At 37.9% G+C, this 60,948-nt stretch overlaps 1 protein-coding gene across 2 annotated transcripts; it reads left to right on the top strand.

Moving 5' to 3' along the window:
• The first annotated feature begins 18,838 nt into the window (after nucleotides 1–18,838).
• Nucleotides 18,839–47,555, top strand: LOC114652582 (C-type lectin domain family 6 member A-like). 2 transcript variants are annotated; one of them, XM_028802957.2, is made up of 9 exons: nucleotides 18,839–19,018; nucleotides 26,697–26,776; nucleotides 30,697–30,771; nucleotides 32,003–32,068; nucleotides 39,029–39,127; nucleotides 42,647–42,823; nucleotides 44,102–44,253; nucleotides 45,452–45,570; nucleotides 46,991–47,555. In XM_028802957.2, exons 2-9 carry the CDS (start codon nucleotides 26,698–26,700, stop codon nucleotides 47,151–47,153), a joined length of 930 nt encoding a protein of 309 aa, XP_028658790.2. In that variant the 5' UTR covers nucleotides 18,839–19,018; nucleotide 26,697; the 3' UTR covers nucleotides 47,154–47,555. The 2 variants fall into 2 exon arrangements, with proteins under 2 accessions (XP_028658790.2, XP_028658789.2); XM_028802956.2 differs by having other exon boundaries at nucleotides 32,000–32,068.
• The last annotated feature ends 13,393 nt before the right edge of the window (nucleotides 47,556–60,948 follow it).

Raw genomic sequence — 60,948 nt, 5'->3', positions numbered from 1 at the left:
ACCATCGAAGCCAACTCACCACCAGGTGGTGATCAGTTGACAGCTCCGCCCCTCTCTTCACCTGAGTGTCCAAGACATGTGGCCGCAGGTCCGACGACACGACCACAAAGTCGGTCATCGAACTGAGGCCTAGGGTGTCCTGGTGCCAAGTACACATATTAACACCGCTATGCTTGAACATGGTGTTCTTTATGGACAATCCATGACGAGCACAGAAGTCCAATAACAAAACGCCGATTGGGTTCAGATCGGGTGGGCCATTCCTCCCAATCATGCCCTTCCAGGTCTCACTGTCATTGCCCACGTGAGCACTGAAGTCTCCCAGCAGAACGAGGGAGTCCCCAGAAGGTATGCCCTCTAGCACCCCCTCCAGGGACTCCAAAAAGGGTGGGTACTCCGTACTGCTGTTCGGCGCATACACACAAACATCAGTTAGGACCTGTCCCCCCACTGGTAAACCCCAATGAACAGGCTCCAAGTCAGGGGGCAATAAGTATGCCCACACCCACTCGGCGCCTCTCACCGGGGGCAACTCCAGAGTGGTAGATAGTCCAGCCCCTCTCAAGGAGATTGGTTCCAGAGTCCAAGCTGTGCGTTGAGGTGAGTCCGACTATATCTAGCCGGAACCTCTCGACCTCACGCACTAGCTCAGGCTCCTTCCCCTTCAGAGAGGTGATATTCCACATCCCAAGAGCCAGCTTCTGTAGCCGAGGATCAGCCCTTAAGGTCCCTTGCTCTCAGCCACCACCCAACTCACACTGCACCCGACCTCTTTGGCCCCTCCCATAGCTGGTGAGCCCATGGGAAGACAGATTTATGCATCTGGATTTTATTGTGCATACAAACATTTCCGCTTTTGTCCATACGCCATGTTATAGTGTGAATTCTACGCACGGCATTATACATGAGGCCCCAGGAAACTGACACAAATTGATGAAAATAATCAGGCCTGGTCTGCAATAAAATCTTGCTGTACTTTTTAATATGTCCTGTTTTGTGCCGCAACCACTTCAAGGCAGACAAGCTTTTATCTGTTGTGCCTCTTCATGATAATCACCTTCTTTAACACTCTCAAACCTACACAGTTTTTACTCTTTGAAAAATGCCCTGGAGTAAAACACTTAGAGAACTGTATGTAGATAATGTTTTCACATTATCCAGGGCAAGATCCAACCTGCAAATTTTGCAGTCTAGCTCCAGCCTCACTGGGCTACATGTTTTGGAAGTGTATCAAATTAACATCATTTTGGACAAAAATCTCTGAATGCCTGTCAGACAGCCTTGGTGTCACAATCATTCCTAACCCATTAACATCTGTGTTTGGTGGACTCCCAAATGGGCTTAAAGTAGAGGAGGACAACATGATTGTAATTGCTGACACAACACTACTAGCATGTAGACTTATCTTACTCAACTGGAAGAATCCCAATCCACCTTTTATAAGTCAGTGGGCAACTGATGTTCTATACTATTTGAACTTGGAAAAAAAACAAATTCTTAGAGGATCTGTTCAAAACTTTTTTTAAATAGTTTGAAGATCTAATTAATACAATTTTAGATTAAGCATTTAAATTAGGGAAAAGTTTTTAATTTTTGCCCATGCTGTTGGCTTTTCTTTATTTATTTTGGGTGTGGATTGAGTTCAGTTTTGTTAAGACTGACTTGATTGTATGGAATGTTATTTTCCTCCAATAAAACTAAAAGCAAAAAAAAGAAATCAAGTTTACTGGCTACTGTCCTGGTGGGAACTTTAGTCTGAATTTCTGGAAGGTAAACACATTTTCTTGAAAGTAGAAGAGGTCATATATCATAGAAATGACAACCTGATCTCTTCTCTTGCAGATGGTGGGCTACTGGGCAGCCAAACACAGGGTTTAAAGACCCTGAAAACTGTGTGCAGCTACATGTACGCCCTGGGGTCACAGGCTGGCATGACTATCCCTGTAAAAGTGAAGCTAGACGAGTTTGTGAAACAACTACCCTGAAATTACAACAAAAAACTGTGACTGGAAGCAGCAAATGAATGCAGCAGGCACCATCGTAGCTCATTGATGAACTTACTAACTTTAGTAACCATTATTGTCTCTCTGTCCCTAGGTGTCTTATGCTGCTGCCCAAAAGCCATATTTCTCTAGAGGGTTGTCTTCAAAGTGGGGTAGCTTCCACCATATATTTTATATCATTAATGTATTTTCAATTATGTATTGTGCTTGAACAGAAAGTGCTTTGCTGTGTTATGCTTAATTTAGGATGAAAATCAAGTGTTTCAAGATTCTATCGATGTTGGTTATGTTTGTGAAATCTTGTTCTTTCACATTAATCAATTCATTATGGGACTATTGATGAAAGGTGCATGCTTGTTATTTAAAGAAACAGTATTAATACACGACGGTCAAAAAAGTTAACAAAAAACAATTTGCAGGGGATTTTTTTTATCGAGTGCAGAAAAAATTAATACTTTTATATTCTCCTTGATACTAAATTATTCCACTCATTGACTTTAGTGTTGTGCATTACATTCATTTAGGTTAGAGGACAGGCATTTATGATTCTGTTGTGGCACAGTCTGCACAATATTCTAGAGACTTGGGTTCAAATCCAGATCACTGTATGTCTGGAGTTTAATCCATCCCCTTGGGTTTTTGTCTCAGTACTTGAGTTTCCTCCCACATCTTAAAGATGTGAGGCTGGGCTAACTGACCCTTGAATAGGTATTGTGGGTCTTTAGTGCACCCAGTGAGGCACTGTCATCCCATCCAGGACTTGTTCCTCTTTTGTGCCTAATGGATCAGCTTCATAATGATACTATGAGTGGATTAAGAAAATAAATCGATAAATAAGAAAATGGTTTGATGAGTACATGTTTCATTGTGAAAAAGTGTTTACAAAAGGTCCCTTAACCTATAAGGTTCTTTATATATTGGTGAACACATCAATACTGGAAATGCCCAAATGGTTGGTTTTGATTTGCACGCACGTCTTGCAATACTTGCCTATTTCACATTTAGTCAGCACTGACAACCTTTAAATGCAAAGCAAAAATACTTCAACAGATGTGATACTTTAGCAAGATGAATGAAGAAGCAGGGCAAAGCCAAATGCTTTGGGTGTCAAACGGGCATAAACCCATTTAAGTGGAACAAAAGAGTAAGAAAATCAATGGAAAATATGTGCCTTAATGTGGTGGTTGAAAGGTATAGTCTCTCTCTGACATGATTTAAATCTGAACAGTAGCAAGGTCAGCACCGAAATGACATGCCCCCTTCTGGGAGCTCTCCACATTTATTCCAAGCAGACTGGAAGAGGCGGGGCTTTGTTTGCTTCAGTGCCCTCAAGAGTTGGTTTCTTGAAGCTCTTGTCCCAGGGTGGTGCTACTTAATTCAGATGAATTTAGAAGGTGACTCTCTGGCACGCATGTTTGACAATACCTTACCAGGGCTAGAAATAGCTTGCTCATGAGGCATCCCTACTGGGATTTCCAGAAGTGTTGTTCGTCTTTGAATTGCTTTCCCAGAAAGAGCTGCACTCCAGAATACCCTTACAAAAGCCAAGAGCCGCTGCAAGTGATACTCCTGCTGAGTTTTTCTCACTCAGATAGCAACCTTTGAAAGGGGCTTGGATTGTATTGGTTGAAAGCCTTCTCCTGTTGGGCTATGGAGGGCCACAGTTGACTGACTTACCTCTGAAAGAACTCAACGTGATCAAACACAGCTTTAACATCAATACCCATTTGTCATTGTTAAGTGACAGTAAACAACAAAACACCTTCAGTGAGGTAATACCACAACTTTTAATCTAATCATTGCTGAGAATTTATTTTCAGAAAAAACAGGTACAAGCTGAATGATTCAAATTAGGGTCACATAGCAAGCTTAGTATCATATGGAAGATTTAGCTTTTATAGTCTTTGGCTTCTTCAGCTCTGATGCTTATAAGCGTTGGGACAGTAGATGGCAAAAACAATTGTCTTCTCTCTTTCTGGCAGTTATGATGTCTCTCTAGTAATGCCTTTAAAATCCTTTGAATTTATACTGTTTTGCTAACTGTCTTATTTAAGATATTGCGTAGAATAAGATAATGGGACAACCGATAAGCTTCAAATGGTCTGGCTAATTGTTAGTTAAGTAACTTTTGAAACATGTTCATCTTAAAGTCCCAAGCCTTCATTTCACATATTCTTACAAGCATACACACATTGGTCACTTTATCTAACCATACACATATACATTTCTAATACACAATGACACTCTTTTAACAATTTTATGCTTATCTTCCCAGAGTTCCTGTCTATGTCTGTTCTGCAAACACCTCAGAATTTAATCTACTCCCAAATTTGGCACTCTTGGAAAACTACATTATAAATCGTAGCTCCCCACATGAGATTGGAGCCCACAAGTTAACAGCTATTATGTAAATAATTCTATAATAAAAACTCCCAAATTAAATATTACAAGTCATATTTGGCATACTGTAAAATCACAATTTTTTAACAGCATTACATTTTTATTATTAGTATTGTTCTTATTTTCATTTGTTTTTATTCATTTTAACAAAATATTACCAAAGACCTAGAGGTTCCTCTACATGAGAGTTGTGAAACGTACTCGGAGATGATGCTTCCATAAAAGTAGAAGTATTTTGTCAAATTTTCACTTTCACTGAAGTAAGAAGCATTTCAGATAAAAATACTCGAGTAAAAGGAAAATGGTATTTGCCATCAAAAGTACTCAATGTTCCAAAAGTAAAAGTACATTTCATAATGACAAGAAGGTGCAAGATTTGTCTAGAGAACGCCATACATTTATTTTATTAAACAACACTCACACAATCTTTTTGCTATAGAAATGCACTAGAAAACAAGGAATAATGAAAATCAATACAGACTGGGTTTATTATACTTCATTGAAGTAAAGATGGATTTTAGAAGAGCAATGTTTAAATTAAATAGTAATATAACAATTTCAGAATTATTTATTTAAGCAAGAATTAACCACAATTAAACTCAAGACATATTAACTCTCAGTTATTACCAGATGTATACCAGTTGGTTGTCTCATAATATATATTCATATTTTTATGCATTCCTATAGGCAACTAGGATAACATTTTTCCACACATATAAATGTTAATACAACTTGTGTTATTATTACACTACAATAATTTAACTTTAAAATAACATAATAAAATGGTAATTACAAATCTGTGTGTCATTATTCTACTGAAGAATGCTCTGGTCCTGGGTCAATTCTGTTAAATTTAAATGGTTTCTTCTGAAACATAAGGTCTAATAAAAAGGACATCTCACATAAAATAAGTCCATCCATCCATCCATCCATCCATCCATTTTCCAACCCGCTGAATCCGAATAAGTCACACCTTGCAAATTCAGTGGAAGACAGAATAACAGATATACAGTAATTATCCAATAATTCACCAACACAAAATATATCACTAGTCAAAGTTCAACCCTTGCACACAAAACTAGAATATTCACTTAATAGGCCACCTATATTTGGCTTAGTCATTGTGGCTCTAGTAGATTCTTGTCTACTACAGTGAGAAAGTGTCTACTACAGTGAGCTAACAGTGTTCTGTTAGCTTTCCCCGAGCTCAAAGTCCATAAGTTAGTAACAAAAATACTTATCTCTGCTTGAAGGAAAGCTGGCACCACTTTTATTATCTCTCACATAACAAGGTACAGCAAGACATTCACTCCTCACAGGCCACGAGATCTCACTTGAACCCCAAGTCTGTCTTCACCAACGACTTTTATGGCCAGGCTCATTATAGCGTTTCAGTAATTGGGCTTGTAATAATCCACTGCTATATCTTGTGGATACAACATACAGATATTTTTCGCACAATATATAACTTGTGGTCTCAAGATATTACTTGTACCCATAAAATTTTGTTAACACAAGATTTAAAAGACACTGATTTTTGGGACTTCAGGAGCTCCAAATAAGTTCTAAAAGTGGAAAAAAACACTTAGTTTACTTGAGGTTTTTGCAAATTTATTAAAAATAAAAAAACTGAGAAATCCCATGTACATAAGTATTCACAGCCTTTGCTCAATACTTTGTCGATGTACCTTTGGCAGCAATTAAAGCCTCAAGTCTTGTTGAATATGATGCCACAAGCTTGGCACACCTATCCTTGACCAGTTTCGCCCGTTCCTCTTTGCAGCACCTCTCAAGCTCCATCAGGTTGGATGGGAAGCGTCGGTGCACAGCCATTTTAAGATCTCTCCAGAGATGTTCAATCGGATTCAAGTCTGAGCTCTAGCTGGGCCACTCAAGGACATTCACAGAGTTGTCCTTAAGCCACTCCTTTGATATCTTGGCTGTGTGCTTAGGGTCGTTGTCCTGCTGAAAGATGAACCGTCGCCCCAGTCTGAGGTCAAGAGCGCTCTGGAGCAGGTTTTCATCCAGGATGTCTCTGTACATTGCTGTGGTCATCTTTCCCTTTATCCTGATTAGTCTCCCAGTCCCTGCCACTGAAAAACATCCCCACAGCACCATGCTTCACTGTAGGGATGGTGCCAGGTTTCCTCCAAACATGATGCCTGGCATTCACACCAAAGAGTTCAATCTTTGTCTCATCAGACCAGAGAATTTTCTTTCTCGTGGTCTGAGAGTCCTTCAGGTGCCTTTTGGCAAACTCCATGTGGGCTGCCATGTGCCTTTTGCTAAGGAGTGGCTTCCGTCTGGCCACTCTACCATACAGGCGTGATTGGTGGATTGCTGCAGAGATGGTTGTCCTTCTGGAAGGTTCTCCTCTCTCCACAGAGGACCTCTGGAGCTCTGACAGAGTGACCATCGGGTTCTTGGTCACCTCCTTGACTAAGTCCCTTCTCCCCCGATCGCTCAGTTTAGATGGCCGGCCAGCTCTAGGAAGAGTCCTGGTGGTTTCGAACTTCTTCCACTTACGGATGATGGAGGCCACTGTGCTCATTGGAACCTTCAAAGCAGCAGAAATTTTTCTGTAACCTTCCCCAGATTTGTGCCTCGAGACAATCCTGTCTCGGAGGTCTACAGAAAATTCCTTTGACTTCATGCTTGGTTTGTGCTCTGACATGAACTGTCAACTGTGGGACCTTATATAGACAGGTGTGTGCCTTTCCAAATCATGTCCAGTCAACTGAATTTACCACAGGTGGACTCCAATTAAGCTGCAGAAACATCTCAAGGATGATCAGGGGAAACAGGATGCACCTGAGCTCAGTTTTGAGCTTCATGGCAAAGGCTGTGAATACTTATGTACATGTGCTTTCTCAATTTTTTTATTTTTAATAAATTTGCAAAAACCTCAAGTAAACTTTTTTCACGTTGTCATTATGGGGTGTTGTGTGTAGAATTCTGAGGAAAAAAATGAATTTAATCCATTTTGGAATAAGGCTGTAACATAACAAAATGTGGAAAAAGAGATGTGCTGTGAATAATTTCCGGATGCACTGTAACTGAGGGCAAAGTACCTGAAAGCAGCTCTTGTTTTCTCAGGCAGTACGTCTGAACCAGGGGACTGTGCCCCACTATGTAAACTTTTAGGAGGGCCACAAGATAACTGAAAATAACTATAAATAGCAGGAAAAAACTTAAATCACAAGCTATCCAGATGCAGCAGGGGTGTCAATCTTATCTTTTTAAAGCTAATTGCTTTATCAATATTTAAAACATGTTACATATGTCTCACAATGAGTGTCACTTTTCTCAAAAACTCCCTTTAAAGAGCTACTGTGTGAACCACATACAGAGTTGCCACAGCACAGTGCTGAGACAAGTTTTGCTTATGGCTTTCCAGTTGTGCAAATTAAGAATGGCAGCAGGCAAATACAAGATTGGCATTAACCGATTATGTGGACAGACTAGTGACGGGACAAAAGAAAGGGGATTGGGCTGATGAGTGGAAGGAGAAAAGGATGGAGATGCAGAAGAAAGACGGTGGTGAACAAGAGTGCCATACAGAAGTCAAGTACAGGTGCCAGGTACAGGGGCTATGAGCACAGGAGGTGAAAGACGAAGAGAGAAGTAGAAGAGTAAGTGGCATGTCTGAGTCTAAGAAAAGCTGGGAATGGTAGAGTTAACTAAAATGCCAGCACCAATCAGTTAGGATGCCGTCTAAAGTTAAAACAGTTTCCTGTGCTATTGAACCTCACACCCTAGTAAACTGTTTTTTTTTTGGTCCACCAGATTTGCTGAATTAACTACCATTTACAGAGAAAGGTCACTGCATATATACCTTGTATCTGTATATCATTTGGCTGGATTGCATTTACACCTTGTTATAAAACACATCTCCAGTCTAGGTAGAGATTGGATGGACTTCTCATATACTCACAGCAATTCTGGATCACTTGCGTTTGTCTGCAGAACTAGGTGCAATAAAGCTACTAAGTTAGAAAGGACTGCTTGAAATGAGCCAACAAGAAAAAGTGAAAAGAAGGTAACATTCCTTGCTGCCATGAGGAAATTTAGTGAGAAATTTAGAAAGATATTAAATACCCTTTTCAAATTACTCAAAATTGTGTATAGGTCACTTATTTTTGAGCATGTGTAATGTTTAATTAGAGATTTAATATAATCCTGGAGAAAATGTTACTTTTATCAACCAAGTAATTGATTTAAATGTTGATAATAAAAGTGGGTGACATACAGTACAAAAAAGATCTTGGGGAGTCAGACCTTCTTCCAGCATAAATGTAGAAAACCTCCCTGGACAGAGGAGTGTGCAGTGAAATTCAATCAGTATAAAATAATGTCACTGTGTTTTGTGTAGTTAATAAGTTTTGCCTTTGTATATGTAACCTGCTTGAGCAAGGCCCTTAACTTGCAATTGCTCCTTCTTCGGTATGACATTAATCTGCATCCAACCCTGAAAGCAGGTCCTCCAACTTGCAGAGAAAACAGGGGAGTTGATGGCAGGATTGGCACTCCTGCCACTGTTAAAAAAATCTTACACTGTGCCATTCCATTCAAATTACTGTGGTTCTGAGGTGTCAGCTGTTGCACGGCTGCAATTGGGTCTTAATTTGGGATGCTGACGTGGTTCATTGTGTGGTGGGTGCGGCGAATATTCTTCCATATAGAATGTATATTTTCTTTTTTTTTTAGTTATTATGTTACATTCCTTCCATTTATTGTATATATTAGATATCATTCTTTCTTGTTTTGATTATTATGCTGTGTCACTGTGAGAGAAATATTTCTTAGGCTCTGCCAGGGAAAACGGCAAATAATGTCTTTGTTTGTAAAGATTTCTAGCAAAAGGGAAAGATCTTCTCTTTAAAAACGGATTGGATTATTGAACCAAAACATCATTATTTTGAAATTATAAGCAGCATTAACACACCGTGGCATTTGAAAACCCCAAGGCTGCTGGACCCATGACACTGTGGAGCACCATGACTGCACATCCTCTCAACCCTGGAACTTCTGAATTGTAGTCCTCTGTAACCTTCCAGCCTCAAAACCTCTGCAAATTCCAAAAGAACCCGAATGAAATAATATCTGGAGAACTGATAACAATTCAGCCAGCAAAGAAGAAGCGAGAGAGAACAGAATAAATCTGCGTTCAAAAATAGGGATTTCCAGCAGAACCCTGATGTGGATTGTACTAATCGGTGTTAGTACAACTCCCATTGTTACTGAGGTAACAATACCCTTGACACTCAAAAAGAAACCCAAACAGGACTGGGGTTGAGTCTGATTCTGAGAACTGTTGAAGTATGAACATGAATATCAGGGGCTGCAAGAATATTATCTGGAAATTCTTAGATTTGGTCCTGATGGGTTTGATGACAATTTGTGCAGGTTTTTTTTTTCTCATTAAATTAAATGAAACTATCCACACTTACGTAGGGTGATGTGTCCTCAGATATTCCACATTTATAGACTATATGATAGTAGACTATGATTGCCTGACATTTTGTTCTGGGCCTACAGTACTCTAACGACTGATAAACAAATCCACTCCACTGCTATTGAGGACCTTTTAGATTTTTTTTTTTGTTGGAGCTCAATGAGGTTAAATGACTTGAGAAATGGAGACGGGGACTGAAGAAGTGATCCAGTGGGTTAGAGCTGAATGAATCTGCCACAAGGCCACACTACAGTGGCTCACCAGATACATAATAGCTTGTACTGGCATTCACTGTGATGCCTGGGAAAGTAGAAAGTGCTAGTCCAGTGGAAATGCAATTCTTGTCTAGTCTACGCAAATCTGATCAGAAGTAGAAGTGGTAAAACTCAGTGCTTCAGTTCTTTATTGTTAATTCTTTACTGCATTGAGGAAACTCAGGCCCCTTCTTCAGGCAAGATGTACTGTATTGAGGAAAAAACTAAACTTTGGCAAAACCTTGTCAGATTGTAGGGCTTTTTCTGTAACTTACCAAGCAAACACACTTTATAGTGATTGCCAAGGAGCTTGTCCTTCTTCTTGACTGGCCATTTCCCTAAAAATAAATATACTGTCATGGATGTCGAATCTTTCTTGAGTTGTGGCTCACCATGGTCAAGTAGAAGTTCGGGCAAGGACTTCTGAATATAGTCCAGGACTAGTTATATGGCACTCCATTATGAATTAGTTTCTAACTGTTCATACATATGAAAATACAACAGTCACAAAAGAGGTAAATATATATTTTCTAAGAACTACAAATATTTCAGATATTCTCTGGTTTGATCTAGTGATCAAAAGACACACTTAATGGTTATGATAAAACATTTTTAGTAGCAATAATAACAATAATGATATTAATGATACATTTTATTTACAGTATATAGTACCTTTTCCATGTTGGATTAAATAGGCATGAGAATCTTGTTTGATGTTAATACTTGTTAACTGCATATCCTGTATAGGTACTTGCTGTAATAAGCATAAGTTTAATATGTCACTGTTCAATGTGAAAATATATCTTATAAATTGGCTTTTTTCTATTCACATGCACAGCTGACACAGTGCCAGATTAAGCACAGGGGTTCACCATATAGAACTGCTAGGTAAGCAGTATTACCTAAGACAGATTGGAACAAATGGAAAATGTGCAGTCAAACTGAGAGCTGCTGTGTACTATTTATGTCTGTCAAAGTCAGCATGAAATTGTATCCTTGTTGCCTTGTTTGGAATTGCATGTTCACCTAAGTGGGGGCCTGCATGTGAAGAAAACAGTATAAAGCCTTGGAAAATGGCCAAGCACACCTTTGAAGCTGACAGACAGATGAGAGATATCGTCATCTGATCCTGAAAATCCTTCTACTGCACCGACGATATTGACGGACTCTACACCTTGGCCCTCCACTCCCAGACTGGGTTATGTCATTGGCTTCCTTCGTCTGTTATGCAGCATAAGCCGAAATTAAGCAAAGCTAAGTTATTTCTCTTGTGTGATTTCTTACCGGTGTATCACTAAGGAGGGGATTCACCTTTTATTTTATATCTATATAGATTCGGATTATGTAACACGTCACAATCACAAAAGAACTCATTCCCAGGCAGCTAGCACTCTCTGCTGGGCACACTTGTAAGTTTAAAAGTGACTATCAGACTTTGCCTTTAAAAGTACTAATATAATGTACATAATACAAAATTACTAAGTAACTGAAATGTAATAAAAAAATATCAGGGTATATTGATTAAAATATCTGGAACAAACTACAGAGCCATGTAGTTGAAGCAAATACCCTGACAATCTTTAAAAAGTGTCTGGATGAGATATGAGGGCAGCTTAGCTATTAGCTAAACAAACAGGCTGAATGGACAGGATGGTCTCCTCTTGTCTGTCAAATTTCTGATGTTTCTTATGTTTCTTACCTAGCCATCCATTCATTTTCCAAACTCGCTTATCTTGAGCAGCATCATGAAGGAGATAGAAGCCAACTATAGTAAGCACTGGTCACATGACAGGAATAGTCCCTGGCCAGGGTGCTAGTCCATCACAGGTTCAATTAAAACTTCATGTATAAATTAGAAAATGAAGGGCTAATATGCTATGCTTCTTTGAATTATGGAAAGAACTTATAGACGATGAAAGCAGCACAGTGGTGCAACGGTTAAAAATGCCAAAAAACAGAGATTAGGAAACTGAAAGATTAAGAAAAGGTAAAGTTCAAGCCTTTTGAATTAAGAGATGTCATTATTACCTTACTATTCAAAGAATTACCACCCACTAAAACTTTTTGTTTCTAAATTTCAGACAAATGATTGTCAGGTATGCACTTTTACACCTCAATAAACAAGTTAATCAATAACGTTGCTTCAGAGGTCCATCTTAGTATAAATGATTAAAATGGCTAGGTGTCACCAGTATTTTTCTAAATTACATAATGACAACATAAAACTGAACTCTGGTGGACACTGTGCCTGACAAAGGAATGACAAAGTTCTGTCTTCAAACTTGTGTACATGCTGAAAACAATTAGATACATAAGAAATATTCCAATTAGATTCTCAAGTCAACCGTGAAGTATTATGTGATGTATAACAAAAGCAACATTTAAGTCTAAAAACAGTGGCAAGATAAATAAACTAAGCAAGCATTAGTAACAGTTTATAAATATTGTATTACTTATATTTTATGCTAATGACTAACAACAGAGATGCAGTATGCACAGCGAATCAGCAGCTCTAGTCAGGGTGTGCTAAACTGAAGTAGTGAGTCTTCAGCCAGGATATGAAAGCTGATACTGAAGGGGCATCTCTTATAGTAGCTGGCAGACCACTCCACAGTTTAGGGGCCCTGTAACTAAAAGCTTGACCACCCACTGTTATTTTATTAATCCTAGGCACCATAAGCAGGCTGGCATCTTGAGATCCTAATGTGCACCCTGGCTTGTAAGTAATGATAATTTCAGATAAGTAAGTAGGGCATTGGCCATTTGACTTTATAATACATTTTGGAACTCATGCTGAAAGATTTACTGAAAAACTCAGTCTTTGGGTGCAGTCACAGGCAAAAAGTGCAGAGAGGAGCTTTTCAAAGCTCAAATTCATAAAGACTTATTTGAGATCTTACATGGGTCAGGAGATGTTGAGTGGTCTGGCAATAATTAGCATTAACAATGTTTGGAGAGAGAGAGAGAGATCTCTTATGATGATGTTATTACTGATTTTACCTCTAGAAAAGCCAGAACACACATGGAAGAGTTGGTTAAACGTTACCTACAACAATTTGGAAGGCAAATATTGAATTCTAGGATGTGTCTGAGTAGTCATTGCAGCTAGAGATGGCACGATTTATTTAGTTTAAGTGCATGAAACAGTGACATTTGGTATAGGATAACTTTTTCATAGGTAAATAATATAACTTGAAAAACAAATTTTTTCTTCCTTCAGATGCCCTGTATTTAATGTTAGATGTTGGTTGAACAACCGATAACATTCTGCACCACAAATCTGCAGTCAAGGAAATTATCAACCGGGGAACGAATGCTTTCACATGGTACTTTATTTCTGCTACCAAAGGCAGGCAGTAAAGCCCTTAATATTTTTGTGACTATTGTTTTTTAAATGTGACATAGCATGCATCATATGGAGCTTCACAAAGGAAATTACATTACATGTAAAAAACAGTATTGCTTGTACTTTCTCTAAGAGAAATTCTGTACTCTCAGTAATATTAACAGAACTGCTTATCAGCGGTGGAGTTCTCTGCCACCCATATCTATCAATATACAGCTATCTTTTTATCTATTATGTACAATCCTTGATGTCTATCTGTATCTGTCTGTTCATATGCCTCTGTAAAATGATAGCTATTTAAACGTATATCTAAGTGTGCATACTTGTGTGTAATTATTTCTGTGTAACTGTATTTTCTATTAAAAAATCACATATCTTAGACCCAGTGAAAATAAACAGCTGAAGAAAAATAAGTTAAGAACAAACAACTCCTCCAGTCTCAGTCACAGATTTCAGGCCTTCTCTTTTCCAGCCCTGTCTGCCAATAGTTTCATTGTAGAGTGTGTGGAAACCCATGCTGTGGGATTTTGCACCATGATGCACTTTGGGCTCTTGTACTTCATGGACCAAACATATTGATAGTTAGAGCAGACAGAAGAAGTGAAGAAAAATAAGTGTTCTTTATTTACAGGTTCTTCAGACAAAAAGGTGCAAAAATGGAATTCCCAAACCAAAGTAATGCGGTGTCATTAAATAAAACACAGGCACAGCAAAAATAACAAACAACAAATATTTACAAAAATACAGTCTTTTTCTTACTTCCCGTGTCAACCAAAAAGCAGGAAAGGAAAATAAAAATAAAAATAATAATAAATTTATTAAAAGACACTATTTGCACAAAAAGAAAATTATCTTCTTCCTTCTTATTAAAAGCAATAATAAAAGAGAAAAAAAAAACTAGATACAAAAACAAATGTCCTTCCTTCTTCTCCCACACCACCTTCACTGTTAATATTAGTCTGAAGGTTAGTCAGACACCCAACCTGGTCAAAAAAGAACCTCTAGTGTCCATTCCCCAGTTCTATATGTCAAAGGGATTGTGGCGCCCAATCCCCACTGATGCACTCTCGTTCCATCCATTCAGGGAGCATACAGCAATGCTGCACACGCTGCACTCTTCCCTCCTCCCAGAATGCTCCCATTTACCAAGGCATCAGCCAGCCCATGATCCCAAAGGAGCTGCCTCTTTCTCTCACATTCAGTTGCACTCTCTCCTGTAAGTACTCTTTGCTTTTTCAAGCTCTTTGCTTGTGACTATACTAAACTCATAAACTCCTTTTAAGCAGGTAATGCACCTCTCATTTTCTCTCATTTCCCTTTTTCAGCAGCAGCTGGACACAACATCGTCTGTCTAGATGTTCGTCCGATTCACCAAGCGCTGCATGAGTTAGGAACGTGTGAAGTCTGAACAGCCATGAAGTCACATTTCCTCCAGAGATTCACAGCAGCTCTTTTTCACACATGGTGAGTCTACCCATTTCCTTTATAGCTATTTAATATCAAAGGTAAAGCTATAGATAGTTATACTGTGACAAATGACTAATACTTTCCATGGTCCACTGCACTATATAGTGTAACAGTGAAATCTGAAAGATGTGCACATAACAATAAATAATAATAATAATAATAATAATAATAATAATAATAATAATAATAATAATAAAGTTACCAGGCAGCTGTGAGTCACTCACACTTACATGGTAATAAAATGAACAGGTCAGTTGTGCAGACGTTAGTGTTGCTTCATCACAATGTCAGCAGGCTTGATGTAATTCCCTTTCTTAGTCACTGGTTATGTGGAGTTTGTATCTCCTCACTCTAGTAAATGTGCTAAGGTTAAGTGTCCTCTGAAATGGACTGAAAACCTCTCCTAGGCTCATTCCTAGTCCTTAGTTCCCTGTGTTCCTATTAAAAAAAAAAAAAAGCAGATCATGCAGTCTACCAGATATAAATAGGAGATATTAAGATTTGTGCTTTCATTTTCTTCTTTCTATTTTACTGCATGGCATCTCACAACACAAGCCACCAAAAATTTGTATTAGCGTGACACTGTTTATCTTTCCTGAAGGTAGTGAAGAAGCTAAACATCTACGCTGGATGGAGCTGAAGCACTTAGTAGAGCTAACCACTATGTCACTTGCCATACTCAGATGACAAAGTAGGTTTATGAAAATGTGAAAAAATATTATATTATAAAATTCCATATAACATGTATCAACTGCTTAAAAGGAGGTAAGTAATTTTATGTGGAAATTAGACATTAAGCCCGTTACAATAACGGGCACTAGAACAGTAGTGCAGAAACATTAGTAGGAACAGTCTACAGTATATTAAATGGCAAGGGACCTTGACCTCATTCTGTTTCTTGTCTTAAATTTTTTTTGTCAAAAATATTTTTGCAAGAAGCCTAAAGTAAAATAATAATAAAAATAAAATAGAAACGTATATGACAGTACAGTAAGTATAATTAATATTGCCTTAGTGTAAAACTTTGTAACAATCTGTAATACACAATATCTGAAGAAGATATTTAGGAAAAATTTTCTATTTTTTTACCTCCTGAAATTTTTCTGTAAAATTTCATTATAGACAACCCATCCATCCATCCATTTTCCAACCCGCTGAATCCGAACACAGGGTCACGGGGGTCTGCTGGAGCCAATCCCAGCCAACACAGGGCACAAGGCAGGGAACCAATCCTGGGCAGGGTGCCAACCCACCGCAGGACACACACAAACACACCCACACACCAAGCACACACTAGGGCCAATTCAGAATCACCAATCCACCTAACCTGCATGTCTTTGGACATTATAGACAACATTTCTTGTAAATATTCTGTCTGAGTTTGGCAACAGTTTGCCTTGTTCAGGACCATCTACAACCTTGACAACAACATCTGGAAAACTTCTAACTCTTGATAATGCAACATATAACTGACCATGGCTGAATAGTGGTTCTGGCAAGTAAATGGCAACTTTTCCTAAGGTTTGCTCTTCTGAGTCTTTCTCTTTTAGCGTTTTTCTGACGCTCATTTTCTTTTTCTTCAATCGATCTATTTGCTCATATTTTTCATTGTCTTTCAGCCTTTCTTTTGTTGATGTTTACTTGCTGAGCTGACCGTTCTTCCAGGAGATGTTGCTTATATAGGATTTGATTGTCTGTGTCTTTTGTTCTACTTGACGTGTCCTTTTTTCGGGTGGCATGTTGTTAGTAGATAGTCACAGTAATACAGGCTTGTACATCCGTAATATTTTCTCTTACAGTAATACTGGCTTGTATGTGGCTGTAATATGCGTCACTGTATTGTGTGCCTTTAATTTTCTCTCGCAGTAATACTGGTTTGTATTTCCATAAAATGCCTGTAATTTTCTCTGACAGTAATACTGGCTTTGATGTCCGTAATATGCCTTTAATTTTCTGTCACAACACTGGGCAATCAGCAGAGTCTCCCCAGCAACTGATGTAATGTGTGGTGTGCAGCTGATAATCGTGCCTGTAGCGTCTCCCCAGCAAGTACTGTGCAGCTCCCCAGCAAGTATTTTAATCTGTGCTGGCGTGCAGCTGATTATTCTATGTGTGGCGTCTCCCCAGCAACGGATTTTATGTGCATGGCCACGACTACCCAATCAGCACTCTCCCCAGCAATGATGTCCTTTATTTGCTTATCATGCGTGGCCGCTAGGCCATTCACTGTGTGCCCAGCTTCCAGTGTGTGTGTGCGTCCACGGTGCGATGCGCATCCGCGGGGCAGGGTGCGATGCGTAGCGTGGCCCCGTGCATGCGCACTTCACCAGAAGACACACACACACACGGACACCCATGGACATACACAGGGGTTTTATTAAAGAGGATAATGAGCATAGGCAATTCTAAAATGATCAGAATAGTTGAGGAACATACCATTTTGCAGAACTGCATTTATTGTGGACAAAACTGGCTGTTGTTACAACATGCCATGTGTCACAGCCACCATGTTATGTAACAGCTGACATTAAAGTTGGAACACAGGACCAACTGATTGTTGCCAACTTTTACATGGACAGGGTGGAACTGTTTATTCAGACTAGATTGTTCTTGACAAATCCAACTTCATGCATCCAAGGCATGTCAACAGGTTTCCCCTTCTAAAGGAGCATATACATCACTTTTTTTATGTTCTTTTTCTGTCCTTCATTTTACTAATGAGTTTCAGGGAGTGTTTGCCATGTAGATTTAAAATTACCTAATATCCCCACTGATAGTTGCCTCTCATAAATAGTGTTCAAAGTTTTAAACATTTCCTTCTATAAAACTGAGGTTGATTAGTTTTATTTGTAAAAACCAACTGCCATTCTTTTTGTCAGAATATATGAAAAAAAGTTCATTCAAGGATGGCTCACAGTGTGTTAATCTGCCTGGTTTCTGAGTCTGTTCTCACCACTGGGAGAACTATTTCATGGCTAGAAGTTTCCATATTCACAAGAATGTACACATAGTTTGATTATTTTTGAGTGTACGCGTATGTGTGATATATACCTGCAGAACATCAGCACCATATGTCACAGCAGGTCTATGACAGCAGTTTCAGAGCAAAAGCAACATCACTGCATGTCTAGAGCAGCAGTTTTGTAATAGCTGTTTATAGGTCGTCAAAAATCAAATTGATTTGATATTCTAGCCACTCCAAACCCTAACCTCAACAAAACTAACCCCTAACCTTAACCATTCCTGCTGGACTAGAACTGCTAGCGTAGACCTGCGGTGACGTATGGTGCTCTGGCTCTGCAGTTGGATATTATTGGGCACATGGGTAGTCACCAAATATTATTTGACAAGATATGTGATGGCAGTGATGGACTCTCCTTTACTTTTGCTTTGATATTGCCATTTATTTACTAGCATTTATCTTGTACCTGCTTTATTGTTGAAATCCTGCTGGATTTTACTTTGTCTCAAAAATTTGCTTTTGCCTCAACTGCACAAATGTCTGTACAAGGTACTTGTACACATCATAGGTAAAATTTTCAGACAGCACTGGTCTTTTATTCTTCAGGAAGACTTCTGTGCAATGACAGGGCAGTGATCCATCAAAAAGGAGCTGACAGTTCACACAGATGCAATGTTTGTCCACAGTTGTGAGTAAGGAAACAATAAATTAACTTAAGTTAAACAATATCTATTTGAACATAGTGGTTTAATCAAATGAATATCGCAAGGCTATTATACATTCTTTACATACTGTACTTGTGCAATTTAATCCTGTCAGTTTGGTTTCAAATTAAGTTGACTAACTGTTTTGCTTGATTTGATGTTCTAAGGATGCCCTGCATATAATAATATCTAACAGTTTATGAAGTTGAACTCACACAGTACACAGTTTACTACAGCATTAGGAAGTTGAGCATCTGAAAACTGCTGAGACACAGCTATTTGCTAACCTCTTAAATTCCTGTGTGTGTGGCTTCATTGCAAAGGGAAGTGCAGCTTGAAATGATCAGTCTTATCTCAGGATATTTTCATGTGAAAGAATTTTAGAAGCTATAAAGACACAACAACACACAGGACAACAACATATCAGGTATGACACTTCTTTTCTGTCATTTCAGATTTGCTAGCATGTAGCTTTCTTATCCAATTAGTTTTAGTCTTTGTTGTTCTGACTAAATGTTTTGTGTGTCTTTCAGCAGCAATATCTTAAAAAGTTGGGTAGTAACGAAGAGGTGGTTGGAATAAGCACTTCAAAAATTCAGGCTGTATATAGTCAAGATTTTACCACAGAGAAGTACAAGAGGAGAGTTACAACTGAGTACAGGTTGATTGCCCCCCATAGTAATTGAGTAACAGTAAATGAACATCAACTTTCAATGACAATGTCTAAAATTCCATCCATCCATCCATTATCCAACCCGCTGAATCCGAACACAGGGTCACGGGGGTCTGCTGGAGCCAATCCCAGCCAACACAGGGCACAAGGCAGGAACCAATCCTGGGCAGGGTGCCAACCCACCGCAGGACACACACAAACACACCCACACACCAATCATACACTAGGGCCAATTTAGAATCGCCAATCCACCTAACCTGTGGGAGGAAACCGGAGCGCCCGGAGGAAACCCACGCAGACACGGGGAGAACATGCAAACTCCACGCAGGGTGGACCCGGGAAGTGAACCCAGGTCCCCAGATCTCACAACTGCGAGGCAGCAGCGCTACCCACTGCGCCACCGTGCCGCCCATGTCTAAAATTTCAGGTGCTAAATAGCTGACATTGGAAAGAGGATCCATCAAGACCTCTTGTAATGTGACAGCTTCAGGGTGTTATCATGTAGCTATTGTCGTTTTTAAGCAAAGAAACAAAAAAGTCAATTAGATTGATTGATAGGAATACTTATAGTTATTAAAGCCCTAATTTGTTGAATGTAAAAGGAACCTGAGAATCATGTTAGGTCTCAGAATGTTTAATCACATTCAAGTTGTTTTGAGTTTCTTAGAGTTTAATGATTTTTTTATGAGTACATGTTTCTAAAGTAATTTTGTACTTTACATGATATTTGGGGCTTTGGTTTCCTCCCACAGTCCAAAGACATGCAGGTTAGGTGGATTGGTGATTCTAAATTGGCCCTAGTGTGTGTTTGTGTGTGTCCTGCGGTGGGTTGGCACCCTGCCCGGGATTGGTTCCTGCCTTGTGCGCTGTGTTGGCTGGGATTGGCTCCAGCAGACCCCCGTGACCCTGTGTTCGGATTCAGCAGGTTGGATAATGGATGGATGGATGATATTTGGGATATAGTGGGTTGGACAATGACTGACTGACTGACTGACTGACTGACTGACATGATATTTGTATTATATAGAAGGTGGAATGAATTTCTCCACTTCAGAATAATAAAGTTGTCATATTTTATGTTATGTTAATTTCTGGTTAGCAAAAGGTTAGCATATTACTATAAATGGCATGGCCGCTGTGCTGACAGAGTGTCAATAGTAACCACTTCTCATTTACTGTATACGTCTTCTATCTGAGCATCTGTTGTTTCACCATTATATCCTCTGCTCTGACATGCATAAAAAACAGATTTTTGGCAAACTCTGAGTGAGAAATGAACTGTTCCATGACCTGCTCTGAAAAAAAGAGGTCAGTTTTTGCTTTAATTCTACAATTGAGTCATACCTATCTGTGCCCTCATTACTTCCATAATTGCCTTAAGTAATGAGACTGGAAAATCTTATCCTTCCAAAAGTCCATTCTGGGTTAGCACTGCTAAACTCAATTTTGTTTTGTTTGACAGTTTTTGAGTCAGCAAGTGGTCTATCGCAGGGGTTCCCAAACTTTTCAGCTCACGACCCCCAAAATAACCGTGCCAGTGACTCGTGACCCCCACTATCCTCGGAAGTGGTTAAAATATACAAATGTTGCGCGCAACGGTGCACATGCGCCAATAGGCCTATCCAAACATGAGCATGACAACACGAAAGAACACAATGGTCTAACAACCATATAATTTTTTTTAATAGTAATTTACTCATTTGTTTAATTTCAACAAAATATCCTATCCAAACAAGAGCATGACAACAAAAAAGAACATAACGCTCTAACAACCATATAACTTTTTAAAAAGTTGTTATTTACTCATTCATTTAATTTCAACAAAACACCTCACCTAATGAGATGGGTGGATTAATTAATTTCTAAAAAGTTTAAAAAAAGTATTTGATTTCTTGGAAATCATCTCGCGACCCCCCCCCCCCCCCCCCAATGTCTCACGACCCCCCAGAGGGTTGCGACCCCTACTTTGGGAACCACTGGTCTATCGGCATTCTGTCCTATGCCCTGTCCTACGCTCTTTAGGGCATTGTCATGTTTGGAGATACATTTCAGGTTTCAGTTTGAAGCTCAGAATGTTCCACTTGCTGCAGTCAAGGTTCTCTGTTCCTCCTATTTTTTTTTCTATATCCAGCTGCGGTCGGCCTTTAAGACATGTGGAGTAAAAAAAATTCCCTTATTCTCTTCCACTTTAACTTACCCCCATTTAAAGCTTATCTTTAATCTACATGTGAAAATTGCAAAGTCATCTTCACGCCTTTCCACCACTATACTCCTTCCTCTTCATGCTGCAATATTATTTCTAAAATATCTCACTAAATCCTACTCACCAATGTACTTAATTTAAGTTCATATCCTGTCTGTATCTTAGACCCTGAAAACATTTCACTATGGGTCTGGCCACTCACTTTTCTAAACATTGCTTGTTCTTTTTTCCACTTTTTTTGTTTCCCATCTGCTCTTTTTGTTCTTCCATTTTCTGAGTCTTTGTATTCAATCCTCTTTTTTGACATTCCATTTTATCTCATGTATTTCTTCTCCCTCTCTCCTCCTTTGGTCACTTGTTTCTGTATTTCTTTCTCAATCTTCTGTATTGATTTCTTTCTCACCCCATATTTATCTCCTCCTGCACCTCTCTGCTTGCCTCTTATCTCTCTTTCCTCTCTATCATTATCTCAGACAAAATGGCTTGGGCATATTACTAAAATCTTACTTCTAACTACTGGTAGTTCACATTGTATAACCTGGTCTCTTTTTATATATATATATTTATTGGCTGCTACTGCTAAGCTGTTTAGGAGCTAGGTGGCTGGCGCTCCATGAAATGCAGATCTTTTAACATTCTTTTAGCCTTTATACTTAAATCTTGTATGTTTTGACCTATTGGGAAGTTGCTTATTTTTTATTGCTTTGGTTTTTTCCTGTCCTCATAGATCTTCAGTGTGAGTTGTCCTTTATCTTTATATTTTTAAAATCAGTTATATTCATTTCAATTTATATTTATTGTTCTAAAATAAAAATGATTATAGAAGTGCTGCGCTCCTCCACATTTCCAATTTTTTACAGCTAAGCCCTCGGTAGTAAGTTATACAGTCCATGGATTCTAGATAGCTGTGACAGATTCTATATGGACAGACAGGCCAATTTAAGGCAATTTTCAAACAAGTGGGAGATCCCACCACGGCCATCACTACTGCCTCAATTCAGTACTTGCTGATATTTTCTCCACTCTCTGAGCTAAGCAGTGTTAAGGCTAACTTTAGGGAACTGCATCTGTATATTGAGTGGGGTGCAGTGACCTGGACATTGCAGATTCAATCCTTCTCTTTACACTCTCTTTGTAACACTGACTAATTACTTTGCTATGTATGTGAAAAGTTGTAATGAATCCTGATTTATATATGTGAAAGGTTGTAATGAATCCTGATTTAATATGTCAGATTCAATAGAGATGTATGATACCCTATCTGTCAATTCTCCATATCTACCTGCTTTAGGTAGCTAGGGGCAGACACTTCTGCTAAATTAGAGCAATGGCTTCCTCTAATTGTTGTTGCATATTTAATAAAGTCAGTGCTTCTATCCGTTCCTGGACCAACATAGCCTTATCCTTTCAATCTCACCTGACTGTGATTAAAGCGAATGTAGTCTACTGCTTGAGTTTTGTGAGCACTATACGGTGCCCTCCAGTATTATTGGCACCCCTCGTAAAAATTAAAAAGAAGGGTTAGAAAAAAAATCACTGTTTGCTGAAGAACCTTAATCCCTGGCGTACGCAAGTTCTCCGCTCGGTTTTGCAAACTGGTGGCACCCAGTGACAAAGCAATGCTTTTGTTCCAGTGTGGTTTCCCTTTCATTTTTAGATCCACACCACTGACGCGGCTATATCAAATGCACTGAAATTAACCACATATCATTTATTATTTTAAGGCATCAGTTTGTAATTAACCTGTAACAATATAATGGTCCATGGAATGGCCAAACTATTCCAAATACCATAGTTGCTTTAGCATTGTTACTCTTACTGAACCACTTGCAGTATTTATCCCACTGTATCTGAGTGTCGGAATCACAGCTCTACAGACGCTGATTGGAAAGAGAATTATTGGTATACAGCATCAAGCACACACTGCCTCAGCCATGCACACAGTCTGTTTGAAATTTCTTCCATACAGCAAACACTTCAGAGCCTTTCCTGTAGGGACCTCGCGGTTCAGAAACAGTTTCATCCCGAGAACTATAAACACACTCAATCAGTCCATCAAGTGCTCCTGGTAGAACTGCTTTTACTTATAAGTACAATTACCTCACTGTAAACTTGCGATACAGTTATAATATTGCACAACCTGTGCCACTTTATAAAGTGTGTATTTATATATGATGATGACTGGCTTCTAAGTCGATTTAGATTTCTAAGTGCTATCTTCTTGGAGCTCTTGATATAATTTTTAAGATGAAAAGCAGCAAAGAATGTTTATTACATTATACAGATAAAATTTTAACATCATTTAAATAGTCTATATTGTTAATAATGAAACATGTGAGGACACGGTGGACAGCGGTAGCAACAAGCTGGCGGCCAGTTCAGGGATTGTTCCTGCCTTGCACTGTATGCTTGCTGGGGGTGGTGCAACACTGGATGGATAGATGGATAGTATAATTAAACATGTATTATGAAGGTATTTCAATGGTCCTTAAACGTATTGAGGAATCGGCGTTCTCTACTTACAGATGGCTTTACATCTGTTACATAGCTGACTGTGTGGCAACTAGTTACTTGGAGAAAGAAAAGTAAGGACAGAAATTGGGGGTTAGTATGTTAGAAAGAGACAGTACTGCTGCAATAAATTATTTCATCGAAGATCGTGCTTAGCGCAGCAAGCATCATGCGGAATGCAGGAACAATCTATGGAAGGGGCGCCAGTTCGTCACTATCACTACGCCACCGTGTTCCCATTTTTAATACATGCTTTAATTCCTATCATCATGAAAATTATATCAAGTGTACATCTTAGTATTTAAATTGTTCAGAGAGCTGTAATATCACTAATGTAATGGATTCTGTGTTCCGTCGGAGGAAAAGAAAGCCCGTTTAAGAAGCATGTAGTGATTCACAAACGTAGAGCACATAGAAGAACACATACAAAACAAAGCATTTCATGTGCTACTTTAGTTACGATGGGATTTGAGAAACTAGTAAATTAAATGATTTTAAGATGAAGTTTATGACGTTCTACTTTAATGACAAAATAAGCTACGTGATTAAAGTGGAAATTTCGAGATTAAAGTTGACATTACAAGCTTTTTCCCCACTGTGTCCCTATTTTTCTCTGTACCCTAACAAGCTTCCATATGACACTCAGACGGTGGGCTACGACTCGCCTTTTCACGGCACCTTTGATATCTGACAACTTTTTTATTTCGGGCACTGTGTGACTTTGTGAACTTGAGCTTTCGAGTTTCTCCGACACTCTGTCACAATATCAACTTCCTTTTGTTGTTTATACCACTGTTTAAACCAACAAATAGTACGTTTTTCCTTTGGCTCCACTTGGTATTTACTGAAATTCTTTTCCCCCGTGCTTTTACCATTGTCTTTTCACAGAACACTGAACTTAAGGGCTATTTATATTGATTTGCATATTCAAAGAGGCGTAATTGTGGGTGGAGATGGGGTGGGATAACAGGAATACCTCATTCAAATTTTGTATCTTTCTCTAGGCCTTTTTTCTGCCTACAGTTAGGATGAAAGAAAATTGGTAAGGGAGATTTTTCCATAAATGTACGCTTGAACAATGCAGATTGTGTAATGGTAGGTCATATTACATATTAAAATGCCTACTATACCTCCTCAGAGCTTCTGTATCATCATTTGCTAGTGAACCTTTGCTTTAATTAATTGTTTTGAAAAAAAAGTCAGAAAACAAAGAAATTCACTTGAAAGATCTCCTCAAATTTAAAAGTTAAATGTTCATAATTATTAAAATATTTCATGTAAAATCCAAACTAGCATGTCTGGATCTGCAAACATCTCTAAAAATAACATATCTGAGATTTTATTTATCTATAATAATAATAATAATAATGCATTTTATTTATAGGGCACTTTACATTTGTAGTAAATCTCAAAGTGTTACATAAAAAGTTTAAACAAAGGCAAAACAAGTTAAAAGCAGAGATAAAACAACAATAATTAGTAGCATTCTTGTTATTTTGCTTTCCTAAATAGAAAAGTCTTTAGCTATTTTTTAAAACAGCCCCCAATCTGCTGTGTTCTCAGGGTCTCTGGTAGGGCATTCCAGAGCCGTGGAGCAACCACTGCAAAGGCTCAGTCACCCATTGTATGAAGTTTGGTCATAGGGGGGTGAAAAGCGGTAGGTATTTGCAAATTGGAGGTTTCTTGTAGTGTAGTGTACTATAAGGAGTTCCTTAAGATAAAGTGGAGCATTTCCATGGATACACTGGTGAGTAAGCAGACAAAGTATGTATTCAATATGGAGGTGAATAGGGAGCCAATGAAGTGACCGAAGGATTGGTGAAATGTGGTCATATTTCCGCACACTCATCATAATCTTTGCAGCACTATTTTGAATTTGTTGGAGCTTTTGAAGGCTCTTGTTAGGTATCCCGATGAGGAGTGCATTACAATAGTCCAGCCTGGATGAGACAAAGGCATGAACGAGCTTTTCAGCATCACAGAGGGAGAGGCAGGGACGGAGTTTGGCTATATTTCGGAGATGAAGGAATGCAATTTTACAAAGGTAACGGATATGTGCATCAAATGACAGATGGGAGTCTAACTTGACACTGAAATTTGTAACTGAAGGGGAGAGGGCAATGGTACAGTCAGAAAAGGAAATACAATTTATGGAGGAATGAAGTTGATGGGGGGTCCCAATTAAAAGCGCCTCAGTTTTGGTGCTGTTCAGTTTGAGGAAGTTCTTGGACATTCCAAGCCTCAATCTCATCCAAGCAAGAGGAAAGAGTCGATGGACGTGTAAGGGAGGTTGAATCCAATCTCACATATTGAAATTCCATGCCTGCCGATGATGTGACACAGGGGTAGCATATAGACGTTGAAAAGGGTCGACCCAAGGACTGATCCTTGTGGGACCCCACAGGTGACAGTGTGGGTATGAGATTTAGTGTCCCCCAGGGCCACATATCTAAACTAAACTTTTTTATCTAAAAAAGAAAAGTTTTTATTTAATAATCATCCACAGCAAATGCAGCTAATAAAAGGCTTGTTCACGAGCTAATAAACTGAATCATCATGATAGAGCAGGAAAATATATACAAGGAGGAGGAAGAAATGAAGCAGAATGGGAGCTTAGTCCAGAAATACCATGTTTTTCTTCTTTGTTTATGAGACATTGATTCTGGGTTGTAAAAGGAACCTATTCATTATTACTCTTCTGATATTTCATTTTCCCAGGATGGCAGATGAGGTCCAGTATGCGTCACTGAATTTCTTAAAGAAAAACCAACAGGCAAGACCTTGCAAGGATGCAGCAGGTCAGATGCTAACAGTTTTAAAACTTAAATTATGGTTTAACTTCATTTTGTATGTTGTGTGTTTTGCCATTGAAATTAGGAAGGTTGCATTGATAGATAGATAGATAGATAGATAGATAGATAGATAGATAGATAGATAGATAGATAGATAGATAGATAGATAGATAGATAGATAGATAGATAGATAGATAGATAGATAGATACTTTATTTATCCCAAGGGGAAATTCACATACTCCAGCAGCAGCATACTGATAAAAAACAATATTAAATTAAAGAGTAATAACAATGCAGGTATACAGACAAACAATAACTTTGAATGATGTTAACGTTTATCTCCCCGGGTGGAACTGAAGAGTCACATAGTGTGGGGGAGGAACGATCTCTTCAGTTGGTGAGTGGAGCAGGAAAGTGACAGCAGTCTGCCGCTGAAGCTGCTCCTCTGTCTGGAGATGATCCTGTTCAGTGGATGCAGTGGCGTCCTTCTTCTTTATGCTGCCTCCCCAGCACACCACCGCTTTGAACAGGGCACTCGCCACAACCGTCTGATAGAACATCTGCAGCATCTTATTGCAGATGTTGAAGGACGCCAGCCTTCTAAGAAAGTATAGTCGGCTCTGTCCTTTCTTACACAGAGCATCAGTATTGGCAGTCCAGTCTAATTTATCATCCAGCTGCACTCCCAGGTATTTATAGGTCTGCACCATCTGCACACAGTCACCTCTGATGATCACGGGGTCCATGAGGGGTCTGGGCCTCCTAAAATCCACCACCAGCTCTTTGGCTTTGCTGGTGTTCAGGTGTAGGTGGTTTGAGTCGCACCATTTAACAAAGTCCTTGATTAGGTCCCTATACTCCTCCTTCTGCCCACTCCTGATGCAGCCCACGATAGCAGTGTCGTCAGCGAACTTTTGCACGTGGCAGGACTCTGAGTTGTATTGGAAGTCCAATGTATATAGGCTGAACAGGACTGGAGAAAGTACAGTCCCATGTGGCGCTCCTGTGTTGCTGACCACAATGTCAGACCTGCAATTCCCGAGACGCACATACTGAGGTCTGTCTTTAAGATAGTCCACGATCCATGCCACCAGGTATGAATCTACTCCCATCTCTGTCAGCTTGTCCCTAAGGAGCAGAGGTTGGATGGTGTTGAAGGCACTAGAGAAGTGAAATCATTCAAACTTGAAGATGAATCATTTCATTATGTGTATCTATCCATCAAAACTATTGTCATCATTATTAATCATTTTCAACCTGCTTATCCTAATGAAGGTCACTAAATATTAAAGTATTATTTAATTATTGGGAGATATATTTTAAATGTCACCAGTAAATTTCTTTTACTTCATGAAAGATGCAAATAATTCTTCAGGAAACCCGCCTGACTTACCTAACCTTCCTTCAGTATCTGCTGGGGATGCAATGTTAGCAATGAGGAGGTCACTGAGCTACTCTTACCAGGTCATCCTACACTCAGGAACTTCTTTCAACATTTCCTTGGGAATTCCAAAATGCTCCCAGGCCAGCCAAGAAATCTAAATCCTCCTCCATGTCCTGGATCTACTTTGGTTTTTTACTCATTGCCTAGAAGATGTGCCAAGGGGGGCATTGGGGGGTGTGGGGGTGGGTGGACAGGGGTCTGGGTGGGTTGGGGTGTGGTATTTTAACTATGTGTCTTTCCTCATCAAATGGTTCCTATTATCCCAAACAATCAATGACTCTCCTCTGACTTCATCCTGCATTGCTATGTTCATGATGCAGTCCACATAGGCAACCATGAACCAAACTATGTAGTTTTGAAAATGGATTGATGGATCTTGCATTTTACAATCATTGTCTACACAGTGGGGTTGCTGCACAGACCCAAAAATGTGTCTTCCAATCCTAATTCAGTTAAATTTGTACATACATTTCAAGTCTACGAGATGTTCTCTCAGTGCCTCTTGTTTCCTCTCACATCTGAAATATCTGCAAGATAGGTTAACCTATAACTGTAAATTCAGCTGGGATGTGAAAGTATGGATGTGAAAGTGAAAAGATCCTGTGATGAACTGCCATCAAGTCCAGTATTAGTTTGGTCTTGATTCCCTGTAACCCTGTAATTGATAAAGCAGCTTCATGAAATGGATGGATGTTCTTTGAAATCATATTAAATTAAATGTAAAGAAGTGTACACAAGTGTCACAAATATGTTTGGGAAGTCTTATATACTTCTTCTTCTTTCGGCGACTCCTGTTAGGAGTCGCCACAGCGGATCATCTTTTTCCATATCTTCCTGTCCTCGTCATCTTGCTCTGTTACACCCATTACCGCCATGCCTTCACCACATCCATAACCCTTCTCTTAGGCCTTCCTCTTTTCCTCTTCTAAAATAACATCAGGTAAATTTTTGAATGTTCTTAAAATTCTAATGTCTACCACACTACTTGGCAACTTATTCCATGTTTCTATGGTACTCTATGTAAAGAAAAATGTACTGATGTTTGTGCAACGTTTACCCATAACAAATTACTAACTGTGTCTTTGTGTTCTTTCTGACCTCGTTTTAAAGTAATAGTCTTGATCCACCAGATTAATTCCCTTCATAATTTTAAAGACTTCAATCATGTCTCCTCTTAATCTTCTTTTGTTTAAACTGTAAAGGTTCAGCTCTTTTAATCTTTTCTCATAACTCATCCCCTGCAGTCCTGGAATCAGCCTAGTTGCTCTTCTCTGGACCTTTTCTAGCACTGCTGTATACGTTTTGCAGCATGGAGACCAAAACTGCACACAGTACTGCAGATGAGGCCTCACCATTGTTTTATAAAGCTTGAGCAGAACCTCCTTATAAATATGACATTATCATGTAAACATTATATAAGATAGCAGTGGATGTTACTCAATGTCCAAGTTTTGGATTCATAAAAACAAACATTTTCTGCACTTGTAAACATATAGCTCCATGACATTATTCAAAACATATTATATTGTTTTCAACCATTTTAAATGAAATATATATATATATATATATCTGCGGTGGGCTGGCACCCTGCCCGGGGTTTGTTTCCTGCCTTGTGCCCTGTGTTGGCTGGGATTGGCTCCAGCAGACCCCCGTGACCCTTTAGTTAGGATATAGTGGGTTGGATAATGGATGGATGGATATATATATATATATATATATATATATATATATATATATATATATATATATAATATTGATATTTTTTAGGCTGTAAAAGAGTGCTGGTATTACACTGATTCTGAACACCACAATACATATATTCAATGTATACCATGAGATTAGATAAAAGAAAAAACATTTATTTGATTCTAAGAGTTATAAGCAGAGGAAAATGTATTAGTGTATATTCAGATATTCTTCAAAACACTTCATGCTCTTGTGCCAGGCAGAATAAGATGACATAATCAAAGAAATAAAAGAGAATATATTTATAGCAAAGGCAGATAGGATTATACATCAAAATGTGACAATACTACAACTACCATGACGGAACTTTCTTAAGCTGCTGCAAAAGGCCTGAGCCCAGCTTGTGGTAGGGATGCGAGAGGCCCTGCCAGATCTTTTCTCGTCAGACTTTGAGAGGTTTTGACAGATGGAGGAAGTTTCTAGAGGTATGGGAGGTGCTGGACCTTACTGATTCGTGAACAGTCCCACAGACAGGGGAGGCTCCAGAGTTACAGATTTAGTTAGGGGTTCCCAGAAATGTCAGAAAACCTTCCAGATGGTGTTATTCTACAGGTGCAAGAGCACCAAGGTGACACAGAGTATCCAGTGTAATGAATGTGCTTTCTAATAAAGAGGCCTGATTGTGCATTCACTGTGCACAATTTAGATGCTTTCCACTTAAAGTAGAGATAAATTTAGATGCAATGTGCAGCTTCAAAGGTCTTCATTTTATTTTTATCTATACTTCATAAACAGAAACAGAAGATGTCACATACACCAAAATAAAAAAAGCAAAGCTTCTGGAATCCACACAGAAAGTAGAACACACAGGTAAGGCTGCTGCTTTCTGCCCTTTTAATAACGTTGCAATAAAATGTTACCATTGTTTCTTAAAAAGAAATATAAAATTATCAACATTTAAAGTGGTTTATGATTTTGTTTATCTTGAGAAAATATTTCTTACCACTGATGTCTTGAGGGGCCTGGAACACTGGGGTGAATCCCAGTCCCTTCACTATCTCTATGGAGACACAGACTACTAAGAGGATGAGTGAAATCTTCAACAGACTACCATCCTGCTCTAGATTTTATTTCTGATATGATGTTTTCAATTCTTACTTAATGTATATTTTGTCTGACAAAAGAATGTTAATCTTCCTACTTTACTACTGAGGATTCCAAAATCCTCCATAAAGCATATAAACATGAAGCAATCATGTGGGCATAAAGTATGTCCAATGCGAAAACTAAAGTGATCAAGAGTCTTGGGGATTAATCCAGTATACCAAATACCAAAAAAAAAAAAACAAACTCTTACTTTGGACAATTAAAATGCTGTTTTGTATTTACTGGTCTGGAAGTGAAAATCAATAAAACATGGCTTTATTTACAACACAGCAGAGATAATCAAAAGCTTTATTTGAGGATTTTTTCAATAGAATGATCAGAAAGAAGAAAAGTGTTGTAAAATTGTTCACCAAAACCAGAGATCAAAAACCAAGAAGAAACCTGAATTTCTTTTTGTTGCATGAATGCCAAATCTTTTGTGACTCATTATTATAAAAAGGCTTAAAACTCACAGCTCTCTTTCAAAATTACATTATGTCATCCTTTGAGAAATATCTCAGTAGAAAAACTACAATAATGCTGAAATTAAAGGAGGAAGATAAAACATAATATTAAGTATAAATGAAAACATGTCCAACATGTTCTTAAAAAAGTACCCAATGCTACATATAATTTCTATTCAGATAAGAGAAAAAGAAAATTAAAGCTGAATTCACTAATAAGGCATTTTAAAAACCAGACTAGACAGTCCTTTGCAGTTAATGTAATTTTGAAGTATGGTAACATAGTCTAGATTCACATTTATTTAGGTGGTGACATTTTATCTAAAGCAGCAAATCAGTATGTTAAGACAATTGTTTGCACGATTTTGACTGTATAGACCACCTTCATGTTTTATTAGGTAGTGGGTTATGTTCAGATTATTAGCCAGTAGGTTACATTTGTTATTGTGTCCTTTTTGATTTTTTGTATTTTAACCCCAATTTTCTAGCAGATCCAGCAGAAGAGAGGACTTACGATGCAATAAATAATGTGGAATCCCTGCAAACAGACAAAATAGGTAAAATGATAATTAGTGCTGTCAGAAGGTCTTACTCTAAACCTTTGAAATCTTTATAAAATAAAGCCTTAGAAATGTTTAATGCCTTCTAATTTCAAAAATTATTTTGCAGTATTTTTAAAATATAATTTCATCATTCCTTATTTTTATTCACGTACTGAAATTAAAATTTATATAAATGCTTTTTTTTAATGTTATTAATCAAATGAACAGGGCAAAAACTAATGAACAGTCAAAAAATAAATTGTACATAGTAGGAACAATTTTAGAAAAAGAAAATATGAATTGAAAATGTAAATAAATATCGTAACACCAAGGGTGATAAAAAAGCACAGAATCCAGGGCCTACCATTAAAGAAGATCAGAATCTTTTATAGTATCACAGATTCATACTGAATGAGGTATTTTTCATTGTGTGAAAAACACACCACTACGTTTACTCTTTTATGTTATTATTTCCCTACAAAAACGAGAGGCAGATATTGATCTAATTCATTTCTGTGTACCATATTCGCCTAAACATGTTATTCCACAATGAATGTGGTTTTTTAAATTAAGCTCCTTTTAACACTACAACTGCCACACATTTTTTCAGTACTATAGCCGCCAAGGCTATGCCAAGTGGCATCTGAATCCTTTTGTTCTCACTAATAATGGTCTACCAGCTTGGTATCCTGATAATACATCCCTACTGCCCTAACCCCAGAATTTCTAAGCACACATCTCTAATAGGCAAGAAGGTGGTTGGGTGATTACAAAACATTCCGCATCAGCAGTCAACACAAGACTTCTTTGAGCAGCTCCTGCACACAACATAGTGGCACTTTACACCATTTTCTTTAGTTTTATTATGAATACATCTTTCCTTTTGGCGCTGCATTGACCTGCCAGGAGCATGAGGGACCAGAAGAGACCTTGTGGCAAAAGTGGCTTTCTCTGCATCCACCATAGCCAAGTCTACAATAAACTACCTCCTGTCTTCTCTCGTGTCCATGCATTTTGTAAATATAAAATATGGGTGTTGATCACAGGCAGGTCTAGCAGGTTATAAACACAGCAACAAACCACCTGTGGCTCTAACTGTGTAGAGCCTTGCCATGTGGTCGAGCAAATCCACACCTGTTGATAAAACATACTTTTTTTTGTGAGATGTTTAGATAAAAAAATTAAAAATACAGCAAACAGAAAAGTACATACCTTGGTGTGATTATAGTCTATCATTGCATCCAGTTTCTTTTTCTTAGACCTGGGACTGTATTTATGAAGTGCCTCAGAAATTACTTCTAGGAATTGCACTAAAAGTCACACTAGGATAAGAATTTCTCCTAAATCTGAGTAGGACATAAGAAGTATTTACAAACATATACTCTCAGCTAGGAGTGTGAGTTCATATTTAAAAATGAATGATGTCATGAGTACATGACACCCTGTCCCACAAACTGGAACTCATGATGATGTTTTGCGATACTAACACTAAGGCTGCACCACAAAGATAATAATAATAAGTACTAGTAAACGAAGAAGAAGGAATACATAATAAGGTAGGATACTGCACTAAACTAAACATATTTATTGTCAATTCACTACAATATCAAGAATAATATTATAATGAGCCCTGAGACGGATAAACCTAGACACACACATCAAAAAAGAGTAAAGCCAGAAATTGTGACTGTTTTTTTAATAATAAATGCTTCAGGTGATTGTTCCTGCTTTGCACCCTATGTTTGGTGGGATATGCTTCTTTGTGACCCTGCTTAGAATATAGTGGGTTTACAAAATGGATGGGTGATATACAGCTGTACTTTCAGATGGATCATTGTCCCAATATTATGGCCATGGAAAACACTTCATAAAGTAACCATTACTAAAACTAGACACAGCTATTCTAGTCCTGTTTCTGAAGTCACATTCACTCTTCCAGCATTCCTAACCACCTTACACTGAGCTGTCTTTCTTCGTGATCCCTTTTCTCTTCTGCAAAGCTCTATTTATCCAAAACTCTGTGAGTCTCCACTTGCCTTCTTGAGCCTTTTGACTTGTAAATGGTAAAGCAAACATTCTGGAGATTCGTGGAATGCAGAGCTCAGTTGCACCTATATGACATTTCATTGTCACTCACCCATCCTGCCCCACTTATTTTCAGAGTAATATATTGGCTACAACAATATCAGTTTTCATTCATGAATACCTGTGTCTTGATACTGTAATATTGCTTGTTATTCACATATGCATGTTCATCCACATTTGGGGCAATAATTGATATGTGTGCTAATTTACATGAACAGATGGACCAATCAGGTAACGTACAAGATTTGTTAAAAATATTAATCCACCTTTGTCACATTGATATCTTAGTTTGAGTTCATTGTTGTCCAGCATTTCCAAAACATTCAGCCTTTCTAAGGATGTGTGTTTATCTCTGCCTGAGTGCCATCTTGTGGCACCTCTTAGCGAGTTAAGGCAGCTCATAAGCTCTCCTAAATGCTAGTGAAATTAGGAGTAGATTACTAAATTAGGAAAACTGATAAAATGCTTTAACTCCAACTCATAAGAGTCTGTGAGGACCGTTTTCCTACTATCAGATGCTTGATAAATACATAGTGCTGAGAAGCAGACACTCTTTTTTGGCTTGTAGATAGAGATGATGAGATGAATGATGTGTAACAATACTACTTTTTATAGATTATTAAATAATTCTCATTATATTAATTTATTTGGATATGTAGAGGGTTACTATAGGATTATTTAGGTAAGAAAAGTGAGTAAACTGCACTTTTTCTTGGAAATGATCGATTTATATTTAATAGGAATATAGCAAACAACAAATGGTTAAATACTGTAAAAACATAAGGGAGAAGAAAACTTCCTTCTTTCATATATTTTCTGAACCATGCTTTTACATGACAAAATTAACTTGAGCTTTTTTTTTTTTTTGAATGTGTTGCATTTGAAAATAAAATGTTAACATTTGCTGTTGTAAATTATTTGGACCAGGACTTGCATGTGCACTTTGATTGTTGTCGCTTTTCATCTTTTTTTATTTCTTTGCCCAGAAACAGGATATAGAAATACATTGTGATGACTTAGTAGGTGATTTATAAGGTTTGTAAGGTTTTTACCAACAATCTGAAGAGCACACAACGTATCCTGCGTCAGGCTAATACATTTACCATTGTTGTTTTTATTGTTGCATTAGAAAAACTCCCATTCTCAGCTTTGTCATTTTCTACCGGCCATATTGACCTCTAAAGCCATCTCAGTGAGATAAAATTTATATACACAATTTTGCCATTTAAATGCCTGAAAAATGATAAAAATCAGAAAATAGATTCCGCCATGTTTAATAGATGTGATAATGAGAACTATAATTGTGCAAGCCCCACTTAGCTGCACCAAAGCAATCACAGAAAAAGAAGTATTTAGTGTCAAGGCTTAGGTGTTGCCAAGACTTGCACAGCCACCACAAAAGAAAAGCAACTGGTCCATGAGCAGAGAACAAGAGCAGGCAATTGGCATATAGACATCCAAAAAATGACAGAAACAAAACCTCTGAGATTATGAGCAGTTGTAGCTATGATATCTCAGTGATTGATGTAGATGTCAGCATATTCAGTGTTAACATTTGCAATGCACCATCTATAGGAATGCACTTTGTAAGTTATGTAGTAATAAATGCATTGAATTTTTCATTTCAGCAAATGACACATCACAAACATTAGAGCTGTTTTTACAAATCCCATAACAAATGGCCTATAACCGAGACATAGCAAGCAGATAGACACACAGGAGCTTGTCCTTTTGTTATTGCAATAATGATAGCAGGCAGGTGATGTGTTATATACAGTCCATTATTCTGCCGGCTATTTACCTACATAGAAATATGTATCATATAAAGCCAGATAAGAAAGAGGAATAAGTTAAGAACATCTATGTTAGGTAGAATGCCCAGTGGGGCCTGGGTGATCTTTTGGCCTTAGAACCCATTGCAGATGTTGTTTTTTTACTCCAACTTAACTGGAGTTTAATTTGTTTTTTCTGTCCTACGGGCCATCTGAACTTATTATTCATTACCATTGCCTTATCTTATTTGTTTTTCTTTTTCTTGCAACTTTCTCTTTGACATCTTATAAAGCACTATGAACTACATTGTTTTTATGAAAATGTGCTATAGAAAGAAGTGTTGTCGGTGCTGTTATTATTGTAAGTAATGCCTTAATTTTTATAAACGATTTACAGTACTGTATATAGAACAATATCATTTAGACTTAATGTAATATTATACCCTTCCAGCTGATTAAAAAGTGTAATTTTAATTTTTACTGATAAATAATGAAGTAGTTTTATGTTGAGTCAGAGAGTTACTTTGGAAAGCTGCTTGTGTACAGGGGCCTCATGCATAACACCGTGCATGGAATTCACACTAAAACATGGTGTATGGACAAAAGTGGAAATGTGCGTGCGCACAAAAAAATCCAGTTGCATAAATTTGTGCGTACGCCAACTTCCACGTTCTTCTTCATCATAAATCCCAGTCAGCGTGAAAAGTCACGCATGTGTAAACAACAAAAGGAAGCTGATCGAGTGACATAGAGTGTCGGAGAAACTCGAAAGTTTAAGTTCACAAAGTCGCACAATAAAAAAGAAGTTGTAAGATTTCAAAGTCGCCATGAAAAGGCGAGCCATAGCCCACTGTCTGAGAATCATATGGAAGCTTATTAGGGTACAGAGAAAAGAAAAAAAATAGGCACACAGTGTGAACAAAAGTTCGAAATGTCAACTTTAATCTTGAAATTTATCATTTAATCACGTAGTTTATTTTGTCATTAAAGTAGAACATCATAAACTTCTTAAAATTGTTTAATTTACTAGTTTCTCAAATACCATCATAACTAAAGTAGCACGTTAAATGATTTGTATTGTATGTGTTCTTCTATGTGCTCTATGTCTGTGAATCACTACGTGCTTCTTAAACAGGCTTTCTCTTCCTCCGACAGGACACAGAATCCATTATATTCGTGATATTACAGCTTTCTGAATAATTTAAATACTTTACTTGATATCATTTTCATGGTGATAGGAATTAAAGCATGTTATTAAACATGGGAATACGGTGGCACAGTGATAGTGATGAGCTGGTGCCCCATCCAGAGATTGTTCCTGCCTCACACAAGATGCTTGCTGTGCCGTGCGCGACCTTCAATGAAATAATTTATTGTAGCAGTACTGTCTCTTTCAAACGTACTAAACCCCCAGTTCCTGTCCTTCCTGCTCTTTCTCCAAGCACCCAATCGCCACACGATCAGATCAGTAATAGATGTTAAGCCATCTGTAAGCTTAGAATTCAGATTCTTAAAAACTTTTAAGGAACATTGAAATATCTCTGTAGTACATGTTTAATTATTCTATCTATCCATCCAGTGTCACGCCAGTCCCAGCAAGAATACAACGTGAGGCAGGAACAATCCCTGAACAGGGAGCAAGCTCATCGCTACCACTGTCCACCGTGTCCTCAAAAATTTAATTATTAACAATACAGATTATTTAAACGATGTTAAAATTTTATCTGTATAATGTAATAAACATTTTGCTACATTTCATCTTAAAAATGAAATTTTCATCATATGTAAATATGCACTTTATAAAGTGGCTCAGGTTGTGCAATATTATAACTGTATCGCAAGTTTACAGTGAGGTAATTGTACTTATAAGTACAAACACTTCTACAGGGAACACTTGATGGACTGATTGATTACGTTTATAGTTCTTGGAATGAAACTCTTTCTGAACCACGAGGTCAGTACAGGAAAGGCTCTGAAGCGTTTGTCGAATGAGAGCAGTTCAATAGACTGTGTGCATGGCTGAGGCAGCGTGTGCTTGATGCTGTATACTGATAATTCTCTTTCTGATCAGCTGCTGTACAACTGTGAATCCACACTCAGATACAGTGGGATAAATACTCAGTGGTGCACCAAGAGTAACAATGCTAAAGCAGCTATGGTATTTGGAATAGTTTGGCCATTCCGTAGACCATTAAATTGTTACAGGTTAATTACAATCAGATGCCTTAAACTAATAAACAATATTCGGTTAATTTCAGTGTATTTGATAAAGCCGCATCAAGGATGTGGATCTAAAAAAATAAAGGAAACCACACTGGAACAGAAGCACTGCTTTGACGCTGGGTGCCGCCAGTTTGCAAAACTGAGCAGAGAACGTGCGTATGCCAGGGATTGTGTTGGCATGAAAAAGTGCGTGGCTTTACACCAAGTTTAGTTTTTATACATTGCAATGTGAGCATGGAAACGGGTGTATGCAACAATTTTGTGTGTATGCACTGTTTATACTGTACATGAGACCCCAGTTGTTCTTACTCCTGGTAAAATGAAACAGACAAAAATTATTATACACAGAATTATACAAAACAGAAACTATATTAAGTGTCATCTGTTTCTACTTCATGTATTATTTTATGTACCCAGCTGATTAAAATGTGTTGCTATTAAATACTGAAGCAGCTTTCAGCACCCTGGCTGTGAAATCCTGTTTTTTTTTCTTTGATTTAACATGAATGGTAACATTTTAAATGAAAAATATAGGTAAGAAATATATATGCTCTGTGTCTGTTGACCTATTTTTGCCTTTATGTTTTTAGGTGTGTTAAAATGGAAGCAAATAGTCTCACAAATTACATTGACGCATCGATAATAGTATAATCAGAGCTTCAACTGGGCTGGTACCAGCTCTTCTCAGTTTTTCAGAGCTGTATATCTGGATACCAGCAGTGTTAGTCTCTGTGCTTGACACTCCAAAGCAGGCATCTTGCTGTGCTGGCGCTTTGTGTCTCCACTTCAGACACAGAGTATAATTCACATCTGGCTGTAATATGGAACAAAACTTTGAGAACTATTTCACAACAGAAAACTTGATGTTTAAATAGTCTTTGTGATTTTCTTCCAGAGCCTCCTGCCAGAGTTGTTTATAAAGCCTTCCTGTTCAAACTGCTGCTTCTTCTTTGTGCTTTGTTGATGGCTATCATCATCTTCATGGTTGTTTACCGTAAGTATTTTTGACACATGGTGATAAGTAGAGCATGGATGGATACTTTTATATTGAAGGCACCGTGACTACATCACATATTTCATGATGAATCATTTTTTTACACATTTCTGTGAAAATGGAGTGCAAATTTAAAAAAATAATTAGGATTTCTTATCGAGATCATCTGAAATTCCAAAGTCATAAGTTGGTCAGACATGCTAGAAAAGAATTTCCCTGTACCCTCTACACATACCAATGAAGTTTAATTTGAGCTTGAACATAAACTTAAAATATGAGTACAGTGTTCATCTCCTGTATAAAACTTTTCTATGGATAACTAAATTATGACTATCAGTGGCACTGATTTTACACAATTTTTAATCAAAAATGCTCCCCCTGGTGTTTTGAGCATGATGTTAGCAATATACCGAGGAGTAAGTGAGCGGACAGGGGTTGGTGATATTGCTTAAGGCAGATGGAGTGTTTGCTGTCAGATCATGAGGTGCTACAACCACTTACAGCAGGTATTCTCCTGTTGAAACTGCTTAATATTCTCTTTCACTGAAGCACATGCATGCTTTAACAATCCACCAGTAGCACGCAGTATCTTTGCATACAGTGATAGAAAGTGATGTTGTGACTTTTTCAGTTGTTATTGTTTAGTTGTCTACAGAACTACCACAGCAATTCACATCTGGGCATCAACATTTAGTGCCAATAATGGGTGCTCAGTGATGTGAAGTGAATCCACGTCTCCAGGGCTGAAAGGGTGCTACACTGTAAACTTAGAAAAGTGAGGTGCAAGCAGGTCTCCTGTGAAAATGGTTGAATCTCACAAATGTCTTAAAACAACATGAATACGCGGTTTTGAAATATGTGAATAATCTCTAAAACCCCGTTGCAACCTGCAAGAACAAACAAGATATTTTTAAAATTTATAAAAAAAGGCATCACTTTAGACCAGGGGTCCCCAACCACCGGTCCACGACCCACTACCGGGCCGCAGCTGTCTGACAGCCAGGCCGCGAGGGAACTGCCGGCAACGGAGACTCACTCAGACTTTTCAGAACACTTGGTGGGCGGGGCTTTGCAGCGGTGCAGAGAGAGGAGAGAGACCGAGATGAGAGAGTATTACAACAAAGTATTGTTACGGTCCCGACAGTTTCCCCATATGACACGAGTCTATAGAAATCGCGTTACTACGAAATACATTCAGCAGATGCTTTCATTACAACGAAGTGCCCTTGAAATGTCTGAATGAATCATCCACAGAGCAGTTAGATCTGTGGTCGCAGCTCAGATGTGCACGTTTGCACAATGATCCCCAAACAGAAACATTGTAAAAAAAAATTCTTTCTTCGAACTTTCCTCGTACTGTTTTTTTTTTTTTGCTGTTTTTGTTTTCTGTGGTTTTCAGTGATACCTTTTGCTTATTGCTTGTCAACATTTGAAAAACATCCATTGGAATTTAACTCATTGTCACCCTCCTATAGAAACGGCAGACACGAAAAAAACGATAACAGTGTTAATGTTTGTGATGTGCAATCTGTTGGAATGGCAAATGCAAAGCATATGTCTTTGTTATATGCAAAAAAAGAAGAAAAATCTCAGGTTGCAAATGTATGCGAACTGCTTAATAACTTAATAATAATAGAAATGTTATGTAAATTGTGTATAAAACTGCCCCCCCCCACTCCAGCCCCGACCGGTCCGTGGAAAAATGTGCATCTAATAAAGTGGTCCTTGCTGTCAAAAAGGTTGGGGACCACTGCTTTAGACTACAAATTTAAGAGGCAAATGAATATATACCTTGATTGTAAAGAAATAACTTCAAACATTTGAGTTCTAAATATTTGTAGGTAGATCATTCTGGATTTTGGGTATGCAATAGTTAAAGATCCTGAATTTTACAAATTTTACTGACTTTTATAATGTTTACTCATTAATCTACACTAAACATGCAATAGCACAAATCAATTTCAAATCGATTAACATAAGTGGTGCTTAACAGTATGTCTCGATTAGTATTACCATCGGTATATGGCAAGTTTACAATGAAAAGAAACAGAGAAGCTCAAGTTAATTACATATATTCATACAAAGCTACACACACGGTCACAGAGGGTTGAAGACTACCCTGGCAGCAATAGACACAAGGGAGTAACTGATCCTAAACACGTACAGCATGGCACACTCATACAAATACTCACATAGGACCAGTTTAGAATGACCTATTCACCTAGAACACATGTTTGGGAAAACCCGGAGGACTCGCAGGAAAACCCTTGTGGACAAAGGGATATTGTGAAAACTTCACAAAGTAATGAAAGTGGACCTGTGAGACATCCTAAAATCATTTTTAACTTTAGTATGATCTTAAAAACATTACATATGTTATAGGATAGGCATATGTTTGTCAAGGTAAATCTTGTTTATGTAGTCTGGGTTAGGTTTGAAAATGAAAGAGAGAAAAGGTAAGTTAATTCAAGAAGAAAAAAATAAGAATGGTTGAGGGAAAGTGAAACTAATGCTGCATTTCTCATTCTCATTGCATCATTTGTGACCTCTGTGCATTCCTTAGTAGGGAAGTAAAAAAAGATGCCTCCTTGAAAACTGGTGTCTGACTTGTGTTACAGCAGCAAATGCTAACTATTAATTCTGTAGTCTGAATCAAAGAAGAAACCAAAGAGCAAGAAATGCTCAAAAAGTATGTTGTCATTTCTAAAAAGGATTTTTATACTCTTGACAATGATAACAGCTCTATTTCTGCTTGAAAGCTTCAACTAAAAACCTGCACAAAGCAACAATTGTGTGCAAATTTACGAACAATAGTACAAGTCAAGTAAACATCGGTCAGTCTGTTACTGTTCATTCTGGTAATGTTAATGCTTAATGCCATGCTATTATTTGGGTCCCCCAACAGAAAGTGTGTAAACTTTACTGAACTTTATAATAATTGTGGGTGACTTCACAGGAGGTGTTTGAGTGGAATGTTGTATGCTATTGTAAATATTTTTTTGCTTGTGGGTTTTATTAAATCCTGTATTTACAGTAATTGTATTGTTGTAACATTTGGATATCTATGGCAGTTATTTTGAGAATTTAAATGTATTTTATTTCTTAAAACTTAAGTGCATTGTGACCATGTTGGGTAAAAAAACTGGTCAAATACCATAAAGTACATCAGGAGGGGAAGTGAATGAGAAAGACAAATGTCAATGTGAATAACAGAGGTGGAGATACCATACTAGTCCTTTCACAAGATAAACTAAAGATCATATTCTTCACTAACAACCAGAATTTTTTTATGATTTTTTTGTAGAACTACCCATTTTGCAAATCTATAATTTAAAATATTGATAGAAGCAAATTCTTCTGCAGTTACAATGTTCAGATACTGTACATAGTTTTCTAAAATGGTTTAATGAGAATTTTTCACTTCACCTGACTTGATGATAATAATAATATGTATTCATCTTTCCTTTGATTTCATTTTTCTGCTCAAAAATCCCAACCATCTTTTGAATAATTTTTCAGATCTGCACTTCTTAAACCACTGTTGCACAGACCTGAAGGCCCAGTATTCAGATTTCAATAAGAGCTACACTGAGCTGCACTCCTCGTGTACAGAGATTAATAAGACAAATGCTAAATTGTCTTCAAGATTTGCTGCCCTTACTAAACAGTGCTCTTCAAATAATGCATTACCTCAGGGTATGTATGTTTATTCATTCCAATCTAATAAAACCCAGAAAGTGTCAAGCATGGAGGACTAGAGGCATGCTGCTTTTGAAAACATAGATCGTTCATCGTTCTGTAACATATTACAATCAGATCTGATCACTCTCTGATAGAGCTATGTAAAATTTTGCTTTTTACTTTGGCTTTTGGATAATCCTCAATTAATCATTATTTCTTTTTCCTTTTTAAAGGAATTATCTTTCCTCTTTGATAATCTTAATTTGAATAATATATAAAGGAGCAATGCATGACATGGTTGGTGGCTCTTTTGAAATGTATTATTATGCCACAGGACTTATATAGCAAATTTCAATTTTCATTTGTGCCATAGTAAACAGACAATGTAAATAAAACAGTATTTATTTGTTTTAACAATATCAACATTTTATAAGGACGCATATAGACCTTAAGTCAACAAGTGCAATTTGTATATTTATTACTATTCGGTTTGTTATTATTTTCTCTCTTCTTGTCTTTTTGTCTTTTTAACTCTTATTCCTCACACTGAGTCGACTGCACCTTCAATTTCGTTGTTCCTTTGTAAAAGTGACAATGACAATAAAGATCTATCTATCTATCTATCTATCTATCTATCTATCTATCTATCTATCTATCTATCTATCTATCTATCTATCTATCTATCTATCTATTAGTTAAACTACTGCATCACGGAGGCGGAGTGGTGGCTCTGAGGCTAAGGATCTGTGCTGGTATCCCGAAGGTTGCTGGTTCGAATCCCCGTCAGTGCCAAAAGAGATCCTACTCTGCTGGGCCCTTGAGCAAGGCCCTTAACCTGTAATTGCTCCAGGGGGCACTGTACAATGGCTGACCCTGCGCTCTGACCCCAAGGGGTATGCGAAAAAAACTAACAAACACTGTTGTAAGTCGCTCTGGATAAGAGCGTCTGCTAAATGATGTAAATGTAAATCACAGCTCTGAATAAAAATAAAAAAACTCCAGAGGTGAGATACTAAAGAAAAAAACAACTAAATCTTCAGGGGTTCAAGACAAAAGACCACCCAGCTCCCACTTGCCATTCTGAGCTCAAAATAAAGGGGGTTCATATGGGAGTCTGGGTTTAACTTTTTCCAAATAAATAAATAAGTAATGATCTGACAGAAAAAAATATCATTTTTGTATGGATTTTGTAACAATCCTTGATATGACTTTGGATTAAAAAAACTGTCAACAGACCCTGAGCCATAAATCATCTTGTAATGCTTTTATATTTCTTTTGTTTTTGGTGGGTAGAAGAAAACTGTTTATTGTGTTCAAATGGATGGCATCTGTTCAAGTCCAAGTGCTACTTCTTCTCTACTGATAAAAGAAACTGGATTTTCAGCCGTAATGAGTGCATATCCAAAGGAGGACATTTGGTGATTATAGAGTCGGAGGAGGAGCAGGTAAGCCATTCATCTCCAAGTACAAACATATCAAACAGTTTTGTGCTGTAGGACAGAAAAGAAACGTGTTGCAACCCATTATAAACAGGGATGTCCACATACTTTCAGAAATTTGCATGTCATCATTCAACTGTAATAATAATAAATAATAATAATTTAGGGACCTAATCAATAACTTTGTTAAATTAGGGACCTAATCAATGACTTTGTTAAATGGTGCGACTCAAACCACCTACAACTGAACACCAGCAAAACCAAGGAGCTGGTGGTGGATTTTAGGAGGCCCAGACCCCTCATGGACCCCTTGATGATCAGAGGTGACTGTCTGCAGATGGTGCAGACCTATAAATATCTGGGAGTGCAGCTGGAAGATAAATTAGACTGGACTGCCAATACTGATGCTCTGTGTAAGAAAGGATAGAGCCGGTTATACTTCCTTAGAAGGCTGGCGTCCTTCAACATCTGCAATAAGATGCTGCAGATGTTCTATCAGACGGTTGTGGCGAGCGCCCTTTTCTACGCGGTGGTGTGCTGGGGAGGCAGCATTAAGAAGAAAGACGCCTCACGCCTGGACAAACTGGTGAGGAAGGCAGGCTCTATTGTAGACATGGAGCTGGACAGTTTAACATCTGTGGCAGAGCGAAGGGCGCTCAGCAGGCTCCTATCAATTATGGAGAATCCACTGCATCCACTTAATAGTATCATCTCCAGACAGAAGAGCAGCTTCAGCGACAGACTGCTGTCACTGTCCTGCTCCACTGACAGACTGAGAAGATCATTCCTCCCCCAAACTATGCGACTCTTCAATTTCATCTGGGGGGGGGGGGGGGGGGGGGGTAAATGTTAACATTTAACATTATACAAAGTTATTGTCTGTTTTTTACCTGCATTATTATCAATCTTTAATTTAATATTGTTTATTGTATCAGTATGCTGCTGCTGGAGAATGTGAATTTCCCATTGGGATTAATAAAGTATCTATCTATCTATCTCTATCTATCTAATAATAATTCATTACATTTATATAGCGCTTTTCTCAGTACTCAAAGCGCTATCCACACAGGGAGGAACTGGGAAGTGAACCCACAATCTTCCACAGTCTCCTTACTGCAAAGCAGCAGCACTACCACTGAAACACCTGTGAGGACAACTGTAGCAACTAATGTGATTACCAGATTTGAAATTGCTTTCTGTTTAGAGATTTTTAGACTTAAACATCAAAAAAGAAGAAAAATACATGTACTGGATTGGATTAAGTTATCAGAAGAAGGAAAATGAGTTTCGATGGGAGAACAACATGAGAGTCACCACAATAAAGTAAGAACATAAATCTAGAATAATATACAGTTACTTTGGTTTATGTAAATTCAGGCAAGAAAAGTTTCTGCATTCAATCAGGCAGCTCAAATGTGAGTTAAGTGTTTAAAGTAAATGATGAAAGAGTAAACAAAAGTCAATTTCAAAATTAGGGTTTGGAAGAAGCCACAGGACACTGAATAGAATGTGCTTGGTAATGGAAAATAAGTGTACCAAAATACAGTACCTATAAACAGTACTCAATCCTTTGGACATTTTCACATTTTCTTGTTATACATCATTAAATCATAGTGGATTGATTTTGGCTTTTTTGACACTGATGAACAAAAAAAGACCCTTCAATGCCATTATGAAAATAGATCTCTGCAAAGTGATCTAAATTAATTACAAAATAAAACAAAATCATTGATCATATAAGTATTCACCCACTTTAAGCCAGTGTTTAGTAGATGGTAGCTATGACCATGCTCAGGTCTTTCTCTCTCTATATCAGCTCTGCCATTTTTCCATATTTCTTATTTGCAAAACTTCTAAGGCTGTGTCAAGTTGCATGGGAGTTGTGACCTGAGTGACATGACAGTATAGAGAGATGGCTGAGGGAGTCCACAAGCAAGAGCATAAAAACTCTAACCAGTGTGCTCCCCAACATGCAACTGAACTGTAGGCCAGGGAGCGGGCTCCATGGTTTGTACATCACATGGTATCTTTTCCTAGTGTATTCCCATCAATCTGTATTTCTAGAAGGTAAGTCATATTTCATAAAGCCACCTTCTTGTGTCCACTGCTAAAGCACAATATTATATTTTAAAGTAAAAGTATTGTTCACTTTCATTAAATAGACTTCTGTTTTACACAGGGCACAGCCACAGCCTTTCTGCATTGATTAGCTCCTTGCCCCAGGATGGAGAAAAAGTATAAGTAATAAACCATATGGTGCATTAGAGTTGCTTAATTAACTTAACAATATAGAGAGACATGACCATAACATAACATTAATCCTGAAATGTTAGTAAAGAAAGCAATAAGGGGATGATATTTGGTTCTGCTATGTTAGAATTCTTGAGGTGCAGATTTATTCCTAGACGTACCAAAAGACTACTATGTTATGTTCACTGGTGTTGGTAAATTGTCCCAGGGTTACTAAGTGTTTAAATGTGTGTGTTTTATGTGCACAAGTGTGACTGCCAAAGGTCTGGTCCATCCTTAGCCTCTACTACTGCCAAGACAGACATCACCACTCTGTAATTGACTAAAGGGGTCCATAAAATGAATGGGTAAATTATATTACTATCTGCATACTCATTGGGCATCTTAACTTACAGTACCTGTATTCCAGCAGATATTACACTGAGAAATACTGGAGACAACATGACTGTTTGACAGGACTCTAACAAGTATAATAGACATTTCTCTCTTGCAGGTTCTGGGGTACAGATCAGCCAAATAAACAAAGTGGAAACTCCATTTCAGAAGAATGTGTGCTGTTAATGACAGATAAAGATGGCATCAAGTGGCATGACTTCCCCTGTGAGAATTCAGAACAAATGATTTGTGAATCAGCAGCAGTCCAACTTCACTTCTAAACTTTACCAGCAGGGTTTCCATCTTCATCCATAACTCATGACACTGACTATACAAAATGTTTAGACAAAAAAAAGGCAATCCATGTTACAGAAGTCCCAAAGAAATAGAAACTAACAAGTTGAAACCTGAAGATGCCGAAGATGTGACTCTACTGTCAATTCAAATCTGTTCAGAAGAGATGCTTGTGTTTCATGACATTTACATTGGAACACAAAACAACAAGAAAAGTTTTGACAAGAACATACTATTCACCACAACAAATCCCATCCTTATTTATCTCATTTTTCAGAAATATCAAATCAAGATTTAAATGTACTTGTATCTTAATTAAACATTTTCCATATATCTGTTGTTTGAGTGAAGAAATGCCATCAGATTAGATTAGATTAATTTTATTAATCCCAAGGGAAATTATAACATTATAACATTTATATGAAATTAAAATGTATTAAGTTTTCATCTTTGTCCTTGTGTAATTATTGAAGAAATATTATTATAAATGACACCCACCCCACCAATTCGTTTCCTACATTTAAACACTTATGTCTCATCTTCTCTGATTCTCATTTTAATTACCTGGAAAATTGAACTCTTTCAAGATAAAATGATTAATAATTAAGATGGTGCTACATTTTGTGTCTCTGGAAGAGGGAAAGAAACACATTGCTGTTAGTAAGTGGAGTTAATGTATATGGGACATCAAACAAGCAGGGACACAACCACGAGACTCAGCAGAAGGTGAGATGTTTTTTTAGAGTAACCACTCTCCAAATTATATGCAAGAGAATACTCAACCAATACATCAGAACCTGAGTAGTTTTTAAGCTTGTCACATTTGGAATTCATCTCATCCCTGGGATAAGGAGAGTCCACATCATGTAATGATTTGCTGATACTGTGGACTGATTTTTTTGTAGATAACACCGGAAATCACTGGTCTATCTTCAGAGCTTCTTTCTATTTCTTCTGCTTTGTGTACAGAAGCTATTCTTAAAACCACTATAGGAGAAGAGGAATTGTGCTTTCTGGTTGATACGGGCTGACTTGCTCTACTATTAATACCTATTGCTTACGTACTAGTTCATTATCATAAACCTACACTGATTGTAGGAGTGGAGGGCATACTCTAGAGTTTTGCTTGACCATTTCAAATACCTGGGACAACTGGAATTTTAAGCATCAAAAATGTCATTCTTTCATCTACTGGCACCCCAGTAAACTTAGTACACAAGGATTTCCTTTCTTAATTGGGTCGCAGTATTAAGTGTTCACAGGAGTGTTCCTGGAATTTCGTGAAGACAAGATGTTTCTTCCATTACATGATACTGGAGAATGCTGTGTTGGAAAGTGGAGATGTTTTGTTGAATCCATGACCCAGGAGGCTTTTGGTTTCAGCCAATTTTGCCTCATTAGTTTCACATGGGGTAGAGGTCTTAGTACTGTCACATCTGGGTGCCATTTGTCTGTACATCATATTAAGATGCCATTATTTAACCCACATGTTTTAGCTTACTTACTGTATTTGACTCCCAGGACCCATATGTGATTTTCGCAAGTTCTCATTTGAAGCAAACTACCTCTCCTACAGAGCAATTTTTCTATTTATATCACCAAGGACTGGCACAGGGTGTGGCTTTGTATTCCTCTTTGAATCTGCATTTTGGAATGGGACCTTTCTTCCTCTTACTTGAATGATGATCACTGAATAGTATACCCAGGTTGAGCTTGAACCCATGATTAAACAGATACAATCAAAGCCAGTGTTGACTGACACTTTTGACCCCCTTCTTGTTGTTCCCATCCCATCTGGTGTGTTAGGTAGTTCCCCTTTATTCCATGCAAACCACTTTTGTAGTAGTACATCCCCCTTGTATTCTGTGCTCCTGAAGCTTACGACACCCAGCTCTTCCATAAATATCCTGCACATTGTGAGCTTCCCAAAAAATGAGATGGATCACATGAGCTCGACTGAACCAAGCCATAAAAAGGATGTTTCACCATCATGTTTGAAACAGTATCCACTGTGGGCTAAAGCCATAAAAGGCAAGAGGTCTGTTCTCGCAACATTATTAAATCAAAGTAAATTAAGTTGTCATTTCCTACAACACTTCCATTTTGCCAATTCAAAAGCTGGGTACTAATCAATGGAGTGTTGTTCAGTATGTGAATGACTTACTTTTGGCATCCCCACTTGAAAATGCTTGTGTGGGTTGACTCTCTCATTCTGCTAAATGCATTAGCTGGTAATGGTCTCACACCCCTAGTCTGTTTGCTTTGTTTCAAATCTGGGTGAAGCTGCATTTATTCAAAATTACCAAAGTTCTGCAGCTATTCGTCTGCTTCATAGGATGATTCAGGCGTGACATGTGTTCAAATAATTCTACAGACCAAATATCTTCATTTTAAGAGTTTTAGTAAAATTGATAATAAAGAAAAGAAAAGTTTTCTTGTTTTAAGGATCATGTATCTTGTTTCATTTCTATAAGTTTGGTGATACAGTTATACTTTAGGCATGCTAAGCAAGTTAAGCATGCTAAGCACAGTCAGAAAACTGTATGCCATCTCCTATATCCTATTTATGTCAAAAATCAAGCCTGTATTGTCTAAGCGCAACCTTGCAACAGTGATACATGCTTTTATAACATCTTGTCTAGATTACTGTAATGCGCCTCTTTTTGGAATTAGCCAAGCCTCCATGGCTCGCCTATAGCTGGTGCAAAACGCTGCTGCTCGATTTTTAACTGGCACAAGAAAGCATGAGCATGTTACCCTGATTTTGGCTTCCCTCCACTGGCTTCCAATTCGTTTTCGAATCCATTTTAAGATCCTTGTATTTGTTTCTAAATCTCTTAATGGGTGTGCCCCTCTTTATTTGTCGGAACCGCTGCACCCTTACGTACCATCTCTCTCTTTCAGGTCAGCAGACCAGATGCTTTTACGCGTTCCCAGGGCACGATGCAAACTCCGAGGTGATCGAGCATTTTCAGTTGCAGCCCCAAAACTCTGGAACGATTTGCCATTGCATGTTAGGCAGGCTCCTTCGCTAGCTGCCTTTAAATCCTTTTTAAAAACACATTCTTACTTTCTGGCTTTTAACCCTGTATAATATGGTGGCTATTTGTATACTTTTTATACTTTCTATTAAGAATGTCTTCAGCTCTTATGTGTTTATGTGTTGTTTTTCTTTGTACAGCACTTTGGTCAGCCTTGAGGTTGTTTTTAAAGTGCTTTATAAATAAATAAATAAATAAAATATTTGCTAACATATCTAATAGTCCATGCTAGCAGTAAGACTATTTCCTAACTGGCTTAATTAATGCTCTGTTCTACAGAAAGTTTTATCTCATGTTAACGTACAGGGGGTGAAAGGCTATACCATAGTCTAAGTAACTAGGAGAAACTGACATTCTATAGAAATTAAGCAAACACTTATATGAATTTATCATTAAACATTAACTTTCCAAGTTTGGCTTTTACACAGGGGGGTGATCTGTTACTTTGTTTCTATTTCCATTACATTTGGTTGCATTTCACACTTTGAACTTTCAAGGCAACTAAGCATATGAATAAACACCCCATGGGCGTCTCATGAACTTCTTTTATCCTTTGTTAAAAATAACGAAGGACCACCAACAACTATGTTTGCTCACTGCTACATTTTCCATAATTATTTGGTTTATTTACCAAAAAATGCCCAATGAGCAAAACACCTATTATTGTACAAGTGGAAGACTACTTGAAAATTATGAGCTACTACACCTTGTAGAAAAAAGACACATTTCAGACAAGCGAGTGTACAAAAGATGAAGTACAAGCTCTGTCAAGTGCAAGCACTGATGTACTTCAGTTTTTATGCCTGTAGACGTTGACTGTATGATATTTTACGTATTTAATCTCCAGTAGCCACTACACCCAACCAGCATGCATCTAAGATTAGAGGGTCTGATCCTCAGTCCCACAGGACACTGGTATTAATTTCTTGACACTTCTGTATTTGTTTGATTGATCTGATCACAAGTGAATTTATAACTTTTTGCTTTTTACTTTCTTGTATATGAAGTACAGGGAAAGTATTGGAATTGTCCAAAAATTCAATGTCAAGAGTTTGATGAATTTCGATGTTTTAGACCTCCCTGACTTTTTCATATAGGGAAAGTATTTGAATCCTCCAAAAATTCAATTTCAAGATTTTAGACCTCCCTGAGTCTGAAAATTACCATTTTTGGAATTATGTCTGTCTGTATGTGTGTGTGTGTGTGTGTGTGTGTGTGTGTGTGTGTGTGTGTGTGTGTGTGTGTGTGTGTATGTTAACACAATAACTTGAGTACGCTTTCACTTAGGTCAACAAAATTTTGAATACAAGTATTAAGTACAAAATGTAGATTTTGGGCTGTTTCTGCTAACCAGAGGTGGCACTTTACCTGAACACATACTTGATTTTTTTATTTATTCATGCAGCTGCAGAGTCAGCTTTACTTTTATAATAATTGTTCAATATATTATTAATAATATTAATATAATTGTCGGGCGGCACGGTGGCGCAGTGGTAGCGCTGCTGCCTCGCAGTTAGGAGACCCGGGTTTGCTTGCCGGGTCCTCCCTCCGTGGAGTTTGCATGTTCTCCCCGTGTCTGCATGGGTTTCCTCCCACAGTCCAAAGACATGCAGGTTAGGTGGATTGGCGATTCTAAATTGGCCCTAGTGTGTGCTTGGTGTGTGGGTGTGTTTGTGTGTGTCCTGCGGTGGGTTGGCATCCTGCCCGGGATTGATTCGTGCCCTCTGTTGGCTGGGATTGGCTCCAGCAGACCCCTGTGACCCTGTGTTCGGATTCAGCGGGTAGGAAAATGGATGGATGGAATATCATTGTCTTGCGGTTTACTCCTCACATATCCATCCCCATATCTGAGTATATGAGAAAGTCTAGGGGAGAGAACTCCTGATTTTTGTATGAGGAGCATTTATCTGGTGCCTGATCAGATGCTAGGCTTGTTCTGATTGACTGGTAACTGTATTAGTTGTTTTCTGCAAATTGCATCACATTTTTGCATACATGTGTATTTACTTTTTCCTTTTTATTGTTTTTAATACTGCATGTTAACCCTTAGCTCATTATACTGTGACTAAGATTCCCTATTTAATTGAACTAGTTGTGAAAACACCTTGCAATATTGTCAGTCATCACTGACTTATTTAGTCTATTGTTCCACTCGGGCTGAATGTACACTGACAAAGGAGAGAATTTGTGTATATTTTGTTTCTCCTAGCCAAACACTAACAGACAGATGAGGCAGTTTCTGTGTATTGGTGATTATTGTCGTCAGTTGATTCCCTATTTTGCTGTTCTGCCCCAGTAGTAATATGATCTCAGTAAGCCTTCAGCTCCTAAGCCTATCGTGTGGACAGATATTGCACTGTTCCCAATTAAAGACTGCATTAAAATCAGCTCCAGCACAATAGGCTTCCCAAATTATTTGAATCCTTCCTTTTATTTTGTGCATGAGAAGTTTTGTTTTCTATGTAAAAGCATGCTGATATTTATTGACTTGTTGCTCTTTGGACCGTGTAGCATCAGCACTCCCTCCTTGCCTCCATGTGATGACAACAACTTACCATGCTGCTGCTGAATCACATCTATTGTCTTCTAAATGTTACTTGTTAATTCCCCATCATTTTTTAAAAATTGTGTAAAGCTACAAAACACTTTTCATCTTTCTGTCCTACCAAATATGAAGTAGCTCTGTTGACTGATTCTTATATTACAGTTCAGCGTTGTGCTGTGTTCAATCCAGTCATAATTTTTCCTACTGAAAAACTGGGGTGTTGTACCATGTTAGCCATTATGGATGTAATGAGAAGTCAAGCAAAATGACACCTTTTATGTCTTTCCTTCAGTTGCATCGAAAACTTGCATGTTGTAATCTTTTTAGTTAGCCAATAAAAAGTGTCATTTTACTTGACTTCTTATTACATCCTACTGAAAAAGAAAGAAGAGTGGCCTCATAAATGCTTATAGATAGTCCAGGATCTCATTCTGCCTAGGCCTGATAGTGTTTAAAAAAAATAAAACCTGCAGTGGTTCCGATGCCACAAGACCACCCAGACTCCTCTTGGCATTCTACTTAACATAAATGACCTCACAATCAGTCCTCATGGTATTCAGGGTTCTCATGGAAGAATTTGATGATGACGGTCATGTGGACTTCTGGCCTTTAATCCATCAATGTAGGCTTATTATTATTATTATTATTTTTATTTCATTTGTCTCACTACTCAAAGCGCTTCACGTAGTGAATGAAGGGTCATTTCAACCAACTCCAAATGTGTAACATCCACCTAGATGATGCTATTTTTGTGCCAGTTCGCCCACCACACATTAGCTGTTAAGTGGTGAGAGAGAATGACAGCTAATTAGTGTCAGAGGACAATTAGGGGGGTCAGAATGACTAGGCCATGGTGGGCATTTTAGCCTGGGCATCAGGATACTTCCTACTCTTTACAAAGGATGCCTAGAGTTCTTCTTTGACCACAGAGAGTCAGGACTTTGGTTTTACATCTCATCTGAAGAACAGAAGAATTTTTACAGCACAGTGTCCCCGTAACTGCATGGTCTCTTATCCAAGTTCTGTCCAGGCATGAATATACTTAGCTTCATGTGGATAACATCCTTTGAGGAAATCATGGTATAAATGAAAATAATATACACTCAAGTTTATTTATTCAGGGACAAAAGAAAGAAAGGGGAATACAGAAAAAATATTAAGCACTAATGAAAAATTTCTAACATTCCAAATTCATGACAGATTAGTTGTTGTGACTTTGAGGTGATACTGTAAGTGTAATTACCTGTACACAGGGCATTTCCAAACATTTTACCAGGTCCGTTCGGGGAGCTTACACCAACAACTGCACATAAAAGTTGTTTAATTACATTGTGAACTGGACCGAAAGCATTTCTCTGTGGTCGAGCAGCACTCATTGACATGGGTGTTCACAAACAAACCCAAAACAACACTACTCTGACCAAGAAAATGTGTGTATCCAGAAAGAAATAATATGTTTTGATTAATAACCAAGTGGCAGAGGTTTGGATTACATTCAAAAACATTTGATCCAATTCATGCGTCAAAGTGGGGTAGATACTATACCTGTAAAAACAAATGCAAGGCAGGTTAGCAGACATGGAGTGGACATCTGTCCATCACAAGTCCCCTAAAACACATACATACACGCACACACACTTCCTGTCATACTGACACAGGGTTATTTAGACTTGTATTTAACCAAACTGGCACATTTTTAGAGATGTTGCAGGAAAAGCAGGTCTCCTAGAGGGAGACCCTCAGATAGACATGAACATGGGATTCACATCCAACACACTGGACTCATAAAGCAGCAATGCTAACCACTGCATCAACCACAATGAAAAAGTGCAAGAAAAGAGCAGCACCTTACAAAGCTACAGAACATGGCTTCATCTTTCAAAGCTAGTAGTCCATATTGGTACAAGAACTAAGGTTGAGGTGACATTACTCCTGACATTCAAAAAGAATCCAAACAGAACCGATCTTGAGATTGATTCTGAGAACTGTATGAACATAGATGACAGATGCAGCAAGAATAGTACCTAGAGTTTCTTAGATTTGTTTCTGATGGTCTGTTTATCAATTTATGTAAGTCTTCTTTTTTCTTAGTAAATCATCTTAAAAACATCTACATCAATGTGAGGTGATGTCCTCTAAAATATTTAACATTTATAGGCTATTTATCTGATAGTATGCTTAAGACTTACATAACATTTTGTTCTGGCCTTACAGTTTCTAAAGATTGATGAACACATCCACTCCACCGCTATTGAGGACCTTTTAGATTGTGCTTGTTGGAGTGACTTGGGAGGTGGAGACAGGGACTGAAGAGGCAATCCAGTGGGTTAGAGCTGAATGCATCAGCCCCTAGGCCACACTGGAGTACCAGATACATAATAGTTCAGTACTGGCATTCACTGTGTTGCCTGGAGAAACCTCAGATAGAAAGTTCTAGTCAAGTGGAAATGTAGTTCTTGTCCAGTCTTTGTGAATTTGAGCAGAAGCAGAATTGGCAAAACTCAGTGCTTCAGGTCTTTATTGTTAATTCTTTAGTGCAGTGAGGAAAAAAACAAAACTTTGACAAAACTTTGTCTGATAATAAGGTTCTTTCTGTAATTTACCAAACAAACACACTTGATAGTGATTGACAAGGAGCTCATCCTTATTCTTGATTGGCCATATCCTTGAAATGAATTTACTGTCATTGAAATGCAATTCTTGTCTAGTCTACGCAAATCTGATCAGAAGTAGAAGTGGCAAAACTCAGTGCTTCAGTTCTTTATTGTTAATTCTTTACTCCATTGAGGAAAAAACTAAACTTTGGTAAAACCTTGTCAGATTGTAGGGCTTTTTCTGTAACTTACCAAGCAAACACACTTTACAGTGATTGCCAAGGAGCTTGTCCTTCTTCTTGACTGGCCATTTCCCTGAAATAAATATACTGTCATGGAGGTTGAATCTTCTTGAGTTGTGGCTCCCTATGGTCAAGTAGGAGTTCAGGTAAGGACATCTGAATAAACTTCTGGACTAGTTATATGCCACTCCATTATGATGTATGAAATTACAGCAGTCCCAAAAGATTTAAATATCTATTTTCTAAGAATGATAAATGTTTCAGATATTCCCTGGTGCCACATACACTTAATGATTATGATAATACCTTCATAGTAAAAATTACTTAAAAATATGTACTCTGTATTGTTAGCGCACATGTTTCAGAATGTCCTTAATTTAAGCCATTTTGGGTAAAAATTACTGGATGTTTGTTGGATAGCCTTTGGTTTAAAATTTGAATGCATTATTTTATAATGTTTTGTTTCCAAATAAAAGGAATTCAAAAAATTAAAACAAATAAAATACATTGTGTGCTGTAAATATACATGAAAGTGCTAAGAAGACCTGATGCACTAACAATTTTAAATGAACATATACACAGACAAGTGAACTCAGCAGAAAATATTCACTTAATTGAGGAGAAGTTAGTGTTTTATACACTGCAGCTCAAAAAGCAATAGTCTGTGCTCTCTAAACTTACAGGTGTTTCTGAATTAAAGCAGTTCTGCATAGAAGAGTTGAGAAAACTTTCTCAACATGAAAGACAAATAGTAAATCCTCAGAGATGTCTGAGTACAGTCATGGCAGCTAAAGATGGCACAAGAATTTATTTATTGTAAATGCACAAACAGTGACAATTGATATAGGATAACATTTTTTCTTATGTAAATTAAATAAGTTAAAAATGTGTTATTTGCTTACTCAGATGCCTTTTATCTAATAGTAGATGTTAGTTGAAGAACTGACAATATTCAACATTATAATTTTGCATTGAAAGAAGATATCATGTAGAGAAAAAATAATTTCACACTGTATTTCTGCTGCCAATGCCAGGTAAAACCCTTAATGTTTGTAAATGTGAGTATTGCTTGTATAGGTAAATGTGACATAGTGCACATCACATTGAGCTTTACAAAGGCAAACCTTCTCACATTTCCAAAATTCAAAACAAAAAATACTTGTACTTGTGCTAACAGAACATACACTGCAAATCAGTGCCGGACCCATATCTATCAATCCACAGCTACATATCTAAGTATATAGGTATTATGTAGAGTACTTGAGTAGTTTAACGCTGACTTGGCTTCCTCACCCTGCTCAACAACAGCAGGAGTGGAGAAGCAGCATCTGGCACTGCAGCCTGTCAGAAGCAGTACAGAATAGGTGGTAAAACAGAGGGACTGGAGCCCAGGGGAACAAAAATAACGCATAGCTGAGGAGCGTGGGAGATTGAGGAGGATAGCGGAGACAGAATAGTGAGAGACAGAAAGAAAACAGTGCTGGGATGAGCAGTGAGCAAGACTGTAGGCCAGTGGTCTCCAGCTCCGGTCCTGGAGGGCCACAGTGTGTGCAGGTTTTCATTCTAACCCTTTTCTTAATTGGTGACCAGTTTGTGTTGCTACTAAACTAATTTTCCTTTAATAATAATAAAAATTCTTTACATTTATATAGCACTTTTCATTTTAATTGACTTGGTTTTTTTTAAGATTTGTTCCCCTGAATTTCTTCATTCTTCCTCTTAAACATGAATGAAATGTGAAGTGTGTGAGCCAACAGAAGATTAACTAAGTCAGGGCCTCAAACTCCAACCAATTTCACTCCAGCCAGTTGCTTAATTAGTAGCTGAGTCTTGCTGTTAACTAAACCCGTTCTTCAATTCCATGGGTTGTTGCTGCCCTTATTGTACAATAGTATGCATTTCCAAAATTGTTGATTATTTTTATTTTGAGAGCACTGTTAAAATGTTTGGGAACATTCCTGAGACCTTCATCATTCTTTATTTTCAGATATTCAGATAGTTTGCTGGTCCTGTTTTTTGGCTCATTTTGTATCTCATTATTGTTAGGCTGAGTTTTCAAGAGCAAGTCAATTAAAATTAATTCAAAAGACATTAATTAGCAAACAAAAACAAGTCACAAATTAAGAAAAGGGTTAGAATGAAAACCTGCACCAGGACTGGAGTTGGGGACCCCTGCTGTAGGCGCTTGGGATTTTCTTGTTTTTTAATGGTGTGCCTGGGACCTTAACACCAGACTGATGAGAGGGAAACAGCACTGGTGACTACATTGCATAATTAAAATAAGGAGCGCCAGAATCCATGAAAAGATTACCTGGTGTCCTGTATGGTTCCTTAAAGGGTTGCTACAATATCTATCTATATCTATCTGTTTATTTGCAATTGTAAGTAGATAGCAATTAAAAAAACATATCTCTTCAAATAAAGTAGATTCTGTTATTGCACTGTATTCCTGAGGCGGCAATGATGGATTGGCCTTCTATCTCTGTGAACAGGATTATTTGTGTTCGGTTTTGTGTGTTCCGTTTACCCCATTTTTGACACCCATTGTATGTCCAACCTGCCTAGAAGGGGTTCTCTCTCTGAATTGCCTTTCCCAAGGTTTCTTCCTTTTTTTTCCCACAATTTTTTTTTGAAGTTTTTTCGTGTCTTTTTAGTGGATCAAGGCTAGGTCAGTCAAAAAACAGGTCCTGTGAAAGTCCAATGAGGCATTCCTTGTTTAATTTTGGGCTATGCAAGAAATAAATTGTTGTTGACATTTACAGATGACAAACCTACAGATTAGACTCATTGAAAAAACACAAATTAGGGAAAATAATTTAAGAGGAAACAACTTCTCCACTCTCAGTCACACATTTCAAACTTCCTCTTCTCAAGCCCACTCACCTGCCTTAACAGCATTTATCTAACCCCCTCTTTACGTATTTAAACTTCCTTATTATTATCAAAGAATTCTGTATAAGTTGTCAGCATGAAAGAGCTACATACCATCAAGAGTATTCTTACCAGTTGTCTAACAGGCAGGTATGGAAACTACACTGCTACATAAGGTAGGCCCTTCTGCAAGTGGTGAAGACAGCCTGAGACATCATGAGGATTTTCCTCGCACTGTTAAAGGACATATACCTTACAAGCTAGAAGAGTATGATATGATATTTTTAAAATCTCTGTTCATCCCAACAGCATCTCTTCACACTCTTGTCAGAAGATCTAGGACCTCCAGATTTAGAGACAGGTTTTAACCCTAGGAGCTCTGTAGCCAGTACTACTTCTTAATAAACCGGTAATTGCATTTTACAACCTAGAGATAGTAGGTATACTGTATTTAGGTTTTGTCTGTGTGTGTATATATGCTTAGGTATCTTTTCTTATAGTTCTTGATTTGTTATATTTTTTCTTTCTTTCAAACATATCACAAAGGACCACATGCTCAGAGCTTCATTATATAGTGTAACAGTGTAATTTGCAATCTGCATTTGACAATAAAGAACATTAATAATAATAATTGTAAAGTTACCAGATAACTGCAGGTCACTTACTTCCTTGTACAATGGCCATTGAGAGTCTGTGACTACTGTATGCTTTAATAACCACACTTGATGACATCATGATGTGACACCCATCTTCCATCCATCCATTTTCCAACCCGCTGAATCCGAACACAGGGTCACGGGGGTCTGCTGAAGCCAATCCCAGCCAACACAGGGCACAAGGCAGGAACCAATCCTGGGCAGGGTGCCAACCCACCGCAGGACACACACAAACACACCCACACACCAAGCACACACTAGGGCCAATTTAGAATCGCCAATCCACCTAACCTGCATGTCTTTGGACTGTGGGAGGAAACCAGAGCGCCCGGAGGAAACCCACGCAGACACGGGGTGAACATGCAAACTCCGCGCAGGGAGGGCCCGGGAATCGAACCCAGGTCCCCAGATCTCCCAACTGCGAGGCAGCAGCGCTACCCACTGCGCCACTGTGCTGCCCGACACCCATCTTGAACACCTAAAACAATGTAACATATGTAAAAGAGGACAAAGACAAGATAAAGTTTTGGAGCGACACCACGGCCCTGCATATTGTATATACAAAAATAATAAATGCTTTTCAGAAAAAAGAACATTTCTATAGAATCAAGTCTGAGATTAGACTGCCCAAGATGACAACACCTCTGGTCAAATACTGGCCAGGCAGGAAAGGGTGGGTCCAGGTGGATGGACACCGGAAGTGGCGTCATAACTGGTGAGATTACCAATCATCTGGTCTGCAGAGGGATGAAGAGAAAAGGCAACTGGTATAGAGCGCCAACCTGTGGTTTGGTGTGCAGTTACCAACACCAGAGAGCCTTTAAGCTGTCCGCAAGGCACATAACATTGCCAGCCACAGTGACAAATGAACATAATAAATGTCAAATGTTTGAAAAATAAACATAAAACAGCAAAATTGCTCCTGGATATTTTCATACAGTAAACTGTATCAACATTTCATTCATACTTCCTCCATTTGGGTGTCTCCTGTATAAACCCTGTGGTGTTTCCCCTATGAACCTCTTTTTTTTTTATCTTGATCTCACCTTTATGCTCTAAGCCTTCCTCTTGGGTATTATAATTAAACGTGCTTAGAAAGACAAGATTCAGGTCTACTAACTTCTGTATATGGCCTATCCCTGTGAGCTGATAATAACTGATTATGGTATCAAAAAATGTTCATATTTGCCTTCTTCAAAACACTGATTCTTGTGAATGATCTTGCTGGGATTTCTTTAAACCATTTCTTGCAATATTTCAGAAATCTTATCCCAGCTGCACAGGGTACAAAGCATGACGGAACACCTGGGAAGGGCAACAGCCTATTCAAACACACTTCCACATTTCAGGCAATTTTGAATTGCAATCACGCTAAATTTGCACATCTTTAGGAAGAAGGGAGGACGTCTAGAGTACTGAGAAGAACTCCCATTGCACATGAGCAGAATGTGCAAACTCCACATGGATGATGTCAAGTTGTAGGTTTAAAACACAGGACACTACAAACGTGAAGCCACTGCACTACTATGAAGCCCATGTTCAGAGTTCTTGTATAATTTTAGCACCGTCATGTATTAACAGTAAATTTCTAGAACATATAACAATCACATACACATCAAACATAGAAATGCTAAACCAAGTTAAACAAAACAGTTTTAATTTGATTACAAAAAACAAATCATAGTAATATAAAGTTCATTATAACTTGCCTATTTCCTATCATATCTGTCCCTTCTCCCAAGATAGTAATGCTACATAAATGACTGGGTGTCATTTGTTTAGAACTAGTAGTAGTTGTATTGTATTTAGTTTGTTTGCTGTATGACTAGAATG

Source organism: Erpetoichthys calabaricus, chromosome 5 (assembly GCF_900747795.2).
Source record: "Erpetoichthys calabaricus chromosome 5, fErpCal1.3, whole genome shotgun sequence".
Classification (NCBI taxonomy): Eukaryota; Metazoa; Chordata; class Cladistia; order Polypteriformes; family Polypteridae; genus Erpetoichthys; species Erpetoichthys calabaricus.
This window is presented reverse-complemented; position numbering and strand designations above follow the sequence as displayed.

Coding starts and splice junctions, on each gene's coding strand:
- LOC114652582 (XM_028802956.2), top strand. CDS start 26,698: ATGGCAGATGAGGTCCAGTATGCGTCACTGAATTTCTTAAAGAAAAAC. Junction 26,777..30,696: donor ACCTTGCAAGGATGCAGCAG/GTCAGATGCTAA, acceptor CTTCATAAACAG/AAACAGAAGATGTCACATAC. Junction 42,824..44,101: donor AAATAATGCATTACCTCAGG/GTATGTATGTTT, acceptor TTTGGTGGGTAG/AAGAAAACTGTTTATTGTGT.